Source organism: Callospermophilus lateralis, chromosome 4, assembly GCF_048772815.1.
Source record: "Callospermophilus lateralis isolate mCalLat2 chromosome 4, mCalLat2.hap1, whole genome shotgun sequence".
Classification (NCBI taxonomy): Eukaryota; Metazoa; Chordata; class Mammalia; order Rodentia; family Sciuridae; genus Callospermophilus; species Callospermophilus lateralis.
Window position 1 is genome coordinate 79,783,998 of NC_135308.1, and position 72,089 is coordinate 79,856,086.

Below are 72,089 nucleotides of genomic sequence, written 5' to 3' on the forward strand. Positions count from 1 at the left end.
AAACTTTATTAAAAAATTGATAAACAAAATCTAAAATGTATATGCAAAAGCAAAGAAAAACTGACAAATTTTGTAAAAGAAGAATGTCGGAACATTTGCTATTGCACTCCAAGATGTAGTATTAAACTGGGGTAATCAAGAAAGTATTTTAGTATTTTAGTGACGTAAAGACAGACATAGAAATCAAAGGAACAGAATAAATAATCCAGAAATAGACCCACACATGCATGATCAACTGGTTTTTAACAAAGTGCCAAGTTGAAACAATGAGGAAAAAAATAGACTTTTAAACAAATGGTACTGGTAAAATCTATATCTGTATTTTAAAAATGAATCTGTCCTCACTTTATATTGCAAATAGAATTTATTTGAAATGAATCACATAAAACCTGAAACTATAAAGCTTCTAAAATAAATCATAGAAGATAACCTGCATAATCTCAGAGTATGCAAAGTTCTTAAACAGAACGGAAAAAGTACTAGCATTGAAAATTGATTAATGGATTTCATTAAAAAATTTTTTGAATATGTTCTCTTTGAAAGACACTATGAAGAAAATGAAATGGCAAGCCACTGTCTCAGAGAAAATATTTACAAAACATGTGTTTGATAAAAGATGAATATTCAGACTATGTAGAGAACAGTTAAAACTTGACAATAAAAAGAGAAAACAAGAACCAAGTTAAATAATAAGCAAAAGATTTGAGCTCATTTCCTAAAAGAAGTTACATGAAGGCAAATTTACATGAAAAAAATGTTCAGCATCATTGGCCAACAGGAAAATGTGGAATAAAACTACATGCCATTACACATTGATTAGAGTTACTAAAATAAAAATTTACAAAAAAAGAGCGTCAGCTGAGACCCTCACACATTCCTAGTGGGAATTTAAAATGAAACCACCACTTTAGAGGGCTCTTTAGCCAATATTTTTTCCTTGACAGTTTTTAATAAAGTTCAACATAACACCATATGATTTGACACTTTACCCGATAGCAATAAAATCATATATCCAAAAAAAAAGACACATACATTTGTACTGATAGCAGTTTTGTTTATAATGGCCAATAATTAGGAACCATTCAAACATTCATCAATAGGTAAAAGAATTTTTTAAAGGTGGTATATTTAATAATACTCCAGCATACCACTCAGAAACAAACTATTGAGCTATACAACAAAACAGATGAACCTCCAAAGCATTATGCTGAGTTTAAGAAATCCTATTTCTAATAGTACATATTCTAAGGCTATGTATAAATGAAATTATAGAAAGCAAAGAACTCACTCTAGTTACTGAATCAGATAAGTAGTTGCCTGGATAGAAATGTTGACAAGGAGCAAGATGAACTGTTAAAAGCATTAATGCTGTAATCACTACATGTGTGTGTCGTCAAACTCTAACTGCAATGTACACTGAAGTCTGTGCATTTTATTATACATAAATTATACCTTGATAATGTTTACTTAAAAGGCATAGTAAAATATGCATGTACACGTAGGTACAGCATAATAACTAGAAAATAAAGGTCATTATTTCATATGGCAGTTATTCATTTTAAACTTTTTAAAATTTTGTTCTAATTATTTATATATGACAGTAGTTAAACCTTTTAATCCTCTCAACGTTCCCATTCTATCAGTACTAGTAAAAAATACAAATTTTTCATATTTCTATGTCAAATAACTTAAAGTTGTCCTTGAGTCACCAAATAATAGGAGTACATGAGATAATAATACCCATCTCCAATGAATAATTTAGAATTGAAGGGTCATTACCAACCAAAATATTAATTATTCATAATTAATATCTAAGTGACCTTAGATGCTTCTTTCCTCTAATCTGCCATCCTGCCCTGGTACATATTTTTTAAATTTAAGGGAATCTACAATTTCTTTAAATCATTTCAAATTATCAATATTACAGAAATGCACATCATAAATATGTAATGTTCTTAGGTACAGTGTTATTATAGACCTTCATTTGAAAAAAAATTACAATAACCTTTACATTGGAAAACCTGAGAGGAAGAATTAAATATCTTTGATCTCTTCATAGATTCCTTTTATTATCTAGGACATGAAATAGCATCTAGTTTTTGTTTGTTTTATTGTTGCTGTTGTTGTTGTTTTCCAGTGCTGAGGATTAACCCAGTGTCTTGTACATGCTAGGGAAGTGCTCTATCACTGAACCATATCCTCAGCCTCATACTTCATGGTTAAACAACTCACAGAGTAGTGAGTTTCTCATCGTTTAGCCCACACCTCAGCTGCTTCAGCACCAAAAGAAATGTGTCCCTTAACTTGGAGTTTCCCAAAATCAAAATAAATGAGTGGCTTGAAGGATAGATGAGTCCAAAATTCAGGGAAAGAATCTGAACCAGCTTGCTTTGATGCATCTTCAAAAACCATGATATGAAAAAAGACAGAAAGTAAGTGGCATAGAGCAGGAGGAAAGAGATAATTTTCAAGGCAGTTATGTGGGCATCGGTCCAGGGGTCTCTGGGTCCTTTGAAATTGTGCTGTATATTCTGGAGATGTTGCCACAAGGAGAAGATTAGCAGGAGAAAAGTGATCAAAGCTACGGTAAATGGAGTTATGGAGAAGATAGTCATATTGAATATGATCAGGTCTGAAAATGTTGCAAAGTCACTCATTCTGGAATTCCAAGTTGTGTTTCTTTCACTTCCGTGAATCCAGTCTTCAATATATATGTTGATTTGTATCTGATTTAAAATCAAGACCATCAGGTTTCCTAGCAGTATCATCAGAATCACTTTTTTTTACTCTCCACTTCGATAGAGAAAAATAGGCCTTGAGAAGCTGGCTATTTTGAGCAAATAAAAGATGGTGAGGATTGTGGCAAACCAGAGATTGAAGTGATTGGCAAATATCCAGGAAGAAATAGCAATTCTTACTTCTATTTCAGGTATGAGTAAAAGTGGATGATACAGAGAACTAAACCAATTTACTAATACTTTCCAAAGCAGAAAAATTCTAGAAATTGACAAGACAATGAGGATTTGATCAAGTAAAGAGAGTTTTCTTTTATTGACCCCCTCTATGCAGTTTATCAGTACTATGAATCCGTTGCTCAAATTCCCAAATATGAACTGTACAATCATTATGAGGATGAGGATGTTCTGTAAGCCATTTTCCATGTTCAAACAGAAAATTTAAGGTCTAATATCACTGATGTAAAATGCCACACATATCCTTGAATGTACAGCTAAGCTCTTCCTCTTTCTCCTTCTCCTGCTTCTTCTTTAACCATTGATCCAGTACAAAGTCAAAAATATCTAAGGTTTTCTAATTAATCTGCATATGTTCCTGTGAAATCTTTATTTTTCTTCAGTTTCTCTGCTGAGCCCTAGCTAAGATATTCATGTACTCACCAGAGGCTACAATAGGTTTCATAGATGTTTATGAAGCAAAGTAAAACTCACATTTGCTAACATGCAAATAAAGACATATTCTCTTTCACTGTTTTGAACTTTTTGCCTAGTCTCAGCTGCAGAAAATTTGGTTCCACCAGCTTGAGTTCTTAGGTACACAGATTATAAATATCTCTTTCATCAAATATGTAGTTAAATAACGTTTTCTTTGTCTCACAGCATGGCCACAGAGGACTTGAAAAAACATACAAAGAGAAGTTGATGTTATTTCAAGAGTCCTCAGCTTCCTGTGGAGCTGAGGCCCCATCTGGTAAATGTCAGGTAAGTAGAGAAGCCCATTCACCAGGCCTGAGACTTCCTCATCCCCTGCTTCTTCGAAATTCAGTAGTACTCACCCTGTGCCCAGAGGTGCCAAGCTTCAGATATTATCCACTTTTCCTTTCATGTTTCTTTTTGAAACATAAAAGGGAACAAAAATTAATTTAAAAAAAAACAGCAGCAATTGTCAAAAAACACAGAACTATGATATATCATCAATTTCAAAACCAACATCAAAGCAAAGAAAGAGTTACTCATTACCAAGAGTTGTATTTCCTCAGCCTGCCTGAGAAAGAAAGTGAATCAGCGAAATTCTGAAATGTAGGGACTCAAGAAAGATGATCTACTTTGATATTTAAGTAAATAAAATACTTTTTATCTTGGCTATAATATAATAAATAGCTATTTCGCTTGATAAAGAAAAAAGTTATTTTTATTTAATAAATATATAACATGTGAATTATGTATGTCTGTATTTTATTAATCACACAAACTTTGCTGGGTGGATCTGCAGAACAGTCAGATATTCTACATTATAAAAAATCAATGAAATAACAACATTCCCAAAGGCTTTTCTCTCATAGACAGGAAGACTCTCTTGTTTGCTTTTAAAATTAAAAAAAAAACAGTATAAGGAATTTCTTCAAGCTTGTGTCAAGAGTGCAAATGGAAACACATATGTATGTGTTCTTCAACATTTCTTTGCCGTCAGGATTTAGTTGTGTGTCTTGCAAATAGCAGAGAGTTAGTGAAAAAGGAACTATGACTGTAAAATTATAAGAAATGCATTTTTGTAGGGTCCCTTCTTCCCCCTTGAAGTTATACATTGTCATATGAACTTTTTAGTCAATAAAAATTGTGGAAATATTGTGTTGCAATTATCTTCTTGCCTTGACACTCAAATGATGGTTAAGAAAGAACATGTGTCTGCCTGAATCCCTGTGCAACCACTGTGTGTACTGGACACATAATAGAAACTAAAAGCAGAGACAAACACATACTTTTCCTCTGTGAAGTCCCCGAGATTTGAGGGACTTCTTAGTGAAGCCTGGTTATTATGGGATGGGCCTTTTGAAGTAAAGTTATGCTGAAACAAAATATCTAACATACACCACAAGTTTCTTATCAATTTATTGTCAATGAGCAGAAAGATATGTTATTGGTTGCTGGCAAGCAAATTAAGAATTGGCAAAACATTTGGTAAATGGCTTCCTATGATTACAAGGAAAGTCAATCACATATCTGAGGATTTTCTCATTCCTAAGAGAGATTATAATTGAATATTGTGGTGCAGTTGACTACATTATTTTTTTTAATTGAGCTAGGAAAATATCTGTGAGTATGAATAAAAATTGCCATGTTTCTCGAGAAACTTGGAGTCTTCCAGTGTTGGAAGATGTAATTGCTTCTCAGAACCAAACAGTATTTGAGTTTTGAAGTCTAGTTGAAGCTCAGCCCTCAGGCTAAGTTCATCTCAAGGGTATGACTATCCAGAGCCATGTTAAAATTTCTGAATGGAGTATATTTACAGACACAGGTCCAATTGATAGCTATTGCACCCGATAAATCCTTTCAGTTTACCCCAGGCAGGCAGGATAAATATGTGGTTTTCCTGGTAAAGCCTCATGTATTCAACGTATCTGCCCTTAAGTATAGAAAGAAAGGCACACAGTGCAAGAGCAAAGAAATTCAGCAAAGACAGGAGGGTGTTTGAAAAGAACTATGAGTTGTCTCTAGTACATGAAAGTAAACAAAACCAAATAGATTAAACAGTGCATTCTTGTACTTGTGGAAAAATAGATAACACAGTGCATTCTCGAACTGGCGGAGACTAGTTGTCTGTGTTGAATTAAAATGGAGAGCAGGTCTGAAGAGTCCCTGAGCAGGCTCAGCCAGGGAGGCCTCAGGAGTGACCTCCACTGTGTTTGATTCTCAAACATAAATGAAACTTCACTTGAGCTATTTCCTGTAAATGCCTACGTTAAAGAAAAACTGAACTTAAGCTCAACTAACCAAAAGCAGCCAACAAGCTTGGGTTTCCAGCAGAATAGACCACAGGAGGCAACTGTCTAACTCTTACCAGATATTTTCCTTCCTAATCTCCCACCTGTCTTACTTAAGTCCCCTCTTGTGTTCCTTCAGGGGAGCTCCTGAACCACTTCTGGTTTTCAGCTTCCCAATTTATGAAGCTTTCTTTGCTCAAAGAAATTTATGAAATATTATTGTGCCTCTCAGTTTACCTTTTCAAAAAACAGTTGAGCTGAAACCCTATTTCAGAGACATAAAGTACTATAAAGACCAACTGGAGACCACAAGAGATGGAGAATCTCTTAAAGATTATACTTCATTTCTAAAGATCTATCTCAATTTATGTGAGATTTATTCTTCTTCCCTCTTGGGACATCTTCAACTGTCTCTGGCCCAAAGGGAGCAAATGATGTTTAGTATTTATTGTTTCAGCATTTCTCTGTTATTATTTCATCAAAACACTATTTTTTTAAAATCAACTTTATTGTAGAATAAGGCCAGATCAGTCTTTGTGAAGTCATAACTATCATTTTTCAAATGACTCAGCCAGCAATTTCCATTATAGCAATGTTTTATTTCCTTTATAAGAGATAGGGGTGATAATTTTCCATATTCAAAATGAATGAAGTGTTGTGTTCTCAGATGCAAATAAGAGCAGATTTCCTTTCACTGTTTTCTCTTTCTGGCTCATGCTAAAATGCAGTTTATGAACACACTAAAAGTCATCAGGTAGAAAACTAACAGAAAATTGAAGAATGGAACTGGCAAAAAAAATTCTGGATTTTGAGATGGCAAGCTGTCAGTTCTATCACCATCAGCTACATTATTTATTAGATTTAGATTAAATTTAATTTTTAACTACCATAGAGGGACTGTATTTAACTAAATGAAATTATCTATTTTGATAAGCCAAAAGATGAAAGTAAAAATTATGAACATTTATCTATTGTTATTTATTTCATTTATTCCACCTAAACAAAACTTGAAGACATATTGTGCACCCACAAATATGCTATAAAACTGTAATTCCTTGTCAACAAATCATAAACTTTAGCCATTCAAGTTGCTTTATGGACAGGGGAAATTTTATGTGCTCAAAGAAGTTTGAAAACACCACATAATAATATCACTCTTCTCCTTGATGTTAACAAAATACCTGAGCTTAGCACAGAGGTTTTGCAGTACAGAACGTTGTTTCACTTGCTTACCCTCCTTTGGAAAGAATCATCTCCATGAAACATTCATTGACATCATGCTGACATAGTGATCCTTACTCAGCACTGCTTTTCAACCTCCTCTTAACGTTTGTATGGAATGGCAAATGCCCATGTGTTCTTTATTTATTTATGTTGAAATATTCTTTTTAAAAAATGTTTTGGTTGCTTCACAATATTTTATGCAATAAACTTTATAATGAAATCTTCATTGGTGGAATAAAGCTCCAAAAGTGGGTCAAGTCCTAGGGTCCAAGTCAACATAAATATTTAAGATCTCTATTAAAATTGACAAACATTTTGTTCAAATATGAGGATAAATTTCATATGTGCAATAATCAGTGTTTTTTATTATTTCAGAAATTGTGTTTGTGTATACAAACACATATATGTATACATGTATTTTAATGTATATTCAAGACACAGTGCATTGGTTAATATAATATCTCATAATATATATATTATTTCTTTTTTTCATAATATATATACTATTTCTTTTTTTAATAAAATGATAATGGTATCAAATATTCTAGTAGCATATACATTGCAAATGTTTTTGCAAGGTCTAGTATTTACCTTTTATTATATTTATTGCCTTAGATATTCAGAAGCTACTATAATTATATTGTTAAATACATCGATTTTTAATGGACTCTGCCTTTAATATCAAAACTTAAAAAATTTCAAGATGATCAAGCTATTTATGACATTTCCTCTGTCTTTGATTATGTATGTACTTCTTACATTTGGATATTTGATCCACTTACATTTGAACTTTTCTTTCCTATTCCACTGATGTGGCCTCACACATTCTTTTATGATGGCATGTTATGCTGTGCCTAAAGAGGAGTTTTACTAGCCAGGAGATGTGAGAGTTTAGACATAGTTATCAGATGATTTTTTTTGGACAGTTGGCTTAGGATGGACCAATCACATTATTTTTGTTGGCAAACATTCTTTCAGCAACCCTTTTCTTTATGGCTTGTTCTTCCCTAAATTGAAGATGTAAAAGTATTGTTTTTATTTTCTTATAAGAGTTTTAAAGAATTGTTTGCACACATAATAATACACTTATGCATTTTTATGTATGTTGTAAGTTAGAAATATATTTTAGTCCCTATAGTAAATGCCAGTCTCAATATCATTACTTGAATAGTCTTTTCCCCCACTCATTTCCAGTGCCTGCTCTATCATATAGGAGAGTTCTTAGAGGTAAAAGCCTGGCCTCGTGTCTTTATTTTGATACCCTGAACTATTTGTTACATAGATGAATTTCATTTCCATTTCCTTCTATTTCTGTGCTCAAACTGTCATTATTTTAATTATTCAAATAAATCATTAATAAATCTTGACATGTTCTAGGACATACTCTAGCATCTTCACTTTTTTCAAGAATTGTCTAGGCTATTTTTGAATCTTTAATTTTTCATATGTAATTAACAATTATGCTGTCAAATTTGATAAGCAATACCTTTGAGATTCTGGTTATGATCACATTAAATATGTGAACTAGTTTGGGCATAATCTAAATTTTAAGAAATTAATCAGTGCAAAAGTGTTTAGATCTTTTAAGTCCTTCACTAAAATTGTATACTTATGTAATATAATATCTCATAATGCTTTTATGAGACTCCATGATTTATGATTCTTGTTACCAATGTGAGAGCAATTATATTTAAATTACTCATTTTAATGGACTAATACTGGCAAATAACACTACTTTGGATTTATATACATTGATATTATATTCCATAAACCTGTCTGATTTTTTATTTTAAGTTTTCTTATTGATTCCTTTGAACTATATAGGTAGACATTTCTGCCATCAGTATATAAAACAAAGATTTATGTCCACCCAAATTGTTATGTAACAGTAATATTTTTTGGTCACAGTGCATTGGTTAAATTCTCCAGTGACATAGTCATCAAGCAAGTATCTTTGTCTTAATTTTAACTAAATGAAAATATTTATATGTTACACTATTAACTGTAATACTTCCATATTTATTTATCAGGTACCTTCTGAAGTTATTGAAATCTACTTCTGTATAACTTGATTTAGGTATTTATCTTGATTAGAAGTTGAACCAGGTAAATTTTGCAACATCTAAAGAAATTATTTAAATTAAAATTACCCATTTTTTAGACTTTTTCTATTTTCTAGTTTAAATGAATCTTTTCATTTATAGTTTCATTTATAGATTTTAAGCCTTTTGCACCTACACTTATGATACTTTATAAATTTGCTCTCCTGTGCTGTTTTTGCTTATGGTGAGTATAATTTCTCCTCTTAAAAAAAACAGGTGTAGAACTTGTAGGTTCACTACAGTAGTATGGGAAGATAAGGATAAGGACCTATTTTTAAACTTAGTAAATCTTTTTCATGTATCCCCATGAGTTTGATTTCTTGCATATATGTATTTTAATAGTATATCCAAGACCTTTAAAAATATTGATCTATTAGTGTTTTCTACTATTACTATAAATTTGATGGCCTATGCTTCTTTAAAATATGGCTGAGTTTTTCATTTTTGTAATAAAAATATTCACAACATTGATTGTATAAAATTGTATTCTCTGATATTTTCAACTTTTTTTCCTGCCTCCTTTATATCTTGATTAGTATTATCTGACTTTGAGTTAATTGATCTTTAAAAGATTTTGAATATGCTACCAGTCTATAGTATTTGAGCTTTGGATTTAAGTTCTGCTTTCATTTTTGTTGATATCCAAAAGCATAATTAGTGTTGCTTCAGTATGATTAGGTCTAAGTTTCTAGCTTTTCCATTTTCTGTGTGACATGGGGAAGTTAACCTTTCTTTGCCTCAGATTCTTCACTAACCAAAGAAAGTATGATTAAATATAACAACTTGTGTACAGAACCTAGGACAGTACAAAATAAGCACAAAGAAAACATAAGTTCCTTCTTAGCTCCCATACTCTTCCTTTGGCTTTGCCTGTTGTTCACTTTCTTCTTTCTCAAGTTGAATACATGAAGCATATTTTCTTTCTTTTTTGTGGGGAAAGCATTAAAAAATTATTTTTCAACAGATAGGCATGTGCAACATATTTTCTAGTACATGTAATAATTGATATGGATTTTTAGCTTTAAATGATTTTCTCAAGTTTTATTATGAAGAGCTTTTTTGGTGTTGAATTCTGAATGTTTGTCTTTTAATTAGAAACTATTAGACAGTTGTTTAATAACAAACATTTTTAAATTGATTTAACATTGTATTATTTTATATTGGGTATAATAGCTGCTCTATAAAAACTGTTGATACATTTTTATTTCCTAGATTGTGCATTGTCTGGATATTGTAAATGTTTCTTATAGATGTGAAATGCTTGTGTACAGATTTTTGTCAACTACAGATTTCTACCTGAGAGTATTATATTGATTTTGCTAATTTTCTTCATATCTTCCATATCATTAATTCTGCTTGATAGGACACATCTCTTAAGCTCCTACTATTTGTGGAATCATTAGTTTCTTTTTGTAATAGCCTTTGTTTTACTTTATCTAGTCAGGTAAAGCATTATTGGGTGTGCTCAAATTCATAATTATATCTTTTCCTTGAACTACTGCTCTATAATAACTCTCTATATTCAAATTAGCTTCTCTGATATTTTTGTTTAAGTAACATATTAGTTGTAATTCAGCTAAATACAGCAAATATAAACAAATAAATAATTAAATGCTAGCAAATTAACCATGTGGAAGAACGTCTATCATGTAATTGAAACATACCTAAATAAATATTTTTGGCACAAATCTGTGCAAAAGAAGAGTGTGAGTCTGTCACTAACAAAGGACAGGATAATAGACATTGGGAAGCAAGTAACAGACAATGTGATCATTAGTATGTGGTACATTTCTATCCATTTATTTTTTATCATTGTGGTTATCTGCTTCAGTTATGCCTTTTGTTCAGTAGAATACTGTTATTTTTGTTTTCTTACATATTCTGCATCTTTTTATTATAGAGGAGTAAATTTATTTAAATTCACAGTGATTTCTGATAACATTTGGATTTGTTTCTATAATGATATAAAAGTTTTCCTAGTTTTCACTTATTTTCCTTTTGTCCTCTTCTCTTACTTTGGGATTGAATTGATGGAATTCTTTTTGTTCCTTTCTCCATCTATTCTAATTTTTTTTTTATTTCTGTATTTCGTTGCACTCTAAAAACTAGTTACTTAAAACAACAGATTTTTTTTTCTCATTCTTCTGCTAATTGCTTGGGCCTGATTAGGCAGTTCTTAATTGTGGGTTTTCTTGTAGTTGTTGTCAGATAATGGCTGGCACCTGAGTTCTTAGATGGTTCAAAGGGCTGGACATCTGAAGTGCTCAATGGAATGGCTGGCAGTTGATCAAGTTGTCAGTGAGGAGCTCAACAGAACCTATCAATCTGAGTGCCTTCAGTGGCCTTTCCCTGGGACTTGTGCTTCTCCCAATGTGGTGGCTGGGTCCCAGGAGTGAGGGTACCAAAGACAGGAAATGAATGCTTGCTGGTGTCCTTAAGTGGGCCTGGAAACTGTCAGAGTGCCCCTTATGCCATCTTCTGTTGATCAAAGTAAATATAACACCTTCCCAGACTCAAAGAGAAGGGAAGTAAACTCCCTTTCTGATAGAAGTATCAAAGAAAGTGTGGCCATTTTTAACTCACCTTAAATCTCTAATGTTCAGAATTACACTTTAGTAATCAGACCTGTTAAAATACTGTTTAAAAGAGCAAAATTTTCATGTCTTCCTTCTCTTTTCTTCCAGTCATGATTTATTTCTTCATTTCCATTTGTAATTGATAATTCCTACCTAATTTTAAATATTATACTAACATAATAGATTCTACAATGTTCCAATATTTATAAAGCTTGTTCCTGTAGAACTACATGTCAAGTAAAATAAGTCTGGAGAGAAATATTTAACAAAAGTATTGAAAATTATAGAAGATCATGAATAGACCACATTTGTATAAATAGTTCAAAGACATTTTTCCTTGACAAATGAAAGATGAAAAACAAAGGTTGGAATAATATACAGTAAATATTCTTAAAATTATAAATATACTTATGTCAAAATTAAAACAAAACAAGAAGCATATGCTTTCCTAATATAATTTATTTAAAGCAGCAAAGAAAATAAAATACAATTATGCAGTGTACTTTTATCAATCCAATTATCAGAACCCTAGAAAATAATTAAAATATAGAAATAAATATAAATCAACCCACTTAAACTCTTTAAATACTTATATTATGTAAATATCTGAACAGCAAACTTAAATTTTCTAACAATTTTGAAAATAGAAATTATAAACAGTGAAAATTGATGATTTGACATAATAATCAGAGAAAATTTTAGAAATTGACTGATTTCATAATGTAACAAGGAGTACCAAAAGTAAATTAAGTAAGCAATAATTCAAATACTTTTAAAAGAGATGAAATATAGCTAAGAGAGAAGAAATGAGAATTAATAAAAAAAAATTAAAAGCAATATTTAATAGATGAAATGAATATTCATAAAATCACCACTAGCAGCACTAATTTCTTAAAAATGCAATAAAAATAAAAGAAATATTAAAACTATTGAGACAACAAGGAAGCCATCTTTGGTGAGATAAGTAAAGACTAAGGAAAGTTTAAAAAAATAAGACATTTCATTCTACATTCTGAAAATTAAACTTGTAAAGAAAGAACAGTTTCTACAGATACAAAATGTAAAAATGACTTACAATGCAAAAAGTAACATGAAAAATACATTAAACATGCTAAAATACTTGATAACTAAATATGACATGAATTTCAACTGAGTTGGTTCCTCCTCCAAATTGCTGGGTATGAGTAGTACCATGAGAGATTTTTCTCAAGGAAAAGGCAGTGCTTTAGTACAATATTTAGATAAAACATTGAAGAGAAATATCCCAAGTTTTTTTTTAATTAATTTTTATTGTAGGTTGTTCAAAACATTACATAGTTCTTGATATATTATATTTCACACTTTGATTCAAGTGGGATATGAACTCCCATTTTTACCCCATATACAGATCCAAGTTTTTTAATAAAAAAAAAAAGTAATCTTGCTGTGACTGCTCTGATACAGGTAATAACTAATAAGTGTCAATTTTAAAACTAAATAAAATATTTTCAAACAAATTGAAGCAATATATAAGACGATGGCCAAGAGGACTACATAAATCCCAAGAAGGCAAAGGAATGTTCATTAGTTGTTTTAATAAGTCAGAAGAGGAAAAAGTATAGATCATTACTAAGGACACCAATGTTGTCTTTGATAATATTTAATGTATACTTTTTAAATGATTGTTGAAGCTGGAGGTATAGCTGAGTGGAGAGTTCTTGCTTAGCATGCACAAGGTTCTGTGTTCAATCCCCAGACCTGCAAAAATTAATAAATAAAAATAATTCGTGTAAAATAGGTATGAGAACTTTCTGATCATGATAAAAATTATGTACCTTAAAATAACTGCTAACTTTATATATATATCACACTGGAAAATTTTCCAATACAAAAAGAACAAGATAAGAAACTTACCAATGTCATGAACACTTAATGCAAAGAGAATGTTCTTATTTCGTCTTAGACAAATAAGCACGTGGAAAAGATACAGGTACTCAAATGGAAGAAGTAAAATTATCACTGCATGAAGACATGTTTTTCTACCCAGAAAAAAGAATCAAAATGAAAAACGAAAGAAAGAAAAACATCATAACATAAAAAATTAATACAGTAGCTGATTATTAATTCAATTTTTTAAAATCTTTGTGGTCATACAATAAGCAGCTAACAAATACTAAAAGAAAATAACCATTCATAAAGTATCCCAAAGACACATTCTTCCATTTGATTTTCCATGCTATTGTGATAACAAACATTTTATTTTTTTATAGTCATTTATTTCTTCATCCTGTTATAAGACTGGCTTCTTTCTTGGTGATGTGTTCCTGGGGTGACAAAGTCTGATATTGTTTATTAGCACAGTAACAAATGCAGACATAAGAAGTCTGCAACATATAGTCAATCCACTGAGTGACTCCTATTCCACACCTTAATAGCTTAAGGTATTTCACTACAGGTTTTCACAAGTCCTGATTTAAATCTTTAAAGTAGATTTGCATGTAAAATAAAATACACTAACTACAGATTTCCTACATGGTGTCATATATATATATGACTGTCTAAAAACTGTTAAAGAGCAATGTTCCCTTTCAAGAAGGAAAAAAACATTCCAAGCTTTTTTAAAACAAAAAGTATGTAGTCTTAGGATTTTACTTAAAATGGCCATATGTGTAACTTGTACAAAATTAAGCTGTTTTAAAATTAGACTGTAAGCAATTGAACCCAAATGTCTAAATGCACATTCTTTTTTGTACTACATTTCAGCTAATATTGCAGAACTACTGCAGTTTTAAAAGTTGACATTACCAATTTTGTCTACTGTAGCAAGATACCTTAAGTTACAACAAAATCTTAGAAAATAAGAATGAATAATATCTGTTATAAAAACATCCTACTCTTTTCCAGCGCTCCTCTCAGACCCCTTCAAAATCATAAACAGCTCTCCTCTGTGATACACAAATTATATAAAAATTGTGAAAACCCAATTTATGTAGCATATCTCTTGGTCCACTGTCTGGTCATTCTGTCATGTTCTGCTCTGTTGGTCATATACTGAGTGGCAATACTTCCCACTAAAAGGGTGGCAAGATTACAGTCTGTAAGAGGTGAGCAGATAGAAAGGAGAACTTTAGAAATGGTTAGTGCTGGACTCCAGTTATCTTTCAGTATGTCCAAGCAAATAACTCCTTGATGATTAATATTACAGTGATAGATTTATTGTTCCAAATGTAAACTTTGGAGGCTTGAGGGGTATTCTGGTAAAGCCAGACACAAAGAGAGGGGACGTTTGCAGGGTGTGGTGGGTGATTCACTATGTCAGATGATGATTCAAGGGCCAGCACCAGCTCCTCCTCACCTTCGTCCTCCAACCAGCAAACTGAGAAAGAAACAAACACCCCCAAGCAGAAGGAGAGTTAAGTCAGCATGAGCAAAAACTTCAAGCTCCTCTCTACCAGCGCCAAGAAGATTCAGAGCAACTAAGAACAGAATAGGGAGGAAGAGCATGAGAAGAAGATCACCACTAAACAGGGAGACAGGGGAGGGAAAGAGAGAGAGAGGGGAAATTGCATGGTAAAGGAAGGAGACCCTCATTGTTATACAAAATTACATATAAAAGGAAGTGAGGGGAAAGGGGAAATGAATTACAGTAGATAGGGTAGGGAGAGAAAATGGGAGGGAGGGAAGGGGAGGGGAGGGGGGATAGTAGAGGATAGGAAAGGCAGCAGAATACAACATACACTAGTATGGCAGTAGGTAAAAAAGTGGATGTGTAACCGATGTGAATCTGCAATACGTATATAGGGTAAAAATGGGAGTTCATAATCAGCTTGAATCAAATGTATGAAATATGATATGATATGTCAAGAGCTTTGTAATGTTTTGAACAACTAATAATAATAAAAAGTGATTAAAAAAAAAGAAAGAAAGAACTGGTAGACATCACTTTAAACTTTCCACCTAACTGCAGCGCTCCTCCCAAAGGCGATAACATCTATGAAAGGAGAAAGACCATTGAGGGCCTCCAGGATCTGTGTACGAGGGTAGTGTATTTTTCCTCTATATCACTTTTACACCAGAATATCCCTTCAAGCCTCAATTATTAATTGACCAAATATTTATTGAGCTACTCTGTGTGCCAGGGTCTTTATACATCATCAGGCTACAAATAATGAGCAAGACTAACAAGGTTGCCATTCTTATGGATCATGCATTCTACTCTAGAGACAGAGAATAATAGCATTTCACTGAATTCAAAATTTAATAATATTGACCCCTGAGCAAGATTATCTCTCACTTGAACTTAAGTGTAAATAAACTTTGAGATACTTAGATTAAGTTTATTCTTCTTTTTACTATAGAATTAATAATTTAAGAGTCATGTATATCTAACATGCATGTTTTTCTCATAAATTTCCTCTTTAGTTTTCCATCCACCAGTGATTCAGGATGCATGATCCAATAAAAAATACATTTTAAAAATAACCCCCCCAAAATAAAAAGAACCATACACATGTAAAGTAAGATTTCAAATTCAACAATCATTTCAAGCTTCTTGCAAGGTTGGAGATTTATACACTGAAATCTAAATTGTTGATATATATAAATATCTATATCTATATTGTATATATACAAAATATCCAATATAATGGGAAATATTGATGAATTTCCAAGGAAATTTTCAGTTTCATGATAATATATAAATATTATTGAGTTAAAAGATAACAAATAAAAAGAGAAATGTAAGAAAGTGCTTTTTTGATTCAGAGAAATGTCTAAAATATTTGTAAATAAAAACTGATATGCATAAAATTATAACCTTCATATTTTAGTAAATGTATGCTTGCTGTGTATATTTTTGACTTTTTTATTATAATGTTCCAAACAGCTAAAAACCTAAACACTATTTGTATTATTTGTTGCTGGCAAACTCTGATAATTAGGTAATGTGTTTAAATTTTTCATTTGTCTTTAATATATTAAGTATATATACACACATAATATTTAAAGCACAGATAAGTGTCTATTTCAAAGAGACATTTGAAAAATGGTGTCATACATTACAGAAGAACCTCAAAGAAGGATGAAATATCATAAAAGAATTCCTTAACGTTTTTCTTGTAAGTTATTTAAGATGCTCACCAGAATGGTCTCTGAATGCTAGGGCTTCCCAGCTTTCAAGTGCATCTCAACTTCCAGAGCAACAAAATAGAAGCCTTTCTTAGCTTACCATTTCCCAAAATCAAGATAAACGAGTGGACTGCAGGATAAACACATCCTATGGTCTGAGCAAGAAAAAGTATCAGATTGTTCTGTATCTCCACAGAATAGAAAGTTGCCATAATGACAGCAAGGAAATATATAGCAAATAGTAAGAGGAATGATACCACAGATTTTATGGCTCTTATGTGAGCCTTGACACTAGGATCCCTAAATCCTGTTGCATTGAGCTTCATATTCTTGAGATGCTTCCTTAGAGAGAAGATTAACAGGAAAAAAAAACTCAAGGATGCCAAAAATGGTATGAAGCCTCCTATAGTAAATATAATTATTTTTGAAAAGTCTTCAAAATCACTCCTTTTGGAAATCAAAGTCAAATTTATTTCACATGGATACATTTCATATTTCTTCCATCTTATCACAGCAAGAGTAAAGGGCAAGAAGACTAATGTTCCCAGCAACATCATAAGAACAACCATTTCAACTCTGTGCTTTAGGTGAAGAAAAACAGGATTTGAAAAATTGGCTATCTTGAGAAAGTAAAACAGGCTGAGGCTTGTTGCGAGCCATGTGCTATAATGGTTGGCCAAGATCCCAGCAATACCAATAAGTATACATTTGTTTGAACTCAAAAATGAAGATGGATAAAATGCCCTTGGTAAACGATGCATTATTAATGCCCAAATCAGCCAAATTCTGGAGATCGCTAAAGCAGTGAGGATTTGATCAGCTAAGCAAATCTTTCGTATCTTGACCCAGTCAATGAAGTTCACCAGTATTATGAATCCATTCCCTAAAATCCCAGTCATGAATTCTGTACTTATTATAGCGGTGAAGATGATATGCAAGGCAGTTACCATGTCTTCAAAGAAAGAGGGCAATGTGTAATTGCAAGACTGACGATTTCTTGATTTATCACATGTAAATGGTATGTGTATTTCTTTCCTGAATGTCTTCTTTTTAAAAAAAAATTAACACAAGCTCAATAGCAAAATAGGAAGCACTAATGTGTACTAATGGATGGGTATGTATCTCTCTTCATTAAAATATCATTTTCCTCCAGACAGTTGCATTCTGATCCAGACACTGTGGACTCTCAGCATAAACTGAAATTTCTCATACTTGACTGTAAAAGAAAAAAACTGAACTCTCACTTGCTAGCATGCAAATTGACATAATACTTTTCATTATGCAATGTATGCTGTGCATCTGTACAATTTGCTCATGATTTGAATTGTTATAAATAGCATTTCAAAACTCAATACGTTGGTAGATGGAGTTTGGTAAGCATTAAAATCATTTCCACTGAGAAGCTATGAAAGAATGCTGAAGGGATATTTCCATAATTGACCCAAAACTTTTTCTGTCCAAAGCATTCAAGTTCCCTGAGTGAACCCAAAGAAGGCCTAACTCCACAATGCTGATACTTTCCTTTTATTTATAGTTTGTGCACTTGCAAACAATCCACAAATAAACATGTACCTTGGAGAACCACCTTATGGATTATTGTTCAAAATGACAGGTTTCTTTTAGGCAGTAGGAAAATGAGGCTCAGAAAAAATATCTGGATGCAAAATCCTTTGCTTGTCTCTCAAATAATTCAGATTTTCTGCCCTCATTAGTGTTTATTAACTTCTTCTGATATTAAAAAATCATATTAGATATTAAAATATTTCAAAACATGATTATTCTTGATATAATTTAATACTTAAGTGAAAATATTCAGAAAACATGGAATCATTTCCAGAGTTTGTGTGAGGTGATGGGACCCTATCTTTATCCCACAAAATGTCTTAGCAAAAGTCAATATGATATTGAGAGTGAGAAGAAGCTCATCCGCTGGACATGTCTTGTCCTCATGTGGGCCTGTCTACCACTCAGTCAGACCCATCCACACCTGTAGTCATCAGAGTCCTCTGGATTTTACTCAGCTTCTTAATAATCCCCAGAAACATCCACCCTGTTAAATCGGACTCCAATGTAAGTATTTATAGGTTTCCTAAACAACATTTTGGAACAAAATCACAATACATTTTTATTTCTTCAGGAACATTTTAAGGCAGGAAATTAAAATTAACAAAGTCCTATAAAATTGTTAATATTAACCACCAATTTGAAAGGATCAAGATTGAGGAACTAACAAGCAAAAACAGAGAATTTTAAGGAAAGCTCTCAAGGGTATAAGGCCCAACACACCAGCCAGGCAGAGGAAGGGTGGGCATCATAGCCTTGGCACCTTCTAGGAGAGGAAGATGAATTTGAGGACACTACCAGTTCTTACAGGAGTGCAAAAAAGATGGCATCATCTAGTGGGCTCTGAAACTGACCTTGCACTGAGCTTCCGACGACCAACCAGGAGCTGCATTTCAAGAGACTGAATTCATCACTTAAGAGTTCTGTGTTCTTACTCTCCTATCCCTCCACCACACACACACACACACCATTAGCATTCTGTATTCAAACAATGGCCTTTAAAGAAAGGGAAACCAGTCTCATGGAAGGCATATAAGGCAACAAGGAGAATTCCCACACGATATATCCTATAACATTTCTGAACTAAAAACAAAAATGAATAAGAATTGCAAATAAAGATATTGGATTCTTCTAAAATTGCAAAGAGGTTTCTAAATGCATGTTTGTGTGCAATGTTCTTCTGAGCTGTTTTTGACATCTATACTAAACCCATGCATTGCTTAGTGATGGTATATTTTCTGAGAAATAAATTGCCAGACAATTTCATCATTGTGCAAATACCAAAGAGTGTACTTACAAACAACTACTACATACCCAGGCTATATGGTATATACAGCCTATTGCTCCTAGGCTATAAACCTGTACAACACGTTGCTATACTGAGTAACGTAAATGATTCTAACACAAAGGTATTTATATACCCCAACATATTTAAGCATAGAAAAGTACAGTAAAAATAAAGTATAAAATATTTGCTAAAAAAGTATACTTGTATAGCGCACTTACCACAATCAGCGCTTACAGGATGAAAGTTGCTCTGGGTACAGTGAGTCACTGGGGTGTGAACCTGAAGACTTAGGACATTGCTATACATGACTTTATAAACACTGTGCACTTAGGCTAAATTACATTTTCAGAAAGTATTTTTCTTTCCTCAATAATAAAACAAATTTGGCTTACTGTAACTTCTTTCTTTTGTAAACTTTTTAAGTCTTTTTTTTTTTTTAGCTTTTAAAAAAAAATGTCTCCTTACTCAAAACTGTATCACAGTGCCCTTGATTATCTGACAGATAAAAGGGATTCGAATTTCCTCTATAAGAACATTAACAGTGGACATATGGTGTGCTTTGTCTTTTCTCTCACCTATATCTTCACAGTATACCATTTTGAGACCAACACAGTCAAGCATCTACCACACTCTAGTCCACATTAACAGAGAATTTCTGATTTTGTCCAGTGCGTAGTGTAACACCTTGCATATTCACCACATGAAATAAACATAATATACAAAATATTGCTGCTGTAAAAAGTGTATATTTCCCTCTTCCCTTAAAAAAGAATCTGTGGAAAAGTATTAAATCCCCTTAACCTTCATAAACATGCAAAGCTGTTCACACCTTTCAGTCTGTAACAGTCCATTTGAAACACAGTTTGGATATCATTGCAAATTGGCTATGACATTGCATTTTCTGTCCAATGTTGCCATCTAGAGTAGAAATGTGAAACTGAATATTTTTGAGCTACTAAAGCCTTTTACAACTAAACCACAAAGGCTGCTTAATGGTGAAACAGCCACTTATCCATAAGCTTTCTCCAAAAACTAGATAGAATGGAAGAAACTCTTCACAGGAAGGTGTCCACAGTGCTGAGGAGACAATATGGCTGCTCATAAATACTGGCTATTGGAATGTAAGTACTTTTTCACGGCTGATAATTTCCATACTGTCCCTGGTCATATCTATAAGGCCTCTGCTGGGATGGCTGGGATGTTCCAGGTTGTGTTGGTCTATATCCCCCATACTGCTGACCTTGTCCTTGAAGATAGTTAGGATACTGAGGACCATGACCACCCTGTGAAGGACCACAGCCCTGCTGCTGTCCTGGGTAGCCCTGCTGCCCTGGGTACTACTACTGCTGGGGTGGATATCCTTGTTGTGGAGGGGGTCCTTGGTAAGCATCCTGTTATTGGCCATATTGTGAATTTCCCTGTTGAGGTGGTCTATAGGGAGGAATCTATCTCTGACCCATCATATGATTGCCTTGGTTAACTTGACCCATCATTCCCATGGGTGGCTGCTGTCCTTGGTAATGATGCCCATCTCCTTGTGGCATGTTGTTTTGCTGAGAAGGGAGCTGCTGATGCATCATTGGACCTTGGTTTGGTTGCATATTCATATTTGTTCATGGCCATAGTTTCCCATTGGTTGCCCTTGACTCATTGTCATCTGATTCTGTACTGGCATGCTCTGTGATGATGGCACAGAATGGTTGTAACCTCCCATGGGTCCATGGCTACTTGAAGGCATATTCATGGAACTTTCTCATATTGAGTTGATTGGGTTAAGGTCCCTGCATAGGCATATGGTTAGGCCCAGGCAACTGGCTGTTCATCTGGTTCTGCATGTGTGGTGCAGGAGGACCCCCACCTACCATTCCATCTGAAGGCATGTTGTGAGAGCATGGAGGTGGGGGAGGGCCGCTCTGATTCATCACTCCAGGACCCATAGGCATATTCTGTGTGGGTGGTGCTGGTAAAAGAGACTGCATATTTTGATTAGAATCTGCTATTGTAGCAAGGTATACCAAGTTTGTATGCAACATCTGCTGATACTGAGAACTCTCTGAAGTCTTTCCTTTATTCTGATAGTCCATTATACACTGAATAAGATGGTTATTTTCATCCAACAACTTCTGGATCATGGCAGGTGTGATCTCCCCCTTGCCTTGATGATGCGGGCTGTGAATGCCCCAGACGTGTTGCTGCCATGACCACTATTGGCAAGTCCCCTAAACTTTTTAAGTTTTAACTACTTGAATCTTTTGTAATAACCTTAAATTAGAACACATACTCACTGTAGAGTTGTACAAAATTATTTTATTTCTTTATACACTTATTCTACAATTTTTTTTATTTTATTTTTTTTTACTTTGTAAACATTTTTGTTAAAACCCAGACATTAGCAAAAACACATTAGTATAGGTTTGTTCATACCAGCATCATCACACACATGTGAGTAGTACATGGCACTGTGACATTATGACAGCTATAACAACCCAAGATGATGGGAGTTTTTCAGGTCCATCATAATCTTAAGGGACCACAAGCATATATATCTACTGTTATTGATGAAATGTCATTATATAGCACGCGACTGTATTGGAAATATAGTTGACATACACTAAGTTGTACGTATTTAAATACATAATTTGATGAGTATCACATTTTTATGTGTCAGTGAAACCATAACTTTAATCTAAGTAAAAATATGTATATACTCTGAGAAATGTCCTTTATTGTCCCTACATAACTTCTCCATTCTATACCTCTCCATTTTTCATTATATTCTCAATTCTCAATCAACTACTGATATGCTTTGTTTCTACAGATTAGTTTCCATATTCAAAAATATTATGTAATTGAAATCATACATTATATATTCTTTCTTGTCTGGCTTCTTTCACTTAGCATAATTACTGAAAAGATTCATCTATGTTGCTGTATATTAATATATACATTCTTTTTTATAGTGAATAGTACCCCACTATATGGAAAACACCATATTTTTTTATCCAGTAACTTATTGATGAATATGTAGATTGGCAGGGATATAAAATGGCACAACTATTTTGTAACAGATGCATAATTTCTTAGAAAGCATGCCTGCAATACCAGCAACTCAGGAGGCTGAAGTAGGAGGGTTGCAAATTCAAGGCCAGCCACAGGAATTTAGTGAGACACTATCTCAAAAATTAAAAAGGTCAGGGAATATCAGTGGGTAAGCACTTCTAGGTTAATCCACCATACCCAAAACAAATAAACAAAAAGTTAAACACATCTTGCATATGATCTAAACATTATGTACCTTGATTTTCCAAAATAAATTAAAATCTACTCCCAGGCAAAAACATAGAATGTACATTCACAGTAGCTTTAATTTTAATATCACTGAATTTTAATGGATAGAAAAAATCATAAAAATTTTGGCCATAAGGAAGTATTATATGATAAAATGACTACTAAATAATGGATAAAAGTGAAGTTCATTTAGCTTTAAATGATTTTTTCTTAAAAAATAAAAAAATGAATAAACAAACTAAAAATGAGCCAAAGAAGTTTACTTAGGAACTTCCCCTTTTGAAATTTAAAACTCAGATACAATATTTGAAAAAAAAATCCAGATTTCAATACACTAGGCAATGAAGACAGTAAAATCTTTTTCATTTTTTAATTGGCACATTAAAATCATACAAAATAGTGAGATTTGCTGTCACATATTCATACAAACACACAATATAACAATATAATTTGGTTGGTCAATATTGTTCTCCAGTATTTCCCCTCTCTCACTTATCTGCCCTCAAGCTCATCTCTTTTCTTAATTGTATTAGATCTCTTCACTTTTCATAGGATCTCTGCTCCACCTTTTTATCCCTTTATCCTCTCTAGCCACCACATATGAGAGAAAACACATGACTTTTAACTTCATGAGTTTGTCTTATTTTTCTTAATATAATGTTCTCAAGTTCCATCTACTTTTCTGCAAATGACATAATTTCATTCTTCTCTATGACTGAAAAAAAAATCTCCATTTTGTATGTATACCACATTTTCTTTTTCAATTCATACATTGACACACACCTGGCATAGTCCCATAGTTTGGCTGTTGTCAGTTGTGCTGCTATAAACATGGGTGTGCATGTATCATTGTAGTATGTTGACTTTAATTCTTTAGGATAAATACTGAGGAGTGATATAGCTGGGTCATGTGGGGTTTCTATTCTTCATCTTTAAAGAACTTCCAGACTGATTTCCGTAGTGGTTGTACTAATTTACAATCCAACCAACAGTGTAAATGTATTCCTTTTCCCCTACATTATCTCTAGCATTTATTATTATTTGTATTTTGGATGGTTGTTACTCTAATTGGAGTGAGATAAAAATCTCTGTGTAGTTTTAGTTTGCATGTTTCTAATTGCTAAAGATTTCGAAGATTTTTTCATGTGTGCTGGCCATTTGTATTTTTTCTTTTGAGAAGTGTCTGTTTAGTTCATTTTCCCACTTATTAATTGGGTTATTTTGGGGGTTTTGGTGGTGAATTTATTGAATCTTTTATTGAATCTTTTTATTCATTGAATCTTTTTATTATTCTGAATATTAATCATCTGTTAGAAGAGTAGTTAGCAAAGATTTTCTCACATATTCTAGATTCTCTTTTCACATCCTTCATTGTTGGGGAGGCTCATTTATAAGGAAAACACAAGTGCAGAAGTCTTGTAATTTGATGTCATTCCACTTATTTTTTTAATATTTTTTAGTTGTCAATGGACTTTTATTTTATTCATTTACATGCGGTTCTGAGAATCGAACCCAGTGTTTCACACATGCTAGGAAAGCATTCTACCGCTGAGCTACAACCCCAGCCATGTCATTCTACTTATTAATCTTGGAATTATTCTCTGAGCTTGAGAAGTTCTATTTAAAAAGTTATTACCTGTGCCTATTTGTTGGAGTATGAACCCTAGATTTTCTTCTAGAGATGCCTAGTTTCTGATCTAATTGTTAGGCTTTGGATTCATGTTGAATTTACTTTTATGCAGGGTGAGATATAAAGATTTAGTCTTATTCTTCTATATACTAACAACCAATTTCCCCAGCACTGTTTGTTAAATAGTCTGTTTTTTTCCTACATATGTTTTTGGCACCTCTGTCAAGTATCAGATGACTCTAGATCTATGGGGTTTCTATCTCATTACAAGTTATTGGTTATTCTTCTTCTATCTCATTATAAGTTATTGGTTATTTAAGTTTTCTACATCTTCTTAACTCAATTTTGGCAGTTCATTTGTGTCTAGACCTGAGTCCATTTCTTCTAGGTTTTCCAATTGTTTAGAGTATAACTTTTTTAAATAGTCCCTACTGACACTCTGGATTTCCGTAAAGTCTGTGTTGATTTCTCCTTTTCCATCTATAATTTTATTAATTGGGGTCTACTCGGTTTATTTTGGTTAATTTGGCTAAGGGTTTATCTACCTTGTTTATTTTTTCAAAGACCAACTTTCTGTTTCATTGATCCTTTGTATTGTTTGCTTATTCTCTATTTCATTGATTTTGGCACTGATTTTAATTATTTCCTTTCCTTAAATTTTTGAACAGGTTTTTTCTTGTTTTTCTAAGACTTTAAGATGCATCAGTTGGTAGTTTATTGGAATCTTCTGGTTTTCTTCTCTAGGCAACCACAGCTATGAATTTTTCTCTTACAACTGCCTTCACAGTGTCTTAGAAGGACACTGTGTTATTATTCTCATATTATTCAACAAATTTTAAATTTCTCCCTGATATATTCTATTACCCATTCATCATTCAAAAGTGTATTGCTCAATCTCCATGTGTTAATACAGTTTTGTAGTGCTTTTTTGTATTAATTTCTAATTTCATTCCTTTATGAGCAGATAAATTGCAAGGAATTTTATCGATCTTTTTTATTTGCTAAAATTTGGGGGGTTTTTAGATATGAGATATTTCTCAAAAGCTCATATGTGAAATAATGCAAGAAAATTTAGAGGTTAAATAATTGGGTTATGAGAGCTTTAATATAATCGGTGCATTGATTTGCTAATAGGGATTAAGTGGGTGGCAAGCATGGTAGATGGGGTGTGGCTGGAGGAGTGGGTCCCTGTGGTGTGCCTTTGGAGCTTATATTTTGTCTGCGGTGAAGGGAGCCACCCTCCTTCCTGGTGCCATGTCTCCAGCTACTTTTCTCTGTCACACATTTCTTCCATAATGTTCTTCCTCACCTCAAGCCCTGAAGAATAGAGTGGGCCATCTATGGACTGAGACCTCTGAACTTGTGAACCCCCAAATAAACTTTTATTCTAAAACTGTTCTTCTTGTGGCTTTTGGTCACAGCAGTAAAAATACTGACTAAAACAGTAGACAAAAATATGGTCTATTTGGGCTGGGGTTGTGGCTCAGCGATAGAGTGCTCTCCTGGCACATGCGAGACCGTGGGTTAGATCCTCAGGACCACATAAAAATAAATGAATAAAATAAAAGTATTGTGTCCAACTACAACTAAAAAATAAATACTTTTAAAAAATGTGGTCTATTTTGCAGAAGTTTTCATGAGCAGCTGAGAAGTAAGTGAATTTGAGTATTGTTGGATGAAATATTCTATATATGTATGTTAAGTCCACTTGATTTATATTTTTTAGGTCTGAGGAGTATTTACTGAGTTTATGTCTGGATAACCCACTTATTGGTGAGAAGAGGTATGCTAAAATCACTCATTATTAAAGATTATTTGAGGCTTTAAGTCAAGTAGTATCTTATTATATACTTAGGTGCACCGAGGTTTGGAACATAAATATTTACTATCATTATACTTCTTATTGGATTTTTCCCTTTACCAGTATGAAGTTAAAGTCAGATGTAAAGATAGAAAGTTAGTGTAGCTAAATAAATCAGGCCTGATAGAGAAAGTGATGTCTGATTTGAGTTCGGGAAATTGGAAACAGCCCCTGGGAGAATAAAAATGTTCATGTCTAATGTCTTCCTTGAGACTCCAGATCATCTGAAGCCATTAGACATGATAAAGGGGCTAAAAGCATGCAATGGAGGAAGGATAGCATCTTCAACAAATGGTGTTGGGAAAACTGGAAATCCATATGCAACAAAATGAAACTGAATCCCTTTCTCTCGCCATGCACAAAAGTTAACTCAAAATGGATCAAGGAGCTTGATATCAAATCAGAGACACGGCGTATGATAGAAGAAAAAGTTGGCTACGATCTACATACTGTGGGGTTGGGCTCCAAATTCCTCAATAGGACGCCCATAGCACAAGAGTTAATAACTAGAATCAACAAATGGGACTTACTCAAACTAAAAAGTTTTTTCTCAGCAAAAGAAACAATAAGAGAGGTAAATAGGGAGCCTACATCCTGGGAACAAATCTTTACTCCTCACACTTCAGATAGAGCCCAAATATCCAGAGTATACAAAGAACTCAAAAAATTAGACAATAAGATAACAAATAACCCAATCAACAAATGGGCCAAGGACCTGAACAGACACTTCTCAGAGGAGGACATACAATCAATCAACAAGTACATGAAAAAATGCTCACCATCTCTAGCAGTCAGAGAAATGCAAATCAAAACCACCCTAAGATACCATCTCACTCCAGTAAGATTGGCAGCCATTAGGAAGTCAAACAACAACAAGTGCTGGCGAGGATGTGGGGAAAAGGGTACACTTGTTCATTGTTGGTGGGACTGCAAATTGGTGCAGCCAATCTGGAAAGCAGTATGGAGATTTCTTGGAAAGCTGGGAATGGAACCACCATTTGACCCAGCTATTCCCCTTCTCGGTCTATTCCCTAAAGACCTAAAAAGAGCATGCTACAGGGACACTGCTACATTGATGTTCATAGCAGCACAATTCACAATAGCAAGACTGTGGAACCAACCTAGATGCCCTTCAATAGACGAATGGATAAAAAAAAATGTGGCATTTATACACAATGGAGTATTACTCTGCATTAAAAATGACAAAATCATAGAATTTGGAGGTAAATGGATGGCATTAGAGCAGATTATGCTAAGTGAAGCCAGCCAATCCCTAAAAAACAAATGCCAAATGTCTTCTTTGATATAAGGAGAGTAACTAAGAACAGAGTAGGGACGAAGAGCATGAGAAGAAGATTAACATTAAACAGGGATGAGAGGTGGGAGGGAAAGGGAGAGAGAAGGGAAATTGCATGGAAATGGAAGGAGACCCTCAGGGTTATACAAAATTACATACAAGAGGAAGCGAGGGGAAAGGGAAAAATAATACAAGGGGGAGATATGAACTACAGTAGAGGGGGTAGAGAGAGAAGAGGGGAGGGGAGGGGAGGGGGGATAGTAAAGGATAGGAAAGGCAACAGAATACAACAGACACTAGTATGGCAATATATAAATCAATGGAAGTGTAACTGATGTGATTCTGCAATCTGTATACGGGGTAAAAATGGGAGTTCATATCCCACTTGAATCAAAGTGTGAAATATGATATATCAAGAACTATGTAATGTTTTGAACAACCAACAATAAAAAAAATAAAAAATAAAAAAAAAATTTAAAAAAATGTTCCTGTCTCCAAAGCCCTTTGATACTACCCCTCCTATAAAGATTATTAATGAAGCAACTCCTGAGCAGACAGGGAGCTGCTAATCAATGCCCCCTAGGCTACCCACTCCCTTGCTGCCTAGCACTCCATCTAGGCCTTTCCAGCGCACCTGCTCAGCCCCTGGCCATTCCAACAACATCCCCCAGTCACTGTGCAGGATGAAGAGAAATGATAAGGGAGAAGAATGCAGAACAAGGGAAACTGTAGACATACAAAAGGGACAGGACTTTCTCATCCCATGGATTCTGCCTTTGGATCCCCTTCTTCTATCCAGAGAAGTCTGTTTTACTATCCTTTAATAAAGCTTCTTACTTTCTACTCTACACTTGCCTCGGTGTGCTTCTCTGGTGACCATTTTACTTCAATATTTGAGTAAGCAGGACTCATCTAGGTAACTAGTAACTGGCGGTATCAAAATGACTTTTTGTGTCTCTTAATTTTGGTCTGAAATCTGCTTTGTTGGTTATGAGAGTAGCTTCTCCTGCTTGATTTGGGGCTTTGTTTGCACGGTATATTAATTTCCATCCTTTCACTTTAAGTCTATAGCTATCTTTGCCTGTAAATGTGAGTCTTTTACAAATTGGGTCTTGCATTTTAATCCATTCTTCTAGTCTATATCATTTAATTGAAGAATTAATACCATTTGCATTGATCATTTTAGGAAGATGTCTATTAATTCCTGACATTTTGATATATTTCTAACATTTAATTTGGTCCTGTTTCACATTTGCTTAGCTAGTCCTCAAATGAGATTTTCCCATTAATGAGCTCCAGAGTTTGCTTTTGATGTCTTCTGGATATAGAATTTCTTTCAGTATTGTCTTTAGTGACAGTTTAGTAGTCATGGATGATTTTAATTTCTGCTCTCCTTGGAAGTTTTTTATTTTTACTTTGAATTTGATGTAAAGTATTTTTATAGTTTTTAGATTAATCTTGGTTGAAAATTATTTTACTTTAGGATTTGGAACATATCATTCCAAGCCTTCCTGGGTTTTAGAGTTTGTGCTTGCTGAGAAATCAGAAGTAATTTCAACTGGTTTGCCTCTAAGTGTGACCTGTTTGTTTGTTTTTTTCTTTTGGCTTTTAAAATTCTATATGTGTTTTATATGTTGTGGGGACAAGTGCATGGTGTACTGCATACATGGCATACATTAAGGGTGTCTAAGTGGCAAACCACTCTCCCGTGCTAGGCATGCTTACCCCGTAGACACAGCCTGGGTGTGAGGCCTTGTGTTGCAGTTCCTTTGCTTGCTCTACAGCCTGCTCCTCAATTGGTTGCTACAAGGACAGTTGGCCAGAAACTGCCTAGCTTCTGCCTGGGTATATATACATGGTAACTGGGCAATAAAATCAGACCTGCTTCCTGCTTGGTCTCCGGAGGTTTTGATTAGCAACTCCACAACCACACTCTCCTCTACCCTGTTCCATGGACCTTCTTGCTGGATGAGAGAGAGCCCATTCTATATATTAGTCATTGTATTTATAATGTGTCATGGAGAGGTTCTTTTTTATCTTGTCTACTTGGAGTTCTGAAGGTGTCTTATATCTGGATATCCATTTCATTCCCAGGATTTAAGATGTTTCCATTAATATTTCTCTGAAGAGGTTATCCATACCATTATTCCATATCTGACAACCCTCTCATATTCCATGGATTCTTAAATTTACATTTTTAATGTTGTCCCAGAATTCACTTATATTATGGTTATGATTACTTATTTTCTTTTCTTTAATATTCTCTGAATGTTCATAGCTGGCCACTTTGTCTTCCATCTCTGAGATTCTTATTCTGTCTGATATATTGTGTTAAAGAGAATTTCCACTGAATGTTTTATTTGATTTATTGTGTCTTTAATTTCTAAGATTTTTGGTTTTGGTTTCTTGGGTTTTTTTTGGGGGGGGGGGTATTTTTGTTTTTAATAACTCTATCTCTTTGTTGAACTTCTCATTCAGACTTTTACAGACATTTTTAATTCATCCTACTGTTTTTCTGTGTTCTCTTGGAATTCACTGATCATTTTTATAACCATTTATTTGTTATCTCAAACACTTCAGTATCTTTGGAGTCTGTGGCCAGTGAATTATGAACTTTAGGAAGTATAATATTACCTTATTGTCTCATATTTCTTGCATTCCTTGTTGAATTTTGTGCATCTTACTGAGAAGCAGTACTTACATCTTGAGTCCCTAGCAGTAAAGAGGCAGGAAATGCAGTCTTTCTCTAATCTGTCATCTTGAATCCCACACTAATAACTTGTTCTCAGACTTTTGGCCTCCATAACTGTGAGAAAATAAATTCCTGATGTTTAAACAGAGATATATTTTATTTTCTTTGCTCTTCGAAACATGTAAAAAACTCACATTATACTGGACTCACTGTCCTGGGGCAGAGCCAAGATGGTGTCTGCAATAAGCCACTTGATAGAGGAATCAGGACAGTGATTTCTGAGCAATGGAAAATAAATTATGTGAGCTCTATGATGGCTCAAATTTATGGCCTTGAGAAAGTTTCTAGGCCATGATGCAGGGAGCATAGCCCAGTAGATTCCCTGAGCTGAGCAAAGTTGAGAATCAAGGAGACCAAGCCTGCTAGAATCCGCAGCAATGCATACCAGAAAGGAGAGATAACTGCAGAGGTAAGTAGAAGTTCCCCCAAAACTGTTCAGCAAATAACTAGATACAGGCCTATGAGGAAACTTCCTAAGGCTGGGAAAAAAACAAGAGGATTGGAGGAAGGAGTATTCAGCACACATTAGGGGAGGGTAAAAGGTGTTGTCTAACAACAGTAATACAAAAAAACAAAAAAACATGTTTTTCACAGGAGACTGGTCAGAATACACAAAAAGGTTTTGCCTTACTGGTTTGGAGTTAACATTGTTCTGTGCCTGCCTAACAAATCAAACTATTTCAAATAATTTAACAATATTCCACTACAAATCTCATGAATAGCTATAATACAAAGCTGTCATTTAAAAAAAATAGTTGAAGTTGGACACAATACCTTTATTTTATTTATTTTTATGTGGTACTAAGGATCGAACCCAGGACTTCACATGTGCTAGGCAAGCACTCTACTGCTGAGCCACAACCCCAGTCTCAAAGCTGTACTTTGAAATTGAATATCCTTGTCATTCAAAAAACTGGAGGTTCAAATAATGATATCTAAACACACTATGGGACACTGTATGTGTGGTACAAATTATAATTTAAAAAATGGGGATTTCCAAAAATAAGCTGCATGAATCAATATCAATCATGAATTCTTCAAGTTGAGGATAACCAAGAATGTCTGTAAAACAGGCATGTTTTATAATTCTGAAAATTTTCCTAACACATTTTACATAACTACATTATTGTCATCTTTGTAATGTTACACACGTGTGTGCACACACACGCAAACATTTTTTTTCATATATCCTTTTGTTTAATTAACAGGTCAGCAATTTTCTGGACATATATTAGAAATTACTCAATATATACTCTCTGAAAAAAGTATTAGAACACATAAAATATTGCAGACTCCATCAGCCATGATTTCTGCTAGAAGTCATGCCATGGCCCTGTTATTGATCTATGGACTTGCAGGTTTCCATTTTTTCAGCCAGCACCTTGCTTGCCACAAAACTCACAAAAAGGGCTGCTACTGCTTCTTATTTTCCCAAATTAGGAAATATGAATGAAGGATAAATGATGGCAGTTGCCAAAGCAAGAGGACCAGTTCATTTATTGAATGGTCCTATTAGAATTAAAATCTGTCATGCTTGTAAAGAGACAACACCCAGCAAATAACAAGAGAAAGGAGACCAAAGTTTGCAAGGCCTTCAAGTGAACCTTGGTGCTAAGACCATGGGATTCTTTTCCATAGAGTTACATAGAGTTACATCCTCCTCACTTGTTTACAGAAGGAGGAGACTAACAGCAGAAAACAAATCAGGTGTGTAATAAAAGGTGAGAAGTTCACTAGAGTGAATATAGTCATAGTTGAAAGGTTTACAGTGCCCTCAATTTAATCTTCAAAATCATGTTTCCTTTATGTTTATTCACTATGTGGTCTTTTCTATGTTTACCACCAAATGATCAAAAACCAACAACATTCAACATTCAACATTCAAACCATATCACTAGAATGACACTCCTCTTTAGGTGAAGAAAAATAAGGCAGAAGAAATTGAGCATATTGAACAAATAGAATGTGCTGAGTCTAGTAGCAAATGAGAGGATAAAATGGTTGGTTACTGCCCAGGAAATAAGAACAATTATTCTTATTTTCCCCTGTGTGAAGCTGGGTGAATCACAGCTTTATATTGGTATTAACTTTCCCAAATCTAGCAACTCTAAAGATAACCAAAGCAGAGACCACTCAATCAGTCCAGGAGATATTTCATCTCTTGTCCAGTTCACTAAACTATGGAGGAATGGCAAAATTTCCAAAACAAATTCTGCCTTTACTTGGATGGAAATTATGCTCAGTAGTAAATTTATCAAATCTGGGGTATGACAGGAGGAAGCCATTCCTAATATTTTGGTTGTGATTTATAATTTCTTGACCTGAAGTTCCATCAGCAGCTATTTTCTGGAATGCACAATGAAGTTCTTATTATTTTTAACATTCTGTAACTAAGCAGAAAATGATCACAGTCTGATAAAGAATGAATATAGTATCTTATGGAAAACAATGTTATTCCCAAAACAGCTCAAAATAACTCCTATCCATTTAATTTATGTTCTTACCATAGCCTGAAATCTTTCATAGCTGATGTTGAATGAAAACTGAGTTCTCATTTGCTAGCATGTAAATGAAGACATATTCTCTTTCATGCTTTTGCAGATTTTGGCCTTGTCTAACCTCTACATAATATAGGTCCATCCAGTTCGACTGTCAGCCAGCAAAATTTTAAAAGCTAATACATAGAATATGCCAGAAATGCCTAAATTGATAAATGAAGTTATTACATGGATATGACCTGAGTAGTTCATTATCACTAGGATTCATTTTAACAAAACACTGGATCCATGTAAAAGGATTTGAAGAAAACAGTCTCTACATTTGCCAAGTTTTTCTTCGCAATTCCTTCCAGTTCCTAGGAACTCCCTAGAAAGCTTAGTCCTCCCTTCATTTGGTTGCTCATAAGTAGAACACACATACAACCTTTGTTCGAAATTCACAAACACTGACAGACACATGACACCGTCACCATCCATACATTTCATTTTTTGTCTGAAAAAATTCTAAGGAACAATAAGACATGACTCATTATTTTTTATCTTCAAGATAAAAAATGAATCTCGGAGAACTTGAAGAGATTTAAATACCCTTCTTTTACACTCAGGTTTCTTAACACATAATAATTCTCAAGCATGCCTCTCATACTGAGATCTTTTACAAAGCCTTCCTCCTGACTCTATCTAATATTTAATTGTTAACTGTTTAATTCAAATATTGGGGTATTGTATAGACATTCCTGAAATCCACTGTGATTTTCATTGGAATTGTATTATGCATGAGGATTTAGACACAATAAGAATCTTATGAAATTCTTTCTGCTCAAAAACAGTCTTTCTGCTTTAATATGATTTACTAAATATCTCAATAAAATATGGCATGTGAGGCTTTTTTCCAAGCGCCTTCTAGTTTTTGTTGCTAACAAGAAACAGTCCAGTTTCAAGTCATATTTTTTTAAAATAGTTTAGGTGCAGGGAATGTTTCCCACAGACAGGGGTTTTGGCAGAGGTGTTCTATGTAAAATTATTAGAGGTACTGCTGGAAAAAATTCCTGATAGCAAGGTGCTTTGGTCCATCACACATACAGGGGGCGTGGTATGAAGAATTTGCCTGTGCTACCCATCCAAGAACTAAAAATGTCCAATTTATTAGATTTTTCACTTTTTGTTGTAAATGTATGCACATATGCTTCTATTGGTTGTGATTACATTTCTAATGTTACCCATATTTGCATCTTTTCTGTTTATTTATTTTTACCAAGAAATATTTTCTTTTACCTATGATAAAATGTAAGTGTTCTCTCATCAACATTTTGTTATAGTTTTCTATATGATTAATTTCTTCTTTCATTATTATACCCAGTCATCCATATCCACAGATCCAAAATCTGTAAATTCAACCAACAGGGATTTGAAAATAATTGGAAAGAGAATTTTGTTCGTACTGAATTTTTTCATGTTTTCTTAAATAGTAAAGTACAACAGTTATGTGTGTAGCATTAAAATATTGATTACTATAAGTAATTTAGATGTGATTTAAAGTATACTTCATCCAATTACTATATCATTTTACATAAGGAAATTATGTATCCATATATTTTGTTGTGAACAAAGAGGCCAGGAACCAATCCCACAGACAGCAAAGGTTGCCCATATATAAAGAATATGAAGTTTGAGAGTCAGATTTCTTATGCTAACATTTTGATTATTTTCCATTGATACATTTCACCATAATAAGTATTTCATTTGATATTTGTATTTCTCCACCAGCTTTTATTTGGTTGGCATATTAGTACAAATTTCAACTTCATGTTACAAAGTTGAATGAATTAGCAAAAAGTTTGTGCTTTAGTTAGATAAAGCTTATTTATCTCTCATCTAACAAAGGTATCTAAATCTTGGTAGCTTGGAAAACAACATCCATGCCCTAACATTGGGGTTCTGTTGATAACCAAGAAGAGAAGAAAGCATACTGGGAACATCTAGCAGCCCTTAATATTTATATTCCCATATCTTTATTCACATATTTCAACCACTTTTTATTTATTTCTTTTAGGGATTATTCTTATATACAATACATAATACCTAAAATGAAATATATATAAAATTTATATTATAGAATATATGAATATGTTACTTAAAATATATGATATATAATATTGTATATAAGTATGTATAATAAATATGTGCTGATCTAAAATCTGAGTATCTCTACTTTTTTAGTAACTAAAGTAATTCGTTAATGAATTCCAGATAACTTGGACTCTGACTAGCCATGGTTTCTCTTTTCTTCACTAATTTTCTTTTTCTGTTTTGTCTTAGACAGAATTGCTATTATTCTTTTTTCAAAACTATATATTTAGCAGTTAACTTTCAATTTTTTTACTTTTGACTAGGTAATACACAGTTGTTAATGTTTGTAAAACTTTTTCTTATAATGTCTGAATTACATCACTGCTTCCTTTCAATCCAAGTAGAGGACTTGACATGCTTTTAAATCCCCTGGTGCTAGTCACACCTTCCAATATGTAAATGTAAATACTTTAATAAAGAACTTTATTAAGGAAGAATTTATGCAGAATAAAATTGAATAGGCTTGAATGTGCAGTTCATTTCATGTAGAATCTTAACAATAACTTGCTTTAAACAAAAAATTTCAACTTTATCATAACATATACAAACTCACTGCTTATTTCTCAGCATACTTGACATTTCATTTCCTGAACATCTCACCTTCCTTCTTAAATTTTTTTCCTTGAATTACTTTGCCTGGTTTCCATGACAATATACTGCAGAAGTCTGCTTAAACAATGGAAATTTATTTCCACATAGGTCTGAAGCCTGGAAGTCCAAGATCAAGGGGCCAACAGGGCTAAATTCTGGTGAGGCCTCTTTTGCTGGCTTTAGGCAAGCAACCTTCTCTCAGTGACCTTTATTCTGTGACCTCTCTTCTGTGACCTCAGTGGTCTTCCTCTGTGCACAGGGACTCCTGATATCTCCCCTCTTCTCAGAAGGGCACCAGCCTTATTGGATTAGGGCCTCACCCTCATTAATGACCTCATTTAACTTTAATGAGATCTATAAATGCCCTATCTCCAAACATAGGCAAATTGGGGATCTGGGTTTCAACATTTGGATTTTAGAGCCTAACAAATCAGTCCATAAACATCTGCTTCTTGTATGTCCATTTGTAGCATTTATAATGAGGTATGTGTAGAAAATAGTCCCAGACTTTTTATATGAAATAATATTAATTACTTAAATCTCTTAGGACAGACTTTATGCCAGGATTTGCAATTATAGTTGCACTCCTCAGTACTATGAAATATGCATCAATTGTCTTTTAGCATATGATTTTTTGAAAAGATTTCTCATGTAATTCAAATAAGTTACTTCCCCCTTTGGATATTATCTGTCATTACTTTGTAGATAATTTCTGAAATTCAATTTAACTCTGATGGTTAAAAATCACTTACAATGCATGCAAAAGTGAACATTTATGTGACGTTTCATAAACATAACACACACTATAAAGTTAACCATTGTTTTGACACAACTATTAACATTCATCATTATTTTAATTGGTCGCAGAAAAGAGAAACATAATCATCTTCATAATTAACACAGCCAATTTAGCACCTCTTAACACAGGTTATATCAAAAAAGATAAAAAGAGAATGATTCTTTCTGAAGACAAGGAAAAAAATATTATTTCAGAGTAAAAGGATTATGCTTACTGGCAAAACAGTAGGAAATTGTCCATTTACAAAGAAATGTGCAAGCCATAACAATTACTTAATGTTTTAAATGTTGAAACCATTTTCTTATATAACAAACACACATACAAATAAGGATGACAAATAACAAGAAGAAAGAATTAAAATTATCATTATAAATAATTATATGCAGATCATGTGATTTTTCTATCTGCAAAAGACAAGAGAATGAGCTTAAAACACAAAGCACATATGACAGCTCAGAAGGCAGCTGACTTTGATAAGCAAACAAACAAACCAGCCAAATAAAAAAAACTCTACTTTTGTGTGTACACATTATCCAGGTGCTAAATTTCTGTTCCTATGAAAATATTATTGGTTTCCACCTAAGTGGAACATAATAACATAATAGGTACATAATAGCATAAAGTATAACATAAACAATAATGTCCATTTTAAAAGACCATCATGGTTGTAATTTGCTACTCTATTGCACTAAAATAAAAATGGGGCTGGGGTTGTGGCTCAGTTGTGAGCACTTGCCTAGCACGTGTGAAGCACTGGGTTCAATCCCCAGGGCAACGTTAAAAAAAAAAAAAAAAAAAAAAAAAAACTTTATAAACAAAACAAAGATTTTGTGTTTGCCTACAACTAAAAATATTTCTTTTAAAAAATGGATTATGGGGCATACTTTAAAACTATTTAGAAGAATGCAATGTACTTCAAAATGAGAATTTTACATTCTTAATAATGATAAAATGTACAAAGAATTCTTAAATTTAAAAATAATAAAACAGATAGGAAATGAGGGTTAAGGCAGACCAAAAATTTTGAGGAATTTTTTATTTAATTCGCAAATTGGATCTTATACTTTAAAGGATGAATTAAGCCTATTTGGTTTCCAACAATCTGTATTTTATTCTTCATTTCTTGTTTGATATACAAACTTGTTTATGTACTCCTAATGTAGTAAAACGTTTGGGTAGTACTTATTCAAAATTTAATTTTGTAAAATTTACAAAGATAAAAACAAAAAAAGTAACATTGATGAAGTATCAATTTATAATATATAAAAATGTCTTGTGAGCTGATTTTCCTGTGGAATATGCAAGATGATCCCAAAATGGCCTATGGACTTGATTCAGTTCTGACATCTTTGGACCTGCACCTCAGCCAACACAGCACTGAAAGAAAGGCCTGTCTCAGCTTATAATTGCCAAGAATCAGAACATAGGAGTGGCCTGCAGGAAAAGCAATTTTAGTCACCCAGAAAAACAAGATGATTGGACTTTTCTCCATCAAATCGGTAATCCAAACTTGTAGAAGAATTGAAAGAAAGAAAGTGGCATACAGTAGCAGGAAGGCGATCACAGATTGCAAGGCTTTCACATGGGCTGTGGTACTGGCATCTATGGATCCTTTGGCATTGTGCTGCATCTTCTTCAGATGTTTCCTCAAGGAGATGATTAGCAGAATAAATGTTGCCAGGGACACAGAGAAGGGTACAAACATGAACATAGAATTGGTGAATAAAACAACTTTGTAAAATGGTACATAATTCCTTGAACTGGAGTTATAAGACGTGTTTCTTTTAGATCCATCAATCCAGACATCAATATATGTGTTCATCAGTGCCAAATTTATAGGCAAGAAGACCAGGGACACCAGCAATGTTATTGAAACTACCTTTTTAACTCTCCGCTTTAGGTAAAGAAAAACAGAGTTAGAAAAATTGGCTATCTTCAAAAAATAAAAGATACCTAGGCATGTAGCAAACCAGGCACCAAAATGATTGCATACTCTCAAGAATATATAAACAATCCTAAATATTTTCCCAGACACTGATAAAGCTGGATAACGCACAGATATCCGCCAACTTAGCAATGCAAACCAGAGCACACCAATTCTCGAAATTGCCAGAGCAATGAGGATTTGCTCAACTGAAGAGATCTTTCTTCTCCTGATCCAGTCCATGCAGTTCACCACTGCTATGAATCCATTTCCTAAATTTCCAATTACTAATTCCAAAGTAAAAATGACTGTAAGTATATTCTGTATGACAAAACCCATTGTAAGAGAATGTCCTAACTTCTAATATTACTGCTGAAGACTTCTTCATGCATTCATCAAAAATGTTATGTATATCTGACTCTCGAAAAAGTAATGATATTGTCTATGTTAACTCACCTATATGCCAAACCAGCAAACACCAATATTTACTAATGGTTCAGTTCAGAGCTTTCTTCATGAAAATCCTGAATTTGTCCAGTCAGCCCAACTGAGCTTCATCTAGATACTGTGTAAGTTTGCACATGGTAGCATGGAAGATTTTGCAGATGATGAAGAAAACACTGAACTCTCATTTGCTAACATGCAAATAAACAACTTATTTGCATTGTTTTGCTTTATCCAAAGAATTTAATCTGGCTATTTGAGTTCTGGCAAGAATCATTATAAAATATATATATAGCAAGTAGCAAGAATCCAATCTGGTTTTTGGAATTTCCTAAGCACTGAGGTTTTATAAACACTTCAAAATTAGGTCTAAATAATGACCTATACATATGCTATTCAAAGTTCTTCCTACGGACTCTGAGTTATATTCTAATTGTGCATTATTTCTTAAAAGTTCAGTACTAAGGCTGAGCATGGTGGCACACACCTGTAATCCCAGCAGCTCAGAAGACTGAGGCTGAGGTTTAAAGCCAAATTCAGAAATTTAGTGAGGCTATAACAAATCTAGTATGATTCTGTCTAAAAATAAAAAGGGCTGGGGATGTTGCTTAGTAGTAAAGCACTCTTGGGTTCCATCCCTGGCACACACAAAAAAATAATACTAATAATACTTATTTGTCATTTACATTTTTTTGGTACCTAGGATTGAACTCAGGGGCACTCAGCCACTGAGCCACATCCCTAACCCTGTTTTGTATTTTATTTAGAGACAGGTCTCACTGAGTTGCTTAGCACCTCACTGTGACTGAGGCTGGCTTTGCACTCAGGATCTTCCTATCTCAACCTCCAGAGCCACTGGGTTTACAGGTTTCTCCTTTACTTTCTACAAAGACACACCTACATACACAGATACAAACACACTCATCCTAAAACATACATTTATTTGGATCACAATTCCCTTTTTTCCTATCTCAATAATTCTGATTATTCACTTAATCAAAATTTATTATGCATTTACCTCATGCTTAGAACTGTGATAGTTGTTAACACATTGTTTAAAAATGCTTTTGAGTATATGTCATAGAGTATTAAGTGTAAATGTTCAGTAAACTTGAACTATTTCACCAGTGGATATGAAAACAAGTGGAAATCTTTCTGCTGTCCTATGAAGCAGACACTGAGGTGAATGACTTCATCTACACACAGAGAATCCTGTTCATGCTCTGCCTTTCTTTGGCCCAGCAGGGACTATTCCTCCATCAACACCAGAGACCTCCAGATTTTATCCACTTCCCCTCACCTTCCACCAACATCTGCTCAATGAACATCACTACAGACACACAGGTAGATAATGAAGGATAATGCATTGCCTGGTCAAAATGGGGTACAGCATGACAAAATTGATCATCTTCAATAGCTAATGAAAAAGTAATGGATTTTTGTAACAAATTCAGGAAAAATTACTTAGAAATCAGAAGAAAAATGATCCGTATACAACTGAGATTGCACATAAAAACATGGAGTGTATAGGGCTGACCCCACTCTTGGTCCCCTGAAAAAAATACTGAACAAAAAGAGTGAATTCAATATCTGGAAAATTCTCACAATTGCCCTACCTTTATAGAAGAGATACATGGAGAAGGAAAAATAAGACAGCATGGGACGATTTTTATGAAAAACTCCTAAGAATAGTAACATAAATATATAACATAAACTTATATTTTTATATAACACTTAGTAACATAAATGGCAGGAAAGGCACCTCTGGCTTGGCTCCTTCCAGGAAGCAAAGAGTATAGGAAAAAAAAGTGCAGTGCAGTCAACTCAACAGGTGGGGTTCATTAGAGTGGGTGCTGTTACTGGAACTTCATGGGCTTTTTAAAAAAAGGGCAAAACTTGGATTCCAGTGAGGGCTACACTCACCCTGAGCAGCTCTCCATGAAGCCCCAACTCTGTACCTTTCACCCTGGCTGGGAAATATTTAGGTTGCCACTTAAATAACAGCTCCTAGGGAAGACAGGCTTTCCTAGACAGGGTGAAAAAGACATCAAAGATATTTCCCACACATCTCATCCACAAAACAAAATAACGAGTCAGTCCCTCAGAGTAGAGCAGTATCTCATCTCAGAGTCAATATTGTATGTGTGTATATTTGGGAGTTAGTACATTTCATTTTAATTTTTTCACTTGCAACAAGTTTCAAATACTGACCATACCAAATGGAAGAAGTCAAACAAGTGTTAATCAACTATAATTTTATCTATGTTTCTACTTAGAGCATTTTATCTATAATGATAATCCCATGGCTATATTTGTACCAATACCTATTCTGCTATTAATAAACTAAATTTATTCTAGATAAATTTAGTTCTAGATTATCATCATTCTAATTTAGTAGAAATTAAAGTAAAAACATTATTGAATCTCCTTCCTTCCCCTAGATTTTGAGCAATGATACATTTAAAGGTAATTTTGACATTTGTAGAAAATAAAAAATATGTTTTCTAATGTGAGATACATGTTTAACATCATCAGAAAATTCATACTGAAAAAAAATACCTTCTATGTTTAAATGAATGTGCAGAGCCTTTAGGTTTCATTTAAGGCTTAGTAACCTTGAGTTAGTCCATAATGGAGAAGAATCTTAGCAATATATTGTATGTGATCAGGCTTTAAGGTAAAATTCTGACATTAGGTTTTGCCACTAGATTCATGCCATAAAAAATATCTTACAAATATGCCAAGAATTGCAATTATTTTAGTGTGAACTCAGACCTCATTACACAGCAATCAAGATACCCTGGAGAGAAATATTTCAGAAATTTAATAACTGCAAATCCTATTTGTAAAATTATTTAACCAATTCTCATGCTATTCTCTATAGCATTTATATGAAGAACAAATAAGTCTTTACTTCTCCAATATTAACATTTGATCTTACATACTACATTCAAGCTATGGTCAAATATGTTAAAACTCATGACGTATCAAAGGTACTAGTACATTTGAAAATTTCCAACTATCTTCAACTTATAAAACTTTTTTGAGATTTCTTGCAATGTCTACCTCACTATTTTTTTAGTTTTATATCTTCCTTACAAGCCTTTCATAGTGGTGTCCAGAAAGGAAACCATAAGAGAAAAGGTATTACTTCATGAAGTGAGAATCAGCACAGTCCATGTTTCTGAACAAGGAAAACACTGTCTTAATATTTAATGTCTATGTCAAAGAGCATATGGAAGAGACTGAGCATGATATAAAATTACAATGTCAGTCATCCTGCCTACTGTGTTTCACACATTCTGGTCCTCACAGTGGACTACCATGGTATGTAGGTAAGGAATGTTCTACCACCTGAATGAAGAGCAGGCAAGATCATTAGGACCTGGGGTTTGTATTGGAGGAGAGGAATGTGTTCCTAGAGACTGAATGTATTTTAGAAAGAATGCAGGGGAAAAGGTGGCCACCTGCTGCATTGAATGGTCACAGCTGCTGTGTAGCATGATTGATGATTAGTCTTATTCTTGTAATTAAAGAGGGAAAAATTATCAGAGTGAAGAGATCAACCAAAAGAATCACAATAGCATGCTGTTGATGAGGAATCATATTCTAGAATCTAATATAAATCAATTAGAGATTTCTGATAATTTGAGGCTCATTTTGAATGACTTTCTTCATGGTTGTTGTCAATCATATTTTGTTATTTTCTAACTTTCACCATCTGCTTTGTATTGGGTTAATGAGAATTGTGACTTCTCAGCTATATATTTAGCAATTTATTATTTTATTGTTCTATAACATAACTGTTAGTATATATAATATTTCTCTTTCTAATAAGGTCTGAATTATATCAATGTCTCATTTCAATCCAAGCTTTAAATGATTTTTTACATGTCACTTGTTCCAACATGTTATGCAGATATTTTTGTTTATTAATCAACTTTATTTAAGCAAAATTTATGTGAAATAAAATGAAGGAATTTTGAATTGCAGTTTATTCTACAACATATGGAATCTTTTAACAATCGTATGTTTTAAACTGATAAATATCATTTTGTTATATCTTAGGCACAATTCTTTTTTCTCCATAAATTTAATTTTTCATTTGCTTAACATCACTCTTAAACTTCTGTCTTTGTATTAGTGTGCCTGGCCAGTCACAAAATACCACATGTTCAGTAGCTTAAACATAGAAATTTATTTCCTCACATTTGTGGAGTTTGGAAGTTGTAGATCAAGTGACCAGCAGAGTTGGCCTCAAATTAGGCTGCAGCCAATTTTGCTGATTTGTAGGCAGGTCACTTCTCACAGGACCTGTCCTTACATGGCCTTCTCCATGCATAAAAATTCCTGGTATCTCTCCTCCTCTTATAAGGACACCAGTCTTGCTAGCTTGAGGACCCCTCATGATTTTATCTGATGTTAATTTCTTATTTATTTCCTAAGGCCTTTCATCTAACTCAGTCAGAAAATGGACTAAAGATTCAATACATGGATTGACAGAGTTTGCGGGGAGCAAATGATATAGTCCATAATGGTTTTTTTGAAGCAAACACATAAGCAGGATTTTCAGTGAAGCAGTGTATGTTGGAAATAGCACTACTCATTTTTATTTGGAAAGGATAGTAAATAATTTAATTCCTAGGACATATTTTTTAGCTAAATATTTAGGATTACCATCATGTTTCATAGGATTTTGAAAATACATATCAGTCAGCTTCTGGTATATCGTTTTTTCAGACTTTGCGTCTGATTAAATTTGGATTTTCCTCTTTTGAGATTACTGCCCCATACTTTGTAGATACTTTCTGAATTTCTATTTGCCTCTGATGGTACCATTATACAATAATATATACAGGTATGAAAACATCACATATGATATTTCAATAATTATGGAACATATACTGGAAAAGATACATGTTCCACTATTAACATGCATTTTAGTTGATCTGAGGAAAAGGAAATTTATTATCACCTTAATAAATAACACTTGAGGCTGGGGTTGTGGCTCAGTGGCAGAGCACTTGCCTAGCATGTGTGATACACTGGGTTCAATCCTTAGCACCACATAAAATGAACAGATTTTAAAAAAAAAGGTATTCTGTCCATCTACAACTACAAAAAAATTAAAAATAAATAAATAACACTTGGCCCTTTGTTTATAGCAACTTTATTCATTTATATTACAAACAAACCAAATATACTTCCAGGGGTGAATGCAAATAAACTGTTGTATACACATACATGAACTACCATTCATGTACTAGACATCCATGTGGATGAATCTCAAACACCTATGCTGAGTAAAAGAAGGCAACCTTGGATACATCCTTTGTGATCTATTTATGTCACCTTCTGAGAAAAGCAAGACTATAGGGAGAGAAAACAGATAAGTATTTGTATGAATTGAGGTTCAGGGAGGATTTGACCACAAAAGGGAAGTATACGAGATTGTTGGGGGTATTGCAACTGCCATACATCTCATTTCTAATAGCATATACATGAATTTACTAAAACTCACACAACTGTACAACATTTGATACTTGTAACACAGGTTTTATTTAAGTATCACAGGCAGTAAGGAAGAGAAAGATTCTCTGTAGGAGGATTTTAAAAAGCATTTTATCAAAGGTAAAGTCAGTACTAACACTTACTGGTGCAACACTAGCAAATTCTAAATTCACAAGCAGAGATGCCAGTTGTCACCACAAACATTCATTTTGAATATTCAAGAATTTTCATTATGTAGCAAATATATATATAAATGATTACAAGGAAGAAGTAAATAATTATAAATAATTACATGCAAATAATACACTTGTAACTGCAAAGGATAATATTCAGATTAAACGAAAGCACTTGTGACACTTTAGTGGAATAGTTGTCTTCCAATTCAACAAATAAACAAGGAAAAACAATATGCTATCTTTTGTGGACATATTAACCAGGAGCAAATATCATAGAAAAAATTAAGAACACTTCACATAGGCACCAAAATTGCATACTCTTTTACATGTTTTTCCACCACATTCGTGACATGGGGGAGCAGCCTCCTGTGGATGCTTCATAACAACTTGGGGCAGGATGCAGTTCTGCAGGGGGTTATTATCCTACCTCTCTGCTACACCTTCACACAGTATTAGATGAGTATGAATATCTCAGAACCTCAGTTTCTTCACAGGAAATATAGTACCTCAAATTTATAAATTATACTGATAATTGGCCACACAAAAGTTGCAATATCCTCTTTTTAGTGGCTATTTCTTCAGATGCCCGCTTTGTATTTTATAGTATATATTTCTCATTAAAATGTCCCAAAGACACATAGATGTTCAGCATAGTTTTTTTTACAATTAATACATGAATGAATGATAATAGGAAAATGAGAAAATTCTTTCCAAATATAATCCCTACAATTTGAAGGGATGTGTTTGGGAAAGCCAATCATGAATAAAGAATTTATCAACTTAAAAAATATATAGAATTCTGTCACTGAAGATTTGACAACATTGATCACAGTTCACACAATAATGTTTTCCTGTCCTTTAACTACCTGTCAGCCTAATTTGTTATAAAACTTTTGCCTGTTTTATTAGCTCACCTTTTGATTTGCCACCTAATCAATATTAATATCATACAAATAACAAAAATTCCTGGTAATGATATGGTTGTAAGTTTTTCTATTTTTCTGTTTCTATGACAAACTGGTCTTTTTCCTGTTTGTAAAATACAAGTACATGATGAAATAAATTTAACATAAGCACTAATTTTTCAGAGTAATATTCATTAAAAGACTATTGTCAATCAAGGTTCAGTTGTCCTATGCATTAAAATTGAAATGTTTCGTGAGACATATTTGAAAACCATTGAACATTATGTAATATATTGCAAAATGCATTGTAGTTTACCATGGATTTCCAATGTAAATTGTATATTTCTAATAATGATTAATACCTTCCAAGAACCTGAAACTGATAAAAGAGATACTCAGAATAAATCAGCCTCATGATTATGAGGAAATTTTTAAAAACATTTGTAAATTAGGTCTTTTATTTGAAATAATGGATTTAGTGTATAGATGTCTAATAGTCTATATTTCATTTTTCATTTCTTATCTGCTATTTTAGGCACTTATTCTAAATTAAAGAATTAATTTATGTATATAATTATAGTTAAATTAATGTATATAATTATAGTTTTATTTTTAGTGATCATGTTTCATATGCAAAGATACATACATAAATATTCTATATTTTACATTCCTCATTTTAAAATCTAAAAAGTTAATGACTGACAGAAAATTCATATTATTTATTACTATAAAGCTTATTATCTTTAATGATTTTGCATTGATATCCTTGCATGTATAAAACATGCTAATATACAAATTTGCATATGTACTGCTAAAGTTGCAATATATATAGTTACTATATATTTCAAACATAATTTTATAAAATTCATAAAGCCATATTTCATATAAGAATATTTGGAAAGTACAAACTTATAAGAATTTTGTGATAAATCACTTCTTTCTAGAATATGCAAAATGATCCCAAAATAGTCTATGGACCTGATGGCTCAGAATCTTGGGACTTGCATCTCAGCCACCACAGCACTGACTGAGAGGCCTGTCTCAGCTTCCCATTCCCTAGAATCAGGACAAATGAGTGGCCTGTAGGGAAAGCTGCCCCACTAGCCTTAGTTAAAAACACAATCAGATAACTGTTCAGGGACAAAGAGGTCAAAAACTGAACAAGAAAGGACAGAAAGAAAACGGCATATAGTAGCAGGAAGGCGATCACAGTTTGCAAGGCTTTCACATGGGCCGTGGTGCTGGTGTCTCTGGACCCTTTGGCACTGTGCTGCATCCTCTTCAGATGTTTCCACAGAGAGAAGATTAGCAGAAGAAAAGTGATCAGGGACACGGTGAAGGGTACGAATGTGAACACAGTAATGGTGAATGATAAAAGTATGTAAAAATGTGCATCTATAGTCAGACGGGAGCTGTCAGACAGGTTTCCTCTGTATTCATCAACACAGGAATCAATGTTTAGATTTATAACCACAATGTTTAAAAACAAGATGACTAGAGACACCATCAGTGTCCCTGAAATAACTATTTTAATTCTCCACCTTAAGTACAGAAAAACAGAGTTAGAAAATGTGGCTATCTTGAGAAAGTAAAAGATGCTGAGGCTTGTAGCAAACCAGATGCTGAAATGATTGATTACTGTATAGGTAGTATAAATGATTCTGATAATCATTACAGTTGCCCATAAATTTGAATACAGCACAGGTACCCACCAATCTAGGAAAAAAATCCAAACCATACCAATTCTGGAGAGTGCCAAAGCAGTGAGGATTTGATCAACTGAAGAGATCTTTCTTCTTTTGACCCAGTCCATGCAGTTCACCAGTGCTATGAATCCATTTCCTAAATTTCCCATTATGAATTCCACACTTAAGATAATTGAAAACATGCTATGTTCAACATCAACCATTGTCTGTTAGAAAAACTCCAATGACTAAAATCACTGAAGATTTGCTAATGCATCCATCTAAAAGGCTGTGTATAATTAATTCATGATAAAACTCCCATCTTCAAGGTCAAACCAGCAAACATCAAGATTTGCTCATGAGTTGGTTCACAGCTTTCTTAATGAAAATCTTGTGATTTCCCAGACAGCACAACTAAGCATCATCCTGATATTGTGCTCTTACACACAGTTGCTTTTTGTAGTTGACGCTGAAGGAGATGCTGAAATCTCAGGTACTCAAATGCAAATAAAGATTCATTTATTTGCATTGATTTGCTATTTTTCCCTTAACTAAATATTTTAGTCAGACTACTTAAGTCATGGGCAAGTAACCTTACAAAATACGAACACATATAGCATATAATTAGATTCTAAACTGGTATACAGGACTTCCTTATCACTGAGGTTTTAAACACTTCAAAATTAGGTCCTATGTAGACATTTTTCCAATGATGTTCAAAGCATAATAGTTATCCTATAATCATATATATCAAAATGTACATATCTATCATTTTACCTTTCACAAGGTCATGCATGCACACACACAAACTCAGAAACACACATTTATTTGAATCCAGATACCAACTCATTTTTTCTAATCCCAAAATTCAGGTTTTTACTTATTCATCATTTCATAAGAATCTTTCTCTTGCTTAGTACTGTGATAGTCATAAAGATATGGCTTCAAAATACTTTCAAGTATCATTGATGCAGTATTAGGACTATTCTATCTGAAAAGAAGTGAGAATCCTCCTGTTGAGCTATGAAGCAGCCACTGAAGCAAATGAGTTCATCCACACATGGAGAATCCTCCTCATTCGCTGCCTGCCCCTTGCCTAGTAGGGATCACTTCTTCAACTGCACCACAGGGCTTCAGATTTTATCCAACCTCCACTCACATCCATGATCATCACCAAGGCAACAAGATAGATGGAGAATGATATGCTGTCTGAAAGAGGTGGGAAATAGGCAACATGACAAAATCATTCAATAAAATTAAATAGTAAACAAAGGACAAGCAATGACTTCCAAAATCAGCAGGAAAAAAAATGTATCATAAACTTTAAAGATGGCAGAGGAAGACAGGATATTCCAGTGTGTAGGGCTGAACCAACACACAAGCCCCTGAAACAATACTGAGCAAAGAAATGAAACCAATATGATGGAAATATTCATGAATGCCCAACATTTAAGAAAGAGACATACTGACAGAACGTACATTAGCCCAGCATGAGAGACTTTTAAGGAAAAACTCATAAGAACAGAAGTGCAAACATACCATCAGTGTAGAGGCAGGAAGGTCTCCTGGTTCATCTCTTTCCACATAGAAAAGAAGAGCTCTGCAAAACAGACAAAGAGAAAAGGAAGCAGGCCCAGGGGCTGGGCTATGTGAAGGGAGTTCTGGTAGTGGAGCTTTGTGGGCTTTCAGAAAAGAGACAGAACTTGGGTCCCAGCAAGGGCCACACGCATCCCTGAGCAGTTCTCTCTATGGCCCCACTGTTCTGGATGGGGAACAGTTTCACTATCCACCTGAAAAACAGCTGTTAGAAAGATAAAGACAATCTTTTTCAATCAAGGTGACACTAGAAACAAGGATAATTCTCAAACTTCTCATTCATACAGCAAAATGACAAGTCATCCCTGAGAGATAAACAGCAACTTCATTCATTCCCATCAATGTTGTATGGGGTATATTTATTATTTTTATAGGGTATATTTAAACAAGGTTAAAGTGTCTCTTTTAATTTTTTATTTGTTACAAGTTTTGCATGCTGACTGTACCAAATGCAAGTCATTGAAAGGAGTTAGCCATAATTTACACACACACACAAACACATTTCTACTTAGGTTCTCAAGTACTGAAAATACCTTAGTACTTTAAGACAAGAAAATTATTGTAAGAATATAAATTTTAAAAAGAAGACTCAGAGACCCCAACATCAGTGACATTTTGAGACTTTCAAAGGTCCAGTCCACCTGTTGTAACATCCTTTCTAAAATAAACGTATTGTTGCCCTATCCTTATTTCCTATCACTGAGAAAAGAAGCAACATATGCCACCTTTGTGGACATTGCACTGGACCATTTATAGAATTTCCCTAAAGGCTGATGGTTTCAAGTGGACCCAGAGCAAGAGAGGACTCTACCAGTGGTGCAGACTGCAGTCCAAGATGCTCTGCCCATTGAGTATGATGATTTAGCAGATCAAACCTGATGGAAGGATTTGTGGTGATCAAGGTCATTGTATGCCTTTAAAGCACTCACAGGGAAAGAGGAGATATACTCCTACTGAATTGCTGCAAGGCCATCCCCTCTTCAGCACAGGAGTACCCTGCATCTGAGAACAAAAATGCAAAAGCAGAGCATTAAAGCAAGCCTAGGGCCCCCTAAGTATGTCCCTTGTGACTATACAAGTCATAACATTTATAAAGCCAGACACTATTGCAGGGCACGATCTCACTGAGTGGCACAAGGGGTGAACTGTTTTGAAGACAAAATTGTGTGGTTTCTCAGATTCCCTAATTATACTTAATATCTTGGTTGGCATCTTGTGTGATCCAGATTATTCTCCCCTTATGCACTTGAAAGTGGTCTCCATACTCTCAGCATCATATCTTGGTTTACAAATGGTCCTCAGGGGGCTGGATGATTTAAGGCAGAAAAACAGAGATGATGATACTGGTAAGGTAAACTCTGGCCAATGGAAAACAGAAGAGAGCTGAGAAAAATCAATAACGGTTCCTCTCTCTTTTCCTTTGATAAGGATAAATCTGGTTCCCCTTGAACTCTCCTGGAAAAGTCCTGGGGGCCAAGTGCTCACATGTGCTGACCATCATGCTGCCTCTCAGCTCCTGGTGAAGAAGCCACCAGCAGAGTCACACACCAAATCACATGGCTTCACTCCTTCTTGTGGCTCAGTTTCCATGTGTCCTCCACTTTGCTGCACTGGCCTTCCTTCTCAAATAAATGACCCTGCCTTAATTCCATTCGCTAAGGTTTTGAAATCCCCAAGCTAGGCTATTCATTGAGTTGTTTAAGTTTTGTTTGTTCCCTTGGTGAGTTTACAACATGGTAGTATTTATTTTTAAAAAACACTTGTTTAGAAAGGATATTGTATATTAAATTATTATTTTAGTACAGAACCAGGATGCTAAATATGCTTTAAAACTGAAGTGCTATTTTTGTGGAAAAATAGTTTACTAGAAAACATCATCATGATAGTATATCCTTCACAATGAAAGTATACATATATACTTATAGTGAACTTCTATGTGTTTTTTAAAACTTCCATTTTGTGATAAGTACCATTTAACTTGATTTTCAAGCTTATCTTCACAAACCTAACATAGCTTCATCAAGGGCAAATTCTGCAATATTTTCCCTATTATACAATAGGGAATTGTACAATAGTTATGTTTTTACTATCAGCATATCTCAGATAAGCTATTTGGGTAATCCTGTAACCAAAACATAAAGCCAGGATCAAAAAACCAAGCAACCCCTGATTTTTCGATGGGTTTTGTTTTCATTGTTCTTCAATCCTGATAAAACTCATTCATTCATTAATTTCTTCAGCTGAATGCCATTTTTGATGAATTATTCTATGTGCCGACTTGTAGGTCCTAGAAGTCAATAGCAAACAACATAGATCTCATCTCTGCTCCCATGGTACCTGCATTGCACCAGGGAGATGAATGATAAAGAAATAAATAGATATGGAGAATGGTGACTTGATGAACCATGGTCTTTGACTGCCTTGGAGTTGTGACTGTGCTTTAGCCTGGGAATTTTCTGTGCAAAGGTGCATGATGAGATTTCCTAGGAGCTATGGAAATGTCCTACCTGAGGAAATTCTATGTAAAGATACAATACAATAATAGTCTTGACCTTGAGCCCATACACCAACCACTGGGGATAGAGTCCTGAGCATAAGAAGATAACAACAATAACTTGCAAGCTCTGTAAACTTCAAGCCTGACTGCTTTGAAGAAAATTTCCCACAAATAACTTTTCAATGATAAAACTTACATAATAAACATGTTGTGCTATCTCTGGGTCACTGCTCCTCCATCAGAGGTCAGTGTCCCAACTGATCCCAGATTTCTCTTTGTAAATGTTTGTGTGACTTTCCTAATCCCCCATCACCCCTAGCCAGTTTCTAAGGTTCAGCTGTGCAGGTCATGGCAGACAGATAAACAGATGTGGACATGATCTATCTGAATTTAACCACTTTGTTAAATTTTTATTACACTTAAAATTAGCATAGTCACATAGAACTCAGTTGTTGAATAAGGTTATACATTTCCTAATAATAGAATTTGCTATTAATAAATTTGTCAACATATTCTTGTTTCTGCATTTTACACAAGATTATAAGAAACTAGATCTTAAAGTAAACCCCTATAATTGTTATGTGGATTTCATAGGTGATATTTTAATATTTTCAGAAAAATTCACTGAGTTACCACAATAACTTTATGCCATTATTTAAATGAGCACTTTTATGATATTAAAGATTATAATATTCTCATAATAAATTTAAAGGCATTTTAAGAATGAAAGATGGTGGTATAGTGAAATCTATTACACGTAATTATAAAGCACCAACAAAAAATAATTTAATAGTGGCCAAAAAGTACCTTAAACAAAAACTGACATTTAAAATCAGATCTCAGTCTCAAGAAGGTCTTCCTTTACTGAGGAACTGAAAGAAATGACTTTCTAATGGCAAATGAAAATGTGTGACTGCTTTGAAACCAGGTCATGATCAAGGTCTTTTCTTCTTAATTCCCATTATGGAAATAATATTTTTCTGAACTTTTCATGTGTTTGTATTAAAACTAATATTCTTCAGTACTATACTTGGTATACATAACAAAAATTGATTCAGAATATATTCACCACTCTTCATTTATTATATTCATATTTTTATAGTGATTTTACTATCTACTGAGCATAAATTAATAATCTTTTATATTTTTAATAAGAATTTATGATTAAATAAATCTATCTCAGAAAAGCTAAAATATGCTTTAAATGTGATAGTTTTTGCATCCAATAAAGTAGGAGATTCAAACAGAGGAATCTAAACTCACTCTAATACAGAAGTGTGGTACATGTTGCAAGAAAAAATACCTGTGATTGCCCTACAAGTGATGACATTACATAATGCAGAAAATAAATCATAAATTCTTTCCAGTGGAGGATAACCCAATGCATGTATGTGAAACAGACATAATCTCATGATTCTAAAAAATTCTCCTATCATTTTTTGCATAACTATGTTACCTTCTAAAAAATTTTAAAGGTATGTTAATGTGAATCTTTCCTGTATGCCATAGACACAGAAAACATACACATTCATGTATCCTTTTATTTAATAATCTTAGATAAAATTTTGGGCATATGTTTTTATAAATTACTCAAAAACATTGTATTGTTCAATTTTTTATTGCTATGATCAAAATACTTGACATTAACAACTTAAAGGAGGAAAGCTATATTTTGGTCAATAGTTTCAGAAGTTTCAGTTCATGGTCAGCTAGCTCCAAGTCAGAAACATCATGTGGAAGGATGTGCTGAAGAAAAGATGCTCATTTCATGGAAGCAAGGAAACAGAGAAAGAGGAACAGCCAAGGAGATGAACTCTTCCAGGGCACATCCCCTGTGACAGATCTCTTCCCACAATTCCCACCTCCCAGTAGTCCATTTCATTATCAACAGATTAATCCACTGATGAGGTCGGAGCTTTCATGATCTAATCACTTCCCCAAATCCCTGCCTCTGAACATTACTTAATTGGGGACCAAGCTTCAATACATGAGACATTGGGAACTTTCTAGGTCCAAACCATAATACTCTATCCTTTTACCCAAAGTCTCATACACATCTCACAAAACAAAATGCTTTCAATCCATCTCCAAGTGTTCCCAGAGCCTTATCATTTCTAGTATTGTTCAAAAGTTTAAACCCAATATTTCCAAGAGACTCAAAGGAGACTCTTAGCTTGAGTCCCTATAAAAATAAAAAATTAAATAAAGTCATATACTTACAACATGTAGTGGTACAGAGCAAACATTCCCATTCCAAAAAACAGGAGTAGACGTCTAGAAAGAAGAGATGGCATGAAAACACAGCAGGAAAAACACTAAATTCTGTGGCTCCACATTTAGCATCTGGGGCACATGGTAGTAAGATGTGTATCCCAAAGAGTGGTCAGTTTTGTCCCTATGATCTTGTTGGTTTCAGCCCACATGGCCTCTGTCCTGAACTAGTTCTGCTTACTGCTTGTAGCTTTCCTTGGCAGACATTACATATTCCTAGTGTCTCTAACTTCTTGGCATCTCCATTGTGGCTTCAGCTTCATCATCAAAACTTTACACATTGTCCTCTCCACAGAGTGCTGCCGGCAGGAACACAGACCCTGCCATGCATTGCCTTTTCCCCAAGGCCTTCTGGTGGAATTTTCCATATCCCCATAACTCTTGTATTCTTTATTCCTGCAAAACCAGCACTGTGTGAAGGGTGCCAAGTTCTGCTGAGACTGCAGTCTTCAGTCCCCTTTTGACCATGGCTGCAGTGGCTCTGATTGCCTTGTTGGCTGAACATGGTCAAATGAATCCTGAGAAACAACATCCTGGACAGCCCTGTAGGACCAGTGCTCCTTAGGCCTTCCTTCTCAAAGGATTATCTTTCAAAGGAGTTTTTCATTTTTACTCATTGAACCTGTGGTGGGCAGGGTCTTTGTGATGTCTGAGATGCCCTCAAGACAACTTTTGTATTGTTTCCATGCAAAGTATTTGGCTTCTCTTTAATAGAGTTCATCTCTGCAGAAACCGTATCTTCCTTGGCCCCAATTTTGCATATGCTTTTCTAACCAAAGATTTTCAAGTCTTTCTGCCCTGTCTTTACTTCCAGTTCGTACAGTAAATCTGGTTAAATGAACTGGGGGAACAAGTGCATGGAGTACTGCATACATGGCATACCTTAAGGGCATCTGAGTGGCAGGCCACTCCCCTCGTGCTAGGTGCATGAGCAGCAGGTTGCTTACCCCATAGGCACAGCCCTGGGAGTGAGGCCATGTGTTGCAGTCCCTGTGTTTGCTCCATGGCCCACTCCTCAATTGGTCGCTGCAAGGACAGTTAGCAGAAACTGCATTGGTGGCTGCCTGTAATCTGCTTAGCTACTGCCTCAGTATATATACATGGTAACTGCGCAATAAAATCAGACCTGCTTCCTGCTTGGTCTCCGGAGGTCTTGATTAGTGACTCCGCAGCCACACTCTCCTCTACCCTGTTCCGTGGACCTCCTCACTGGATGAGAGAGAGCCCACACAATTAACCAGTATCATCACGCCAACGCCTGAATGTCATGACCTTGAAAATTTCTCCACCAGATTAATCAGTGTTACCCCAAATCTAAGGGCACAGACAAAATGTTGACAAGTTCTTAGCCAGAAGGTAACATTTTACCTCTAATCCAATTCCCAGGACAGTCCTCCTTCCCACCTGAAACCTCAGATGCACAGCCTTTTGGTCTGCAGACCTCTCAGCATTCAAGCCTTCTGAGCTCACACCAGAATTGCCCATTAACCTCTGCTTATAGCATGCTAGGGCTTTCCTACCTCCATCACCAAATATTTCCAAACTTCTCCCACAAACCAATACCAAAGGATTTTGAACCACATGGTCAGGTATAGCCACAGAAATGACCCCACTCCTGCCACCAACTATTTGTGTTAGTTTGTCATCACTATGATCAAAATATCTGACAGAAACAACTCAAAGGAAGAAAGGTTATTGTTGTCTCATGGTTTCACAAATTTCAGTCAGCTGGCTCCAAGGCAGACACACCAGAGTGCAGGGGATTGGCAGAAGTAAGCTGTTAGATCAGGGCAGCTGGGAAGCAAAAAAAAGAGGGAGAGGAAGAGGCTGGAGAGAAGATAACCCCTTCCAAAGCAAGTCCCCAGTGACCTACTTTGTTCAACTGGGTCCCACCTCCCAGTAGTCCATTTAGCTCTCAGCAAATTAATTAACCCTTCAAGATCTAATCACTCCCCAAATCCCCATCGCTGAATATTTTTGTACTGGGGACCAAGCTTTAAATGTATGAGACTTTGGAAGACATTCCAGATCCAAACCATAACAGACCCACATGCTGGAAAAGAGGGTAGAAAACATAATGTTACAGACTCCATCAATTTGTTTTTTGCTAGATTTCACAACATGTACTTATTGTTGATCTGTGGATTTGAAAGTTTCTGTGCTTTCAACAAGCCCCTTGCCTGCCACAGAACCAAGAGAAAGCCCTTTTCAAAAGCTTCTTGTTTCTACAACTAACAACGAATGAAAAGTTTGAAGGAAAAAAAAAAGAAAGAAAGAAAAGTTTGAAGGATAGATGATGCTAGTAACCTAGATGAGCAAGAGAATGGACTTATCCACCATGTTAGAATTCCAAAACTGATATGTTTACAGAAAGTCACATAGCAAATGCCAAGAGGAAGAACACCACAGTTTGTGCAAGGCCTCCATGTGGACCTAGGTGCTGGGATCTTGGTATCATATGGCTTGGAACTACATCTTCCTGAGATATTTGCAGTGTTTAGATTAATAGCAAAAAAAAAAAATCAGTTAAGTAATAAGGGGTGTGACGTTTCTAGTGTGAATATGGTCATATTTGAAAGGGTTGCATTGTTCCTCATTTCGTCTTCAAAGTCCTATTTCTTTGATGGTCATTCATCTACATGGTCTCTTCAATGCTTACAAATGTAAGATTTTTTTTAAGCCAACATTCTCAAAATAATCTCTGGAATGACACTCTTATTTCTTCTTTTTAGGTTAAGAAAAATTATTTTGGAGAAACTGGCCATATCAACTAAATAAAATATGAAATATGCTGAGGCTATTAGTAAGCCAGTTGCCAAAATGGTTGATTACCACACAGACAACCACAACAATAATTCTTAATTGTCCATCATATATACCTAGGTTGATCACAAGTTTTGCTTTTTGATGTCATAGGCTTATTTTATTTTATTTATTTTTAATGTTTTTATTAATGCATTATAGTTATAAATAACAGTATATATAATTTTGACATAATCAAAAATGCATGGAATATAATTTTCTCCTTTTCAGTCTCTTGTACTTCCTCTTTTCCTCCTTTCCTCCCTCCTCCTATTCCATTTCTTCTACTACACTGGTTCCTTCTATTTATTTACTTTTTTATTGGCCCTTTATAGATAGAAATAAAGCTGGAGTTGACTGTGATATATTGACATATACATGTAGCATAATTTGGTCAATTTCATTCCATAGTTACTCCCTTTACCCATACCTTCTCTCTCCCCTAAATCTCTGTCCTCTATCCCACTGATCACCCTTCTATTTTAATGGGATTCCTACCCCTTTTCTTCCTGTATTTCACTCTAGCCTCTACACATTATAGAAAATATTTGACCCTTGATTTTCTGAGTCTGACTTATGTCAATTAACATTATGTTCTCCATTTTATACATTTACTAGCAAATGACATAATTTTAGTCTTCTTTATGGTTGAGTATATCAATATGGCAAGAGCAGAGAGAATTAGATCAGCTTCTTGAGAAAAATGTTGTCATTCAACCAAGTAACTGAAGTTAATTGTACTATGAAAATATAGACAAAAGTTCCAACAACTTCTTCCATTAATTGGATGGAGATGATGCTCAGTAGAAAATGTATTAAGTGTGGTGGCTGAAAGTCACATCTAATGCACTGATTGTTCGGAAGCAGGATGGGATGCTAAAGGATGAGTCAGTGGTGTTTTTTTATTTAGACCCATAACATTTCAAAATAACTCCTATCTATTTAATTTATGTCTTTGGCACAGGCTGGAATCTTTCATAGCAGGCATTGAGGAAAAGCTGAGTTCTCATTTGCTAGCTTGCAAATGAAGACTTATTCTCTTTCATGATTTTGCAGCTTTCTCCCTTGTCTATCGTTACATAATTTGGGTTCATCCAATTTTAATGTCAGCTAGTAAAATTTTGAATTTTAATTTTAAAACCTAATACATAGAATATACCAGAAATGCCTAAATTGATAAATAAATCTTAGCCATGTGAGATAATTTGAATAGTTCATTATCACGAAGGGTTTATTTTAAAACATTGAATCTACATAGGAAAGTTTAAAATTTCCCTAGTTTTACTCAGAGCCCCAATGAAAGCTAGTCCTCCCTCCAACTAGGTACTAAGAACTAGTACTGACACATAGCGTTAGTGGTCACAAGCCGTAAACACAGCCACATACGTTGACCACCACCACCCACACCTTTCATTTGGTTTCTAAACAAGTTCGAAGAAAATAAAACACATGGATCATTATCCTGTAATTTTCAAAATAGGTCTCAGAGATTTAAATCCTCTTCCCTCACTGTCAGGCTTCTTAGCCCACAATCTTTATCAAGCATGCCTCTCACACTTAGGCCTTTTATACAAGTGCTTACTCCTGACACTATTTAATATTTCAATGTTCCATAACTAAAATATTAAGGTATATTATAGACATTCCTGATACCCATTTTGACTTTCCTTGGAATTATCTTACATACAAATATTTGGACACAATAGTTACCTGGGGAAACTGATTCTATCCCCCCAAGCACATGCTACCTATCTACTTTTATTCATTATTTTAGTCTTTTTTTTTTTAGTTAAAGTTAATAAATGTCTCAATAAAATGTGGTGAATGGGACTTATTTCTAGGCACCTTTCTTTTTCTTTTTCTTTTTTTTTTATCATCATGAAAAAGTCCAGTTTCAAACATCATATTCTAATTATGTAGTACTGGTGCATGGTTACACCTTAATATTATGTTTGATCATTTTCCTAAATTTACTTATTATGCTCAATAAAGTTACCGATTATCTCTTTGTATATTATGTTGTATTATTCATAGGAAAACACAATGTATTTCTTTGGGAAATAAATCTGCTTTGTCATTTGCATTCAAACTGTCATGAGGTGTTTTTTTTTATATTTTCTCATTCAACTGTCTAATAATTGTAGCATAAAATGACTCTTAATTCTGGAATCAATAAAAGATCATACATTTCACTATGAAGCACAATGTTTCTGCAAAGATGTAGTATGATTTATTTATTGTGTTACGACTTCCTTCCGCTTATGACTCAGTTGAAATTTTGCTTATATAACATTTCAAAATCTGTTAGGGGTCAGATGCAAATAGAAGCCAGACCACACTCAAATTTGAGCAGGAAAGTTTAACCTAAAGAATTATTAACTACAACAGCATGATGGAGAATAACAAGAGATTGACAAGAAAGAAGATGACTCCACAGAATATAAAAACTTCTGACAGAAGGAGCAAGCACCCCTAGGGCTAACATGTGGCAATCATCAAGGAGCCTACAGTGTTCCTGTGTGTACATGTGTGTGTGCGTGTGTGTGCACCATCCCAAGGTTAAGAGCAAGACTCCATTCAGGACAACGCAGCCATGGTTCATCCAGCAGAGCCACCAGAAGTGGTTGGAAATGCACTTTCTAGACCATCTTGTGGGTGCTGGAAAAGCTTCTCTCAGACAGCTGTCTTGCCAGTGTTACTGTCTGTGAAAACATTTGAGGGGCTACTAGGAAAAGCTGCTGACAGTTGGGTGCTATGGTCCACCGTCCACCCGGGGAACAAGTGTGGTGAAGCTGTCCATGCTTTGAATCCAAGAAAGAAATATATACATTTTTTCTGAATATTATTCTTTAAGTAAGTATCTCCTAATTTTTGTTTTTCTATGGGCTAAAATTGGGTTTCTAGTACTGTATATACTTATTGTCCATTAATTGGTTTTTCAAAAGAATCCTTTGGTTTATAATACATGTACATTTTATTTTCGTTTTCTGTGTCATTGATTTCTTCTTTAGCTATTACAATCAGTCTTCTGTATCAGATCTGTGTATTCAACCAACTGGGGATTGTTAATAATCATTAAAAACAATTTTATCACTACTGATTATGTACAGATTTTTTTTCTTATCATTATTTCCTAAATGAGTCAATATAACAACTATTTACATAGCATTTACATTGTTTTAGGGATTATAAACAATTTAGAGATAATTGGCTATGTGTGGGAGGATGTGTGCAGTTTAAATGCAAATACCATTCCAACTTTCATAAGGGAGTGAGCATCCACTTATCTCAGTGGCCATGAGGCATCCTACAACCAATCGCCTGCAGATGCTAAAAGGTGCCTGTATATGTAGATTGTGACATATTTAAAAATGCAACCTGGGGAATCATATCGCTTGTGCCAACACTTCCTTTTTTATTTACTACTTGTGCAACCTTAGGATAAGTCTTTAATCTCTTCATAATGGAAAGCCAGCCCTGGGCTGTATGTGGACCTCACCTGCACCAAAGCCAGTGAGGGGATAGGTTTGGCATTGGGAACTTCCTGTGGCACCCCCACAGGGATTGACTGCCTGATGCAGGTGAACATCACCCTCAGCTCTGCCAAAGGTCCTCCACAGCATGGGAGATGGGGTGACCTGCTGAAGTCGCACAGCCCCTCTGAGATGGGCGTAACCTGCTAACATGCAATCAACCTGCTGACTGCAAGACATCAGGAAGCAAGACTCCACCCCTGAAACCTTATCCCTGCCTTTGATGTATCCCCTTAAATAAACCAGGGAGTCATATTCTAATTGTCTAGCTCCAGCTCCTATGCGGATTGGACCTATCAGGTGCTCCAAGTTCTCTTTAAAACTATTCTTTTTTTTTTTTTTTTTTTTGATTCATTATCTTTTTTTTTTAATTAATTTTTATTGTAGGTTGTTCAAAACATTACATAGTTCTTGATATATCATATTTCACACTTTGATTCAAGTGGGATAAAACTATTCTTTCTGCTCTTTGTCTTTTGTTCCTCACTAATTATTCTAGACTTTAATTTCTTAGATGTCTTCTTCCTTGGCAGGAAGAAGAACATCCTGATGAGGCACCAGACACCTCCCCATACTTTGTCCTTAAATTTCCTTATACAACAAAGAGCAATCAGTATTCTCAGCATTCAACACCATAATACGTGTGTGTGGAGCACTGAGCATAGTTGTCTGTTCAAAATAAAGCTAAGTAAATATTAGTCTACTTCCTCCTCATTTCTTTCTACATTTCTACATCATTCTACCCATTCATCTTTTCAAGATTGTTTCTACTAAATGAATTTATATTTATGAATTTTCCAGATTTAACTGAAATTTTCAAACTTCAGTCTGGGTGTTGTTGTCCTTATCATTCACATGTAAATTTGTGAGTGATACTAATGAGTTGTTTTTTGAGTTCACAGAATTAGAGTATAAAGTCCTTTCCAATTTATATAATAATATTGTTTATTAAAGTATTATTAAAAGTATTACTGTTCATAATAATTTTTTATTATTTAAAGTAGTACTAAGAAAATATATTCTGTGTAAGCATCACTCTGAAATATTTTGAGGTGTTTTTTTTTTTTTCTTTCCTTTTTGGTTCTATTAAGATCTATGTTGGCAAAAGTTAAGGATTTTTTGGCATGTTGTGTATTCTTTGTTGGTAAGGAATTCTGCATTCATTTATTAGATTAATCATAGTTGAATTATTTGCATCCTCTTTTTATTTTATTTTCTTTTTTGTTGTCAATGGATATTTATTTATTTACTTACTTATTTATTTATATGCAATGCTAAGATTCAAACCAGTGCCTCACAAATGCTAGGCAAGAGCTTTACCACTGAGCTACAGCCCCAACCCTGCATTCTCTTTTTAATTACTAATTCTGCTTGACCCATCAGCTTATGAAATATTTAAAAGTTTTACTATACATAGATTCAGTTTTCTCTATTTTTAAAAATTTTGATACACTTTTCTTGGTGGTATATATTTAAAGCACCCATGACCCTAATTATTATCTTATTAATTATTCTTCCCTTTATTATGTACAGAGCTCTCCTTAAATATTGATACATTCCACCAAAATAACTATTTCATTTGATACAAGTATTTCTCCAACAACTTTTATTTGTTTGGGGTGTTAGTACACAAATCAGCCTCATATTATGAAAAGCTAAATAAATTGTAAAAACTTTGTGTTTTAATTAGATAAAAGTTTATCTTTCATTAACAAAGGTGTTCAGAAATTAGGTTTTGGACATGAACATTCATAGCATGACAGTGGGTCTCAGTCAATAACCAAAAATTGAAAAATAGATATTGGAAAGCATCTAACAATACTCTGACCATTTATTTTTCTATATGTTTAGAAAATAATTTCAACCATTTTTTATTTATATATTTTAGGTATAAGTCTTGCATACAAGATGTACTAATGAAATAGAAACATAAAATTTATAAATGTAGAAAAATAGGATATTGTATTATATAAAATATAATTGTATTATATAAAATATGTAATGATGAGCACATAGTTATGATAAAATATATATGTCAAAATAATTGGAGTATTTCTTCTTTTTAATGATTAACATAATTCATTTAGGGATTTCTGATAATATAGGACTCATTTCTAATCTAATAATCATTGTTTGTCTTGCTTTTTTTTTCTTTTCTAACTCTCCTTGTCTGCTTTGTCTTAGATTGATGGCATGCTTTTTTTTATAGTTATCTATTTAGCAATTTACTTAGAATTTTTAATATTTTTAATTAGCATATACTTGTTAATATACACAACACCTTTCTTTCTAATCATGTCTGAATTAGATAATTATCCCTTTTCGATCTTGGCAAAGGCCTTTCCTTGTATTAAAATTCCCATGCACTAGTCCCCTCTTCCAAGACATGTCATGTAGATATCCTTGTTTTTAAAACAACTTTACTAAATAAAAAGTTATGAAGGAAATAACTGAATATGGTTGCATATGCAAATCATTTCATATAGAATCTTAATAATTTAATATTTGCTTTAAATTAAAAGATACAACAATTGTTTTCTCTGTATATTTAGTATTGCATTTGTACAGCATGGCTCATTTTTCCCTCCTTTTTTATAATTTTTGTAATTGAAATTAAAATTTTTAAATTTTATCTTTATTAAATGATCAAATTAAACAAAATACCACAACAAAATACCAAAGACTGAGTGGCTTAAACAACAGAAATGTATTTCTTCACAGTCTGGATGCTGGATTTCCAATATTTAGAAGCCAGCAGTGGTTCTGGTGAAGCCTCTCTTGCTAGCTGTTTGGCAGGCCATCTTCTCACAGGACTTGTTCTCTGTAAGTTCATTGCCCTCTGTTCCTCAAATCTCTTCTTTTCCCATAAAGTCACCAGTCTTAGTGAATTTGGGTCACCTTTATTACCCCCTTTACCTTAATGATGCCCATAAATGCCCTGTCTAAAAACAGGGCTTCAACAGTGGATTTGAGACCTAACAAACCAGTTCATAACACTCCTTCTGATTATAATCATTAGTAGAGCATTTTCACTGAGGAGGTGCTTTTTAATATGAAATTATGTTAATAATGCCTGAGGACATACATTAAGCCAAGAATTTGTAATTTTAAATTATATTCCTATCCACTTTGAAAATGTGAATCACTTGTCTTCTAGCATGTGATTTTTTTTAAAAGATTTATCATATGATTCACATTAGTCATGTTCTGCTTTATGCATTACCTGTTATTACTATGTAAATATTCTGAATTTCATTTTGTCTCTAATATTCTGAATTTCACTTTGCAAATTTATTAACAATACCTAGAAATGTAACTATTTATATGAGATTCCATTGCCTACAGAATTAACACACTAGAAGTCAAGCCACTTTTTTTGGTCAGAGGAAAGGGAAAAGAATGATGATCTTAATAAAATAAAGCACATTTGATGCTTTTAGCACAGGTTTTATCAGAAAAGATAAGAAGAGAAAGCTTCTCTCTGAAGATGATTTTAAAAGGCATTTATCTCAAAGTTTAAGTCAGTTTTTCACTTTTAAGTAAAACAATAGGAAACTCTCTATTTACAGAAATGTCAGTCATCACCACAACTATTTAATATTCTGAAAGTTTGAGCCATTTTATGATGCAGACAGCACCAAAGGAAAAAAATATAAAATATTGGAGAAAAGAAGTAAAATAGTCATTATAAGTAATTATATGCAGATGGATATGATAGTCTATTTGCAGACACCAGGAGAATGATATTAAAACACAAAGCACATCTGACAGTTCAATTCAGAAAGGCAGCTGGGTACTAATTAGCAGACATACAAAAACTAGTACTCTACATTTGGTGTACATGTTAACAGGAAACAAATATCATAGAAAAAAATTAAGAACATTTAATATGAGCACAAAATTTCACATTATTTTACAAGATTTTTTTTCCACCAAATTCCATATGTGACTATGAACATCTCTTGCTATTGATGCTTCATCTAAATTTGGGGTGAGCTCCCTCTGCTGGAGTTATAAACACTCTGCTACCATCTTCACACACTACTGGACTAGTCTTTTAACATCTTGGAACCTCAGTTATCTTACATGAAAAACAATATTACATATGTGTTAGTCCTAATAGATACAAGATATTCAGGTTACCGGCTATATAAATATTACAATATCCTTTTTTTACTAGCTATACAGAAGCCCACTTTTTATTTCATAGCATGTTTCTCATTAGAATGTTTCCAAAAGATACATCAAAAGGATATTCACAGTATAATTTTTCCACAAATAAATAAACGAATTAACTATATTAGAAAGATTTAAAACAATCCCACACACAAAACCAGGAGTGTTAAAAGATTTCTTTACGAGAATAAACCAGAGTAAGGAATTCTTCATTCCTAACTGTAACCAAGATTATATCCTACTAAAGATTAAACAACACTTGAAACAGTGTATATGACGACCTTTCCCTCTTTTTATCTCCACTCTTGTAACTAATTTATCCTAAATTTTTCGTATATTTTATAAATTTCTTCAGTTTTCTTGTTTATCTTTCATTTCTGGCATATAATAAGTACTAATAACATATAAATATAACAAAAAAATCATGGTAATTATAATTGTGTTGGCCACCCTAAAGTAACTCTAAATTTCTATTCCTATGACAATATGGTTGTTTTCTACGCCCCCCCCCAAAAAAAAACAGCTACATAATGACATGAAGTATAATAAAAACATCAACTTTCCAATGTGATACTTGGTTAAACAATTACCACGAGCCATGATATAGAATCGTTGTGCATTAAAATTTAAATAGCCAACATTGGAGAATACAACGCATTTCCAAATGTGACTTGTACATTCCTAATAATGATAAACATTTCCAAAAAATTCTCAAACTTGATAATGTAGATAGAAAATAGAAAGAGAGAAGCCTAATATGTCTCAGGAATTTTTTTTTTTAATTTGTCAATTGGGTTTTACATTTAAAATGATAGATCTAGTGCATCTGATTTACAAAAGCCCATATTTTACATTTTTTCTGATATTTTAGGCATACTCTTACACTAGAAATATTTCTATGTGTACAAATTATAAAGTTCAGTGTTTAGTAGTGTTGTCTCACATGTATACATACATATCTTGTTATTTTCCCTTTTTATAGTCAGAAAAAGGTTAATAGTATACAATATTCATATTTTGTTACTATAAATATTTCATGTTTTAAGTTGTCTGCATTGATAGATTTCTGTGTACATGTCTATTTAGATACGTGTATGAATATGTACCTATATATAATGTATAGGGCAAAGATTAAAATGTGTTAGAACAGTACTTATTCCAAACACACTTTCATAAAATTCACAAGGTTACATATTACAGAAGATATTTGAAAGTATAAGTTCATAAATACAGGAATTTCTTATGCTTTGATTTTTCTCTGGAATATACAAGATGATCCTTGACATGGTCTAGGGACCTGGGGGCTCCACATCTTTGCACCGGCACCTCAGCCACCACAGCACGGAAAGACAGGCCTTTTTTAACTTACTGTTTCCCACAATCAGCACATATGAGTGGCCTGAAGGAAAAGCAATTCCAGCAGTTTGGCAAAATGAAACGATCAGACTTTTCTCCAGAAACTCAGAGCTCCAAACTTGTATAAGAAAGGACAGGAAATACGTGGTATAAAGTAGCAAGAAGACGATTACAGTTTGCAAGGCTTTCACGTGGGCCATGGTGCTGGTGTCCCTGAGCCCCCTGGCATTGTGCTGCATCTTCTTCAGATGTTTCCATAGAGAGAAAATTAGCAGGAGAAAAGTTGTCACAGACACAGTAAATGGTATGAATGTGAACATAGTGTTGGTGAATAAAAGAAGTGTGGAAAACACTGAAGGATTCCGTGAACTATAATGAAAAGTCCTATTTCCTTTATATCTGTCAATCCAGACATCAATGTATGTGTTCAACAGTACAATATTTAAACACAAGAGGAACAAAGACACCAGCAGTGTCACTGAAACCACCTTTTCAATTCTCCACTTCAGATAGAGAAAAATTGAGTTAGAAAAATTGGCTATCTTAAGAAAATAAAAAATGCAAAGGCTTGTAGCAAGCCAGATGCTGAAATGATTAATTATTGTCCAGGGAACATAAATCCTTTTTATCATTTCTCCAGTTCTTGATTGAACTGGGTAAAGCACAGATACCCACCAATTTAACAATGATAACCAGAGTACACCAATTCTGGAGAGTGCCAAAGCAGTGAGGATTTGATCAACTAAGGAGATCTTTCTTCTCTTGACCCAGTCCACACAGTTCACCAGTGCTATGAATCCATTTCCTAAATTCCCAGTTATGAATTCCACACTTAAGATGACTGAAAATGTGTTCTGTGTGACACTACTCATTGTCTGAAATGTCCCAATGTCTAATATCACTGCTGAAGAATACTTATTGAATTCTTCTGAAATGTTATGTACACTTGATTCTCAAAAACTCAGTAATATTCTCCCTGTGAAAAACTCACCTATCAAATCAGGAAATGACTGTTTTCATGATTTTCTTCATGAAAATCTTGCATTTTCTCATACAATCCAACTGAGTTTATCCAGATACCGTGCTTCACATAGAGTGGCCTAGAGGCTTTTCTGTTTCATGATGAAGGAAACTCTGAACTCCTGTATGCTTACAGATAATTATTTGCATTGTTTTGATTGTTTTCCTTGTCTACATATTTTAATTTGGCTATTTGAGTTCCAAACAAGTAACATTGCAAAATTCTAATCTCTGTATATGGAAGGCATCAAGCATCTGAAATTCTATAAGGTGCTTACTAAGCCCTGAAGTTCTTTAAATGCTAAAAATGACGTCTGTACAGTGAGCTATTCACATGTTGTCCAAAACTCTTCCTACAAACTCTACTACCTACTAATCTCACATTATTTCTCCAAATTTCAGTATGGACAGTAATATTTATCATTTTAATTTTTACCAAGGCAGGTGTGCACTCACAGACACACATACTCTTGCATAAACACACATTTATTTAGACCTAAATCTCCTTTATTTTGTTATAGTTAAAACTTTGTCCCGAGGTTTCATAAATTGACTTCCAGACCACTCACATATAATCGAATCAAGCCTTTATTGAAACACACCAGTGGAGACTGATCAGAACATAAAGCTGTTCCCTTGATCAGCCCAAACAATTGCAAGGGTGCTCCTTATAAGCTTGAAAAATGCAAAAGGGATATTTGGGGGTCCAGCCAATGCAACTAAGCCAAGTTATAAAAGCAGGAGAGTGCAGTCAGGCGGAGGGATGGTTAGCCAATCACAATTAGCCACGTCACCCCAGTTACAGAAACAGAGCCCTGGTACCCTAGTTACAGAAACAATGCCCCATTAGGTAGTTCCATGTTCTTAAAGGTTTCTATAGCAAAAGGAAAGGGACATCTTGCCCTGACCATGACCTTTCTACTTGGCATGGTTGTTTTACAAAATGGAGTTACTAAACAAAAAGGAGTCACTTTGTGTCGCAAGGGGGGGGAAAAATTGTGATGTATGCAGTCGAGGGGAGAAATAAAGGATGTACAGTGCTTCTGCCCCTTTCAGTGTTTTATTCACTCAAATTACTCAATACAGTTACACTCTACAGGTTCTTAATCAAAAAGTGACAATCCTTAATGCTAGGCACTGCAATAGACATAATCAATTCACAACAAACAATTCTAGATGAATTCTAAACACTGAAAAACACACTTAATCATGCCAGTCTAATGGCAGACATTTCCTCTGCATGCTAAGTTCCAAAGTCTTAAGCCTTAGGCCTTATGTCCAGCAGATGCACACTCACTCAGACCGCAGTGACCAGGTCCAGAACCAAGGCAGCTTTTCCTGGTGTGGAGTGGATGACCATTGAGGGTTGTAGGGAGAAGTTGTGGCTCTCACCAAGGTCCAGATGAGGCAGTAGAGTTTGAGAGCGGTGAGGATCATGCAGAGGCTCAGGAAATGATGACAAGTGATGGGATGTCAGGTCCTCATCAGGCTCTCCAGCTCGAGTGCATGCTTGTTTGGGCTGGCTGAATCCCTGTTCATTTGCTCTATTATTTATACTAAATTTGGGGGCTTTTTGACTCCCCTTTCAATCCTTATCAGCTACCACCAGATTTCTCAGTGATATCATTTACTCTGGGGTCAGAAACATCTGGTCTGATGGTCTCCACCCTGATCTTCTCACCTTTCCCTCTTATCAGGGGAGGACAGCCTGCCAGGGGCTTCACTCTGTTTATCAGGGTAGGGGAAGTAACTTGTTTGAGGTCATACTGGAGGGCTGTGTGGTTGTGCCTGGTAAAACTGCAGGTTTCAAACTGGAGTTTTTAAAATGGAGTTGCTTAGGCTCAGGACTAAGGCCATCCTAACACTTTGGCTTGACTATCACAATTTCACTTCAGTAACTTAGATTACTCAATCAACATTTACTATGAATCTCTTGCTTAGTACTGTAACAGTGCTTAAAATCTCTAAAAGTGTTTACATTCCTGAATGTTTAAAATGCTTTTTAGTATATTTTACAGAGCATTAAGAGTGAATATTTAGTAAACTTGAGCTGTTTCATCTGTGCATATGAAAATAGGTAGTAAACTTCCTGTGGTCCCATGAAGCAAGCAGTCACTGAGGCAAAGGAGTTCATCCACACAGCTAGAATCTTCATTCTCTGCTTCTCCCTTGCCCCGTAAGGACCATTCCTCTACCAGCTCCAGAGACCTCTTTTGGGTTTTATCTACCCGCCCTCACCTCCCACCAGTGGCTCTCCCAGAGACTCCAACCCTGCACCTTTCACTCTGGGTTGAAAATGCTTTAGATTTCCACCTGAACAACAGCCTCTAGGGAGTAAAGTCTTTTCCAGACACGGTGAGAATGGTGCCCAGAGTAATTCCCACACAATTTCATTTGTATAGTAAAAATGACAAGTCAGTCCTGAGAGAGAAACTGTGTCTCCATCCATTTAAAAATATTGAGCAGTTTGTACATTGCATTTAATTCTTTCATTCCTGAAAAGTTTTATGTAGTGTCTGTATCAAGGGCATGATATCAAAAAGAGGTGAATCTATCATAATCTTATGTTTCTGTCTACTTAAATCACTGTATTTACAATGATACTTGCATGTCATAAAGATTGCTATCAATACCTAAGATTAAATTAATTTAAAATATATTTTAATTAATATTAAAACTATATAAAATGCAGTTTTATAGTTTTATTAAAACTATGTTTTTTAAAAACTACATTAAGCTCTAGGTCACCATCGTTCTGATTTAACAAGTGTTCAAACACAAACATTGCTGAAGCTTCCTGCTCAATAGTTTTTCAGTTGTGTTACTTCTGATGTATTTTTGACATCTGAAGGGAAAAAAGTACAATTTCCAATAAGAGACCATGGATAGGCAGAAAAAGAGATTTGGGCAATCAGCCTTATTCATCTCTAAGGAATTGTGTAATTATACTCTCAGCAAGGAGATTCTGTGAGATCACCAGCAAGATCAACCTAGCTGGCTACAATTTGAAAAATTGAGCCTTTGGTTAATGTGATTTTAATCTTTAGAGAGAAGAGGAATTACTTGCAAGAGACTGAAAGTGATACTCAATGAACAAGGGTATAACCAAGAAGAGGGAGGTGTCCTGGGAAGCAAGGAAGTTCCTTCCAAGGCTGCTCACAGGTCATGCAGGGTGAAGCCTGAGCCCTGGCAGCACAGACTCACTAGAGACCCTGCAAGGTCAGGTTCGAGGAAGTCCTGATAGCAGCACCCTATGGAGCAAATTCAGAAGACAGCAGTTGAGGGAGCTTTGTAGTCTGCTAAATACTATAAACTAAGAGGAGAAGAGAGCTAAAAAGTTGATTACTGAGCTTAGCCTTTGAGGAAGAAAGTCAAAGCCCCTCACCCACCTCTGAGACTGAGCCAAGACAGAGAATCAGAGTCCTATGACTGAGGGGATCTAAGTATTTGGAAAAAAGATACTAGTTGCACCACAAGAATAGCGAGGATGTGTTCATATGGTACTTTCTCAAAGATCTATAGCCATGTACCAGAAAATGTGTTCAGAGAAAGGATAAGTATCAACATTCTGAGACTTTCAAGCACGGAACCTAAAATGACTCCAGTATATGGGGACCAAACCAATCTTTTGTTCCACTGCATGAAGTGGGGGGTTCCTGAATATCAGATGCTCCTTAGAGTTTTGACTTATGTCCACCCCAAGGTTTGAAGTTATTTACCTGTTCCCGAAGAGATTATTGAAATGCTCAGATTTGGCAGGTGGGAAAACTCACATTGCTTCTTGATTTGTAGAGAAAGTGGCATTATCTTAAGCAGGAGCAAGGGGGAGTCTCCGAAACTTACCAGTTCTAGTAGACAATGACTTAAATAACCATATTCTTAAAGGAATGGAATAAATTATAACCACCACAAAAGTTTGAAAGTTATAGTGAGCAGTATTCCTCCTCATATTCCAATTAAATTAAAGTATCCAGACTCTGCCAAAACCAGCTGAGGTATAGAATGAATACAGATTATTTTGCAAAACATCAAATTCCATTTATTAATGGCATTATATTAATTGGTACCTGTAAGCAGGAAATAGAAAATTCCTGAAATATCATAAAATACCATAATATTAGACAAGAACAAAATGTCAAAGGAAAATTAAACTTGAAAAAATTAAGAACATATATAACATGAGTGATGTTTTTGGATGTCCAGTGGTCTCATCTATATGTGCAAACATCTTTTCTAAAGAAAATAACGCACTAGAGAGGTGCCAATGTTTGTTGGACTTCTTTTGATTTTTGAAGCCAACATAAGCCACATTTAAGGATATTGCTCAGATCCATTTATGAAGTTTTCCAAGAGGTTTCTGGCTTCAAGTGGACCCCAAAACAAAAAAGGGCTCTAAAACTGGTGCACAATGGCGTCCTAGCTGCTCTGCTCATCATGCCAATTCAGCCATGAAGCTTGGTGATGCATGTGCACAGCACCATTTCTTTCTCTCCTCATTACTTACAATCACTTTTCCCCAAGCTTTAGGCAACCCTACTTAGAAAGAGGATTTGAAATCAATCTTTTGTCTCCACACGCATAGGCACCCTATGTATAAACTTTTTTTTCAAACTTGTTGCTTCAATGACTGGAATTCCACAGTGTGAGTAAAATGAACCTGGTTTGGAAAAGGGGACACTGGGCATGTCTCTAACATGATCCATAGGACAAGGGGAGACCAAAATTCTTTGGAATTAGTAAAAAGCATACTTTCTGCAGCACAGGAGTGCCCTGTGTCTGTGAGACCAAACAATAAGAGCAGAGCAGTAAACCAGGCTAAGGTCCCTTGAGCACAAAGTCCCATGAACTTGTACAAGTCATGCCCTCAGAAAGTCAGCCACTCTTGGAAGGCATGAATACTCCTGAGTGACAGAAGGGGCAAACTATCAGAAACAAATTTGTGTGAGTCCTCACATTCCTTGACCATCTCCTGGTCTCTTGGTCAACACGTTGGTTCATCTGGATTTTTTTCCATCTTTAACTTGAGTGGAAGTCCACTCTGTAGGTATTAGACCTTATCTTCAGAGTGGCCCCCGTATAGCTGGATGATGAAAGGCAGAAAAGCAGAAATGCTGGTTTTCTTTGGGTCAATCCCAGCCAGAGGGAAATAGAAGACAGAGCTAGGAAGATAAATTGCTCATCATCTCTTTCCTCCATGGACTAATGCCAGATCTGGTTCACCCTGAACCTCTCAGAAAAGCCCTTAGGGCCAAATATACACAGGGCTAAGCAACTTGCTATCTCTCAGCCGAATGCTAAGTAGCTCCCAGCAAAATCCTATACCACAACACATTGTTTCACGTCTTTTCTTAACTTAATTCCTATATATCCTCCCCATTTCTATACAGGACTTGCTTTTGAAAAGAAATGTCACCATTTGAATCCCTGACATTGACTCAGGTTTTAGAAGCTCCAGGATAAACTATTCTTTGAAGTCAATATAAAAGAAGACAGATATGCTCTCATCCTATATGGTCTTTACATAATATATAAATAAATCAGATGTGGAGATGATCTAAAAATGTATACAATAATGCTAAGATTTCATAATAAAAGAATATATGTAATAATGTACAATTCAGTTATTGTATAAGGCTATATATTTTCTTCTTGGATTTGAACTTTCCATTAATAATTATGTCCATACTTTCTTTTATTTCAATATCTTACATAATTATAATAAAAGATATTTATAAGAAATTCCCTATTATTTTCATATGGATTGCATAAATG

The 72,089-nt window shown here is 34.4% G+C and overlaps 2 protein-coding genes and 2 pseudogenes across 2 annotated transcripts; all 4 read right to left on the reverse strand.

Moving 5' to 3' along the window:
- Window positions 1-2,247: 2,247 nt before the first annotated feature.
- Window positions 2,248-3,161, reverse strand: LOC143396717 (taste receptor type 2 member 13-like; annotated as a pseudogene).
- A 17,547-nt stretch (window positions 3,162-20,708) lies between these two features.
- LOC143398380 (protein SSXT-like) lies at window positions 20,709-29,604 on the reverse strand (annotated as a pseudogene).
- A 16,747-nt stretch (window positions 29,605-46,351) lies between these two features.
- LOC143398381 (taste receptor type 2 member 14-like) lies at window positions 46,352-47,290 on the reverse strand. The gene has a single exon (XM_076855338.1). It carries the CDS (start codon window positions 47,288-47,290, stop codon window positions 46,352-46,354), a length of 939 nt encoding a protein of 312 aa, XP_076711453.1.
- Window positions 47,291-65,230: 17,940 nt separating this feature from the next.
- LOC143396718 (taste receptor type 2 member 14-like) lies at window positions 65,231-66,169 on the reverse strand. Its single transcript, XM_076852670.1, has one exon. The coding sequence runs from the start codon at window positions 66,167-66,169 to the stop codon at window positions 65,231-65,233; it is 939 nt and encodes a 312-aa protein (XP_076708785.1).
- Between the last annotated feature and the right edge of the window lie 5,920 nt (window positions 66,170-72,089).

Coding starts and splice junctions, on each gene's coding strand:
- LOC143398381 (XM_076855338.1), bottom strand. CDS start 47,290: ATGGTTGATGTTGAACATAGCATGTTTTCAATTATCTTAAGTGTGGAA.
- LOC143396718 (XM_076852670.1), bottom strand. CDS start 66,169: ATGAGTAGTGTCACACAGAACACATTTTCAGTCATCTTAAGTGTGGAA.